Raw genomic sequence first — 70,899 nt, 5'->3', positions numbered from 1 at the left:
TCTGTCTCTACCAGGCCAGATGCCACTGGGGAGCCTGAGCCAGTTCTGATGCAGAAAAGTGAGACCCCTGAGGACAGTTCCCCCCTCCCCAAGTGAGCTTTTAATCGCTGTTACCCAGGGTCACCCAGCAAAAGGCAACTGCTTCCCCTCAGATACTGCACACTTCCCTCTCCGTGGACCCTCCCCCTCTGGCATAACCCCTCTCAAGGTTTTACACATGCTGTCTATAAATCTTGTTTTATTAGTTACAATAACTAACATGTTTTTACTTTAATTGAATTTTTTATAGAGATAATTATAGATTCAAATCTGGCTGCAAGAAACAGTACAGAGAGATCCTTTCCACACATTTGTTTTTCCCCAATGGTACCATTTTGGGAACTATAGTCTCTTATCCCAAGCAGGAGAGAGTGACGTGGATGCAGTCACCCATCTCACTTCCACTTCCCGGCTTCACCCGGGTTCCTGGTGTGTGTGCGTTGGGCTCCGTCCCATCCTATCCCTTGTGCGGCTTCTCAGCCCCACTCCTACCTGCCCACTGCGGTCACGGACCCACACAACCCCTCCTGTGGCTCTCACAGAGCCCGCATGGCACCCACCGCCTCCTGCACTCCCCACCTCTGGCTTAGCCTGGGAAACAGCCACGTGTCGCACATTTTTCAGGGCTATAAAAATGGAATATATAAATGGCTTGTGCACATGGGTTGTATGACAGCTGAAGGTCCGGTTTTATAGGAAGCCGCCATGCTGTGTCCCGAGTGGCTGCACGCCCTCGTGTTCCACTAGCAAAGTGTGAGGGGAGGACCCTCCCTGGAGTTTGGTGTTGTCACTATTTTTTATTTTAGCCATTCTGGTAGGTGACCTCTTACTATGGTTTTAATGTGCATTTCCCTGAGGGTTAGTGATGGGCTGATTTACGATCTGTAGATGGTCTTCAGTGGAATGTCTGTTCACGTCTTTCACCCAAACAATTTGGATTGTTTTCTTTAACGTTGAGTTTTGAGAGCTTTTTATATATTCTGGATACAATCCATTGTGGGTTATGTGTCAACATTGCTTCCCAGGCTTTACCTTACTGTTGTCAGCTCGCTCCTGGCTGATTGTAACTCACCTTACAAGCTGAGTTAAGCATGACCTCTCCAGAGAAGGCTTCCCTGACCCTCCAGGCTGGGGAGGTGCCATTTCTCAGGGCTCTCCTGACGCCGTGCCCACCGTGGTCTCTGAGCCCTGCCGACGTGGCCGGCTCCCCCAGGGCCGGTACCACAGCTGTCATCCCCGTCGTGGCAGTTGCTACACTCTTGTAATTAATTGCCTGTTTATTCGCTTATTTCATCACTTAGATTATAAACTTTCCGAAGGCAGAAATTATGATTGACTCATTCCTATATCCCCAGAACTCTTTAACTATTAGTAATCTTTGTTGAATGGCTAACTGAATTAATATAACCTCTCATTCAGTTTTTTTCTTCCCTTTCAAACTTCTAATGTCTTTTCCTGATTTCTTCTTTTCTTTTTGAATCTATTTCCTTTTATTTTCTCGTTACTGAATAAGGAATTCAAGAGAAGAATGAGATAGATATTTTTTTGAAAACCGTTCTTCCTGTAGGAACTTGATTCAGGGAATGTATTCCCTAAAGATATACTTCCATTTACACACAACGATCAGTGTTCGCACCATTCAGATAGGAAAGCTGGATTCCACAGAAGACGTTCTCGGGGACAGTGACCCAGGTGGGAAGGGGGTCTGTGAAGACACACAGCCACGCGTCCATGTCAGATGTGGATGTGACGTAAGTCCGTTTACTCAGAAGTACTTGCTGAGCACCTTGGTAAAGTGGAGGTTAGAAAGAAAACAAACATATACATTGTCTACTAATGACACTTATAATGACTAAGTCAACTTCAAGCAAGTTTTACAGTCATATTCTTCAAATATACATAAAGTCGGGTTAATTTCTCACCACTTTACATAAATTATGCCCAGAGGTCTAATAGGCTAGTTCTTACTAAGACATAGCTAAGAAAAGCAATGAAAGAAAACAAGGTTCTCTCACATAATAAGTAAGTTGAAACGATAAACTTAAGCTGTCCTTTGTTTTCCTCAGGAAGGTCAAGGAGTGATGATTTGAATCTCCTCTCTCGTGTCACTTCAATATTCCCTTTATCTGTGGAGGTGTTCTGGGAAATGACTGTAGCCAGTCATGTAGGGCACTCGAGGATGGTTTGTGCTACTTTAGTGATTGGTAAACTTCAGGGGAGGACCCTGGCCAAGAACTTTGAAGGCCGTCACCTCCCGGCCTCCGGACGTGCTGGGGCAGTGGGTCCAGGAGGCCCGAAGCCAGCTCTGGTCAGATGGGACACAGTCCCAGAATCCAGGGCTCCAGCCGGTGGTGTGGGCCCTCGGGGACCTCCCAGCCCCATCCTCCCGCCCGTCAGCTGAGTGTCATTAAACACTGACGGGGAGCCGAGCTCTCCAGGGTGGCGGCCTTGGAGGGGGTGTTCATGCTGCCCACGTGAGGCCCTGTCGGCCGGTGCCCCGCCCCTACACGAACTGTCGACTGTTCTGAATTAAACTCACGCATAATGTTCCGTAGACACTTAGGGACCCCAGACAAAGTCGAGTTTGGGGGACTCGTCTCTTGATTTTGAAGTTGGAAGCATTTTGCAAACGTAATTTAAAACTGCAAGAAGCAGGCGATCCCTTCCTAACAAGCCTGAAGCTGTGCTGCTCCGGGGGACGCAAGATTCCACTAATGACAGAGGAATTCTGGCATCGCTTGTGGTATTTTTCAGATTTTTGGACTTAGAGCAAATTCCTAACAATTTGCTAACCTATGGATTGTTTGCATCCTGCTGTTCAGGAGAGAAATCCCTCCAGAGCACTGTCCCTGGCCGTCCGGGCCCCGTGGACACGGCGTGGTGTTTGTCATCACCGCCTTCCTTCCAAGGGCCTGGGTCCAGTCCCCCAGAGTTCGCCTGGCCGGGCGCTGGCCGCCCCACCTGTCGCCCGGAGGCGTCCTTGGAGAGAAGCTGTCAGTCCACCTGCCCCTCCCCCCAATCCTCCCGGTAATTCACCTCCTAACCCAGCAAGAAAGGGCCTGAACCAACCGCCAGACATGTCTGCAGGTCATGGCACCTGTCCTAACACAGGCTTTGAAACGATTCCCTGACACAGGGTTCCCAGGCTGGAACACAGCCAAGTGACTAAATTCATATAATTTAAAGAGCAGCGTGAATAACTAACTGCAGCAGAGGTCTGAAGACAACAGCCCTCACCGAGCTGCAAAGTCCAATGAGTCTCCACTTCCTGGGTGAGTGAAATGAGCAGCCTCGGGCAGGGCTAGCCTCCTGCCGCTGGGCTCTGAGAAGCATCAGGAAGGTCTGGTGACAGGGGCCCAGGGCTTCCCGGCCACACGGGCACCTTCCTCCAGGGAATCACCACCCTATCAGGATCTGCTCAATGGCTTTTCCCGCCCAGCGATCGTAAAATAGCTGAGAATTATTTTCTAAAGCGTTTAGGTGGAATTGAGCATAAGTCGTTCTCGTGCTTTTAAAGGATAATAAGCGATTAGATTTTATGTTGGACGTCGGGCTATTGTCACCCCGAGGTGCCCCCTGCTTGGGCACCCGAAGCTTGTGCATTCTGACTCGTGTTCCCATCTGCTATAGAAGGCCTTTCATTTTCCCAAAGTAGGCTTCCCTCCCCTTGTCAGGCAGGTTGAGACTTTCCCCTTCTCCGTTCCCCAAAGGCCTTGCAGGTACCACGTGGCAACACTAGAATGGCACCTTCCCCTGTGCCCTCCCACCCACTGAGGAGGGATTTGGTATCTTCAACAATCAGCAGTGTTCAAACACTGAAAAGAGGGAAAACGCTGACATCCAATCCTTAAATACTGATACTCACTTGTTAATTCTACCTAGATTTCATAGTCTTTAAACTTCAAACCTAGAGAATCAGAATAGACTCCCAAAGAAGACATACAGATGGCCAACAGGCACATAAAAAGATGCTCAACAGTAATCATCATGGAAATGCAATCAAAACCACAATGACATATCACCTCACACTTGTCAGAATGGTTGTCATCAAAAAGACAATAAATAACAAGTGTAGGTGAGGATGTGGACTTGTGCACTGTTGGTGGGAATGTAAACTGGTGCAGCCACTGTGGAAAACAGTGTGGAGGTTCCTCAAAAAGTTAAAACTAGAACTACCATACTGTCCAGCAATTCCACGCCGGGTATTCATCCAAAGGAAATGAAAACACTATCTCAAAGAGATGTCTGTATCTTTGTGTTCCTTGCAGCATTATTCACAATAGCCAAGGTATGGGGACAACCTAAATAAATACTTCCTAAAGTCAAAATGAAAAAATTTGGAAGCATAACTTTTACACAGAAGTCATTTTATGAGCTGCAAAGCGAGTTCACCACGGGACCACTGACCTCTAAGACTGTAGATTGAATTTGAAGTCATCTCTTACTTATGTAGTACTTTCATAACATCTCAAACACATTAGGAGAATGAAATTTAAATGGAATCAAAGCTTCAGTGATCACTCAGCTGTTTTAATACATCTAAACAACGTGCTCCTTCATTCCTGTTAACAGAAGGGTGAAGGCTGGCTGCTTGGTTTGGGCCTCGGAGGAGGGGTGTTGCCCCAGCTGAGAAGCAGGGGCTGTGAGCAGAGCGAAAGGGGGCGGGGTCTGGTTTTGGACTCGTTAGCTTCGAGGTCTCTGCAGGCACGTGCTCTGGGTGGTCGGGGCCCCAGCTGGTTGGGGTGGAGCTGGCCGCAGCCCAAGGAGACAGACAGGCGCCTGGGGGCTTTGTCAAGACAGAGCGGACAGAACAGAGACTCGCGTTGGAATTTGCATACACTGAGGAATTTGACATGGACGTGGAAAACAATTCACTTTCCACAGACTGCGCTGTCCATGAAGAAAGGAAACTGAAAGAGCGTCAGGAGTTTATTCGTCGAAAGTGGACGCTGGTGTCCTGGATTCACTCCCTGGGTGACAGTTCTAACCTCCCCGCAGGTCCAGCTCGTTGTGCGAACTCACCGGTGTGTGGCCAAGACGAGATCTCCGTCAACCTGTGCCTTTAATCAGGGATATACTGCGGGGTTTCTGGGGGAAACTGAAAGAGCAAAGGTGGAGACTGTAATATTTTAAACACATCAAAAAACTAGGCCTAGGGATCTCACTGATGGTCTCAATATTCTGCTTCCTCTGAGCAAGGAAGCAATTCGCTAATCCCTCAGTGGCTCATTAATGTAACAAGAAATCTAAACTTGACATTGCAGAGAAAAAAAGGCATTTTTAAAGGAACCACAGATATCATGCTTTTTATAACACTGGATTTACCTGCTAATATATTGTTTAAAATCTTTATGTCTGTCCATGGGAGAGATTGGTCTGAAAATTGCAACACGTTTGTGGGGTTTTGGTATGAGATTTATGCTGGTCTCATAAGATGAGTTGACCGCTAGTCTCTGTTCTCTATTCTTTGAGAAAGTTTATGTAAAAACTGATGTTATTGCTCCCTGAAACATTGGGAAGAAATTACCGGTAAGTGGAATAACCATGCAGCCTCAACTTGGGCCCTACCTGGTTCTTTGCACTGAAGGAATTTGCCTAATTTCTGTGAGCCTCTGTCTCCGTATCTGCAAAGTTGATTTGATACCTAGTCGATTTCTGTTTAGACTCGTTGTGGAGATAATAAGTCCCTCTTGCTTTCCCTTACCTGTGTAAGCTTGCAAAGTGCCACGGAAATATGTCATAAACCTCTGTGAGGTCCTTGACAATGTTGTTGCTTTTTTTAAAAAACATCTTTATTGGAGTATAATTGCTTTAAAATGGTGTGTTGGTTTCTGCTGTATAATGAAATGAATCAGCTATACATATACATATGTCCCCATATCTCCTCCCTCTTGCGTCTCCCTCCCACCCTCCCTATCCCACCCCTCTAGGTGGTCACAAGGAACCAAGCTGATCTCCCTGTGCTATGCGGTTGCTTTCCACTATCTATTTTACATTTGGTAGTGTATCTATGTCCATGCCACTCTCTCACTTTGTCACAGCTTACCCTTCCCCCTCCCCGTGTCCTCAAGTCCATTCTCTACGTCTGTGTCTTTATTCCCTGACTGTGTTTTACACAAGAAGGCAAGTGAGTAGACAGCAGAGATCAGAAAGTCAGCTCAAAATCTACGGAGGGAAATGCGTCCTCGGAAGGAGATAAACAGGAGTCGAAAGGGACCCTTGGCAGCAGTCGGCTGAGGACGCCGATGGCCTCCTTGCAGGGAACCGAGCTGGGTCCCCAGTGTCCTGCCAGGTTCCTGAAGCCGGCGCCATCCCCTCCCTCCGAGAAAGGGACCCGTGGGGACGCGTCCAGCCTCTGCGGCCCTCACGGGTGCTGAGCTGTCTGTCCCTCGGGGTCTGCGTGGAGGTGACCACACGACCACCGGCTGCTTCCTCTTTTGTGACTCTCCTCTTTTTTTTGACTCGACTTCCTACCCTCTCAGCATGTGTTGGGGTCACATCCCAAGTAAACTCCACGCCCCACACCCGACTCTGGGTCCGCCTCTGCAGGACCCGGGGTAGGATGTGCGTCCGCCCAGGGCAGTGCCACCTCGGGCTGGGGACAGGGCGCCCCACGTGGCCTTGCCGGCCGGCTCAGGACTTCCTACTCTCTGCTCCGAGGCCACCCGAATAAAGGCGGCCGACTTGGGTGAAGCCTTGGTTGTTAAGGGATGTTTAGATTGAGCTCAGACTTGATTTTAGTTGGAGTGCTCCATCTTTAAACAAATAACAGCTGAAAAATTTCCAAATGGATTGTTTTCAATAACTTGTAAACTATATCTCACAAATGCAGTTTGCAAAGGAATTTGCTAAACAGAGGTCTCTTTTGTTACCTCGGGAAAAGCATAGAGTTCACTCTGTAGAGTGTAAGATCTGTGAAATCGAAGCCCCCCCACCCCAAGTTTCCCTGCAAAGAGCTGCCCTTTTCACCAGCTGGCCGTGATTCAGCCTGAGAGGGATTATTCCAGAAAGCACGTGCTGGAGGGGCGAGGCTGCGGGGAGCATGTCGAGGATATCCGCTCACTCAGTTGTTCATCTGTTCACAGGGCATTAACCGAACTCCGAGTGTATGAAAGGTTTGGTTTCACTCAAATTGTGGGAAGATGGTGTGACGTCGTTTTGGGGACTCAGCTGGTTTGATTTATGTTGTCTGTTTTGTTTCGTTCTGTCTTATTTTCTGACCCACTAGTAAGCTGACTTGGAGGACCAGTCGTCCTACAATTTGTCGCTGGACCGGAGAGGAGAAGGGGGGCCCTTGGCCCACCAGTGAGTGAGAGGGACCCTGCTGCAGGGCTGCCCCTTCCAGTCGGGGTGCGTGTGCCTGCGTGTATGCACGGTGTCCTTCTGTGGCAGGATGGCATGGCACAGCAAGCCATGTACGAGTTCTCGTGAGTTTGGGGCTGGGGTTGACAGGATGTGGTTGGTGCCCTGCAGGCCAGGCCACCAGACTAGACTGGGGGGCCACCTGGCTGTCCCTGGTGCAGGGGTGCAGGGGCTGGGACAACGGCCAGCCCGGCTCACAGCCCGGGAGGTGGCAGCTTGTCCCCAGACAGGCCTGGCAGTTCTGCAGGGGCCCTGCCACGCTGGACGCTGGGGCCAGCAGCGTCCTGAGAGTTGTCAGCCGTGGGTGATGGGGAGGGAGAGCCCTGGTAGGTCTTGTCCTAACAGTTACATGTTTGTCTGGGACTCATGACTCAGAGAGTAGAACAATTACGAGGTCTCATCCGCCCAAAAGAGTGTCAAAAGTGCTCTCCTTTAAGGGGCAGGAACTGCAAATAGTAAGGGCCGCACCAGAGAGCTCTCTCTCTCTCTCTCTCTCTCTCTGTTTTTTCTGGGGGGTGGTGCTGCGAACTTGGCCAGAATTGTTGGGCACCTGTTACCATGAGGGTGCACGTTACAAAAGGTTTTCCTCTCTGACCTCTGGAAAGATAGTATCTGTTGATAATACAGAGTTTCTGGAAGCATCTAGATCATTCATTTGAAGAACAAGATATGATTTACAGCATCAGTTGGACATGAGCAAGATATGTAAGAATGTTAGAATTTTTATTCCTGTACATTTTTCCTTTTAAAGGTGAATAAGGAAGTCTCACTGTTCTAAGGGAAAGAACAATGTTTGCTTTCAGCAATTTGATAAAATCACTTGATTCCTTTTTCAGTGCTGAGCTAGACAACATGCCAAGAAACGTAATTAACTGAATCAAGGGACACAAAGGGAAAGAATAAACATTTGTTCTGAGCAGGTGTTACGCAAATCTGGACGCGCGCTGTCCACCAGGCGGGCGTGATGCGTCTTGTTGAGGTGGGTGCAAGGAACAGACTGTGGGTCACCTCGAGAATGCTGCCGTGCTCACACTCCAAAAACTGCAAGTATTTTCAAGGTATCACTCTTGGGCTGTGTGTGTAGCAGCAGCGTAGCTAGACTTGGAATGGAAATAAACCCTTATCACACAAGTACGTGTTAGTAAGGCCCAAACGTGTTGTCGTGTGTTTATTTGGTTTTAAGTCAGTGTGTGTGTGTGTGTGTGTGTGTGTGTGTGTGTTCGTAGGATTTGAGGTTGCCTAACAACCTTTGGAGATATAGATTTTTTCCAGCACGTTCTGTAGCCGTGCTCGTTCTAAGCAATGGCTTGCTTTCTTACACAGGTGCCTTTCTGTTGGTTGTGCTGGAAGTTGGGCCCGGAGGACCTCAGCGCAACTGCTCTGCCCTGCAGGGGTTACGTCTAGGCTTTTCCTTGCAGGACATTTTGTGTGCAGACCTTGTGTTGGAGAGCAGTGCACACAGGACCAGGCTCCTGGTTCCTGAGGGCCGGGGGGGCTGCCCCCCAATGCCCCGCGTGAAGGAGGCCTCACGACTTGGCGTCGGAGCTGCCCTTGGCCCCGGATGAGTCGACGGGACCCAGCAGAGTGTTTTGAGCGGACCCCATGTTTTTGTCCCGGTCGACTATGAAGTATTCATTTCAGGACAGAGTGCCTTGCTCCTAACCATCCCTTTCCAAAATATCTCTTAGCGTTTGGCAGGCGGTTATTACTGACTCGGGGCCTTCATAAGAACGTTGTCACTGACCAGGGTGAGTCCCAGATGGAACCAAAGCGTATTTCAGCATCGTCCTCCTTCCGAGAGAAGCTGGACAGCCTAGCACACGCATGTGGACAGCAGCTTGAGAGTTGATCCCGGGAGGGAGCGGGGGTCCCGGCGGCCGCATCCCGTGCCTGGCCCCTGACACAGCCTCTCCCTGGGCAGGTACCACCCGGGTCCCTCACCCAGCGTTTGACACTTCAGGTGCTGGATGTGACGAGCAGCTTCCCCCTTTACTCGCTGAGGAATTGCAACAAGCTTTTAGCCTCACCTATGCCTCTGCGTCCTTATTTGAAAAATGGGTAAGAAGACAGCATCCAGCTGATAGGATGGGAAGTACAGTGGAACACACTCAGGAAGGCCTGGTTATGTATATTATTTATATCGTTATTCTAGGGAGAAATGTAGGGTGATGACTGATACTGGGCTGCAAACACATTCAGTAAATAGATAATCCCCGACTCACGATGATGTGACTTAGGACTTTTTGACTTTGTGATGGTGTGAAAGTGATGGACATTCAGTAGAAACCGTACTTCAAGTTTTGATCTTTTCCAGGGTTAGTGACATTCTGTGGATGCTCTCACGTGAAGCTGGGCGGCGGCAGCCACGGCTCCCAGGCAGCCCGCGGCCGCTTCGGATGCTCTGAGCACAGTTCACGCAGCCAAGCTGAGCTACGATGTCCAGGAGGTCGGGTAGTCAATGCATTTCTGACTTAGAGTGTTTTCAACCTTTGATGGGTCGATCGAGATGTAACCTCTTCGTTAGTTGAGGAAGATCTGTACGATTAATTATGACCTTTTCCAAAGCTCACTCTGCACTGTCAATCTTTAGATCTTGTAATAGATAACATTTAAGTTCAAATGTGCATTTATATTTTAAAAAATACTTCATATTGATGGGACAACATATAATAATTTTCAGATGATTAGACGATCTGCTTGATTTAATAGATTTAAAACTATACATAAATCTTACATTCTATCAGTCTGAAATGTTAATGCCTAGTTAGAGGAAATTCAGAGAGATTTGCACATGAACTAATCTAAAATTTAATTGTCGTGAAAGATAAGATATACTAGTTGGAACTAATACTAACTACACATGTACGGTTAGTACTCCACTGATATTAACTATACTAATACTAAATTCCATTGGAGGATTAAAAGATAAAAGTAAGAACGAGGGCTTCCCTGGTGGCGCAGTGGTTGAGAGTCCGCCTGCCGATGCAGGGGACACGGGTTCGTGCCCTGGTCCGGGAAGATCCCACATGCCGTGGAGCAGCTGGGCCCGTGAGCCATGGCCGCTGAGCCTGCGCGTCCGGAGCCTGTGCTCCGCAACGGGAGAGGTCACAACAGTGAGAGGCCCGTGTACCGCAAAAAAAAACCCAAAACAAACAAACAAACAAACAAAAAAAGTTAGTATGAATACTTTGACACCAGAAATTATTTTCTTTTCCTTTCTCCTTCTGGAGTCCTGAAAACTCTGGATTGACTTCTTTATATAGAAATAATCTTAACTCCTGGAGGCGATGGAAATTGCAGCACAAACCTGAGACGCGGAAGGTGAGGGGACCCGGTTTGAAGCAGCAGAGAGGGTACAGCTTCCGTGTCCCCGAGGCCGCAGCACACGGAGGGCAGAGGCGGGGAGAGGAGCACAGGAGATGATACGGTCTGTGGGGCACACCGGCCGCTACCAACAGGAGCTCAGTGAGTGTGCCCGGATGGGAAGCGGGTGTGTGAGGAGGGGGCGGAACAGCCCGCGATCTCTGCCAGATGGACAGAGCCCAGGGCTTCAGGTCAGCAGGCGCACGGATGATGTGGACCCAGGTGTGGGAGAGGAAACCTGCAGGTGAGAGCCCCGAACTGACAGACTCTCCCGGCTGTCGTCATAGAAAGCACTGCTTTCCAAACCATTGTCATTGCTACTGCTTACTTGTAGGTGTATGTTTATACCTGGATGGTCACCGTGAAGTGAAACAAACAGCAATTCACATAAGAGGATGTGAATTAAGAGGAATTAAGTTGTAGGCTTTTTTCTCGTGGGTTCTGGGTTGTGTAAGGGTCTTACTTTATAATTCCCACACATTGACTCTTATAATGACAAAAATCTACTATGGGGATTAAATCAGTGTGGGACATATACGGTAGATTTCAGAAGAACCCAGTTCCTCGATCTTTAAATATATATTCAAATTTAATCCGAGAAGGGGGGACTCTCTATTCTGACAGCCTCCCAGTTATGGGGTGGGAACGTCTACTGTGTAGAAAAGACATTAGATTAGTGGGTGACATTTTTTCTCTCTCTATTTCCTTTCCTCTAACTCCTCTGTCATGGAGATGCTGACAGGATATAGTGATGTCTTGTGATGGGAAACAACCAGGGCTAACGTTATCTCTCCTCCTGAAACACAACAGAAAAATCTCACCGTGGAGTCTTTCAGAGCAGAGCTTTGGGGCCGTGTCCGCGCAGCAGAGAATGTGACCCCTGGGGGGGATTTCCAGCCCGGGGACATAACAGTGCTGAACCCCTGCCCTGCGGGCGACCAGGGCCACAGGGCACCCGGGTGATAAGACAGTCGCTCTGCACAGAGCTCTCTCTTCTGTACCCACCTCTGGAATGTCCCCTGTCACCCTTTGCGCTCTTTGCTTGGAGAATTTTGAACCCAGAGCAATTTCCTTTTAGCGGAAGTTCCCTGAACCCCTCTCTCTCTTTCGCTCCTGAGTTGCTTCCTGAGGCAGAGGTGGGGACACTCTGGCCACGTGTGTTCCTGTCTCGTTGCCCCCCTCAGGGCCAGCAGCTTCTACCCACAGCTTTTAAAATAAATTCTCATTAATGTTTTGATAGAAACTCCAAAAGGAGGAGGTTGGTGTCACCAGCAGAGAACATCCATATTTGGCGAAGGAAATCGTTGGATTTTTCTTTTTAAAAATTGTTTTGATGGTCTAGCGGAAAACATGTTACTATCTTAAGGGAATTCATTATCTTTTTCATATCATGGGCTAGTTTTGTTAAAGCACGACGTGTATCAGGGTTTTTTCTTCCTGATATGACACCGTTGTTAAAAGCACAGCCTGCAGGTCTGCATGGATCTGAGTTCGGTTCCTGGAGCAACTGCTTATGTCTTGTGTGAACGTGGGCAAGTCACTTCCATTCTGAAATGGGATGATAAGAGATTTTATCCTGCTGGATTTTAGTAAATTAAACAAGATCATATCTATAAATTGTTAAGCACAGATACTGGCACATCATAAGCTGCAATAAATGTGAGATAACCACACCAAAACAGGTTTTACCTTCCTGCCTTTTCAATAATAACCTGTATCTCCACGACGATGCTTCATAATGACAAGCATTGTCATTATGTTGCTTCTTTGCCTCCAGAGCAAGTTACCATGACACCACTCACCTCTCCCTTTTATCTCTTGCGGTGACAAGCTACAGCCAGAAAACCTGAGATATTTTCCATTGATTTCTGATAGTCCAGGATAAAGGGCCAAGGGGTCAGCACACGGTGTGCGGGTCTCTGGGACCACGGACCATGGACCACAGATGGCAGCCTGACTTCTCCCACCAACACGCCCAGCCCAGACACCCCACGCTGCCCCAGGGCACAGAGGGCTCAGGGCACTCAGGCCAGGCCCGCCTGCCTCAGCTACAATCAAGCCTGCTTCCAGCGTGGCCCTGGGGGCAGAGGGACTTGGCGGGGCCGGGCCAGCTTCCTTGGGGGACTGTTGTGGTGAGGAAGCCGCGGTCCCCCCCGCCCCGGGCACAGGACATGTTCCACCCGCCGACAGCACCCTGGATGCGGCCGCACCGAGAATCTGCGCGGGGACATCTTGTTTAAGGTCTCAGTGATGCCCCGGGAGGTTTGAAGAGAGTGGCCGTGATGTGCTTTCTCCACCCAGGCTCTGTATCCACCAAGGGAAATGGCATCTGACATTTACCAGCATAAAGATTTGTTCAAGAAATAGCTGGAAAAAAATGAGACGTGAGGGCAGCGCTGAAGTTCATGCAAAGATGATGTTGGTGGCAGGCTGGGGGCCCGGGGTCTCCCTGCAGTGGGTGGCTCAGTCCAGCCCCTGCTCTCCACCCTCATCCCGCTCCCAGCACCGTAAAGGCACTGCCCTCCCGGGATCTCCACACCCCCCTGCACCCATCTGCATGAGGGGAGAGGAGGGCACGTCCCCCTCAGAGCTGCCCAGGCTCTGGGCGGGCGGCCCCACCCCTGTCTTTCTGTTTTTCTGTCCCTCCCTCTGCACACGTCAGGCACCTCTGGAGACTCGCATGGGGCTGCTTGAGGCCATAGGAGTGTGTGTGTGTGCACGTGTCTGTGTATGCATGTGTGTCGTGTATGCGTACAGACGTGCTTACATGTGCATGTGTCATGCATGCATGAATATGTGTTTACATATGCACTGCATGCATGTGTCATGTATGTATGCGCATATGTGCGCTTGCACATTGCCACACGTGCATATGTATGCATGCACTTACATGTGCATGTGTGCATGTATGCGTGTGTGCATGTTTACATGTGCATGTGTGTGCATGCACGTTTGCACATGCACGTGTGCATACGTTTTTACGTGTGTTTACGTGTGCGTGCATGCATGTTTACACGTGCGTGTATGCGTGTGTTGTGTGCATTCATGTATATGTGTTTACATGTGCACGTGTGTATGCGTGCATGTATGCCTGGGGAGGGCCCACATGCCGTGTCCATGACAGAGGGGCTCTGGGCGGATGTGCTGGGCTGAGGCCGTGGCAGCCCCTTTGCTGCATCTCCCGGTCCTGCTTTAGCTGCTTCCATCCTGACTCCTTTCCTGGAGGAAAGGTGGAGCCTGAAGTCTCAGATTCCTTGTGGGCAACAGAGCAGGGCTCTTTAAACAGGTGACACGGCATCACCATTCAAACCAACAACAGGGGATGATGGTCCTGCCGTGACATCAGCGCATGGGAGGAGGGTCCGGGAGGGAGGACCCGGCCACTGGGGGGTGGCATCCCACCCTCAGGGGCCAGCTTCTTGCCGCAATCCCGGGGCCAGAGCCAGGCCCAGCCATGACCACACCCCCTTCCCACCTGGCGGATCAGGTGACAGGTGACTGTTCTTCTCCTCTCTGGCCTTCACAGGGGCCTGCATTCCTGAGCACTGTGTCACCTCCCGGGCCAGGTAGGGTGGCCGCCCTGCTCTGTCTGGGCTGAGTCAGCGCTGGGCCCGCCCTGTGGCCTCCTGTCCCTGCCAGGCAGACTCAGGTGTGAAGACCTGGGGGTTCAGGTGAGCTCTCTGAGAAGGACCAAAGTCTGCCCCCTTGGACTCTGATGACAGTCTTTAAAGTTTCAGAGGACATTAACATAAAATGCCAGTGATCTTTCATGCAAACCTGTTTGAGGGTCGATGGTCTGTACATGCCTTCTGGGAAGCTGGGGTCCTGGGGGCCCTCCACGTCCTGGCAGCCCCTCTCTCAATGACTGTGTGAAAGCAGCAGGTGCACTGTGTCCCCCCAGAAGGAGCTGACGGTGGGACCACCCCATCGCTCTGAGCTCTGATCGTCAGCGAGCTGCTCCTTGTCTTTCCTGGGGGGCGTTTTCCGGGGTCTTCCCGCTGGATGGTCCACCGCTGTCAAAACCAGGCTCAGCATCCACGACCTACCGCGTCCTTTCCTTTCCCAGACACCCGGTCCATGAGAAGATGCTGCCTGCTGCCCGGAGGGACCAGAAGCCTTCTTTATTGCTGTGTCTGGGCAGTGCCCTGATCACACAGAAGCAAAGACAATGGTAGGAAAGGGAGGGCTGCAAGGACCAGCCTTTCAAATGGCTACACAAGAAATGTCCCACTGCCCCAGTGTGGCATCCAGGCCCTGCACTGCCTGGTCACCTGTCCCCCACCTTCCAGCCCCCGTGTCCCCCACCTTCCAACCCACCTGTTCCCCCCTTTCCAGCCCAGCTGTCCCCTACCTTCTGGCCCACCTGTCCCCCACCTTCCAGCCCACCTGTTACCCCCCTTCCAGCCCACCTGTTACCCCCTTCCAGCCCACCTGTCCCCCGCCTTCCAGCCCACCTGTTACCCCCTTCCAGCCCACCTGTTACCCCCCCTTCCAGCCCACCTGTTACCCCCCTTCCAGCCCACCTGTCCCCCACCTTCCAGCCCACCTCTCACTTCCCTGCACCCTCTTCCGTCCACTCTGCTCCGTTCTGCTGTCTGAAACCCTTCCCACCACATCTTGGTCACGTCCCTCTTAACCGTCTGAGACGTTTTCTTAATAGTCTTTATTATTTAGAGCAGATTTAGATTCACATCAAAATTGAAAGGGAGGTGCAGAGATTTCCCAGGTACCTCCCACCTCCTCCATCCCCCCCGACCACATTATCCCCCAGTGTCAACATCCCCCCCAGGTGGTACATCTGTTAAAATCCATTGACAGGTCATCATCACCCAGATCTGTAGTTTACACTACACGAGGGCTCACTCTTGGTGGTGCACAGTCCAGAGTTGAAACACCATGACTCGGGATGTGCTTCAGGGCACCTCGGCTGTCATCGGGGCTGAGTGTCAGCAAGTGTTTGTTAGTTTGACTTTACTCCGCCTGCCTGCACCTTCCCCACACCTCCTGCGGTTTCTCCTTCCACACACAGTTTTGTCACTTGGGCCATCCAGATCTTAATCCCTTCTGTTGCCCCATCACACTCTGTAGATGAACTCTCCAGTGTGGTAGCCACTTGCCATAGGTGCTATCTCATTCCAAATAAATTAAAATTGAATTAAATCAACAATTTATCTCCTCAGTGGGACCAGCTACATTTCATGTGGTCAACGAGTGTGCGTGTAATGGCTACCACATTGGTCAGGTCATTCACATCATTGCAGAAACTTCTATGGGGCAGCTTGCCATATATATATATATTTTTAATTTATTTTATTATTTGTTTATTTATTTATTTTTGGCTGTGTTGGGTCTTTGTTGCTGTACGCAGGTTTTCTCTAGTTGTGGCGAGCGGGGCTACTCTTCGTTTTGGTGTGTGGGCTTCTCACTACGGTGGCTTCTCTTGTTGTGGAGCACGGGCTCTAGGCGCGCAGGCTCAGTAGTCGTGGCTCATGGGCTTAGTTGCTCCGCAGCATGTAGGATCTTCCCGGACCAGGGCTCGAACCCATGTCCCCTGCATTGGCAGGTGGATTCTTAACCTCTGCACCACCAGGGAAGCCCAGGTTGCCATATATTTAAAGGTCACTATATATCATGATCTTTTAAAGGTGGAAGACAGATCAAAGTTTCCACATTCACCACCCTAGACAATGCATTTTAATATATTCACTTTCCTTTTTAATGTTACATAGTCAATAGATTGCCTGACAGCAGAATTTTTCTGGTGAGAGAGTGACCCTTCAATTTTGGTAGCATTTTCTTTCTTTTTTTTCTTCTTCTTGTTTATCAAACTAAATGAAGAGTGTTAAAACCTAAACGGTGTTTGTGCATTAAGTCCATACTTTAGAACAGATGAAAGTTCTCTCCTAAAAAATGGGAAGACCAAATAAGAGCAGAGGCCATGGATGGATGCCTGGGTTTTGGGGTTGGAGAGGAAAGTTCAGACATGTTTATTATCAGTTTGTAATTATTTGACTGCTGCTTTCACAGAGAAGTAGAAAGTGGCCCCCTTTTAAAGGAAGATGTAATTCACTGCAAGTTCTAAACTATACCAAACAGAAACAGCTGTGTCCATATGTTGCTTAAAAATTATTTTCTAAGTAATGACACTAAAATTAAACTTTATGTTGGAAAGAAACCCACAGATGACTGAGGACCCTGGGCTTCCTCCACACAGAGACGGCTTTGATTCTGAAAGAGCCACGAGGTGGGGAAGGTGCTCGCGTTGGCCACGATGCCATCAGCCTTCCAGAGGTGGGAGATCATGGTGGTCAGTCAGTGCAGAGCAAAGGTCTTCTTACTGGCAGTATCGCCAGCCTGACAGACCCCCTTACTGCAGGGGAAAGTCAGTAAATTTCTGAAAACTAGCTAGCACTCTTCTCATATTTGACATCTGAAGAGTTAGGAGACTGGGGTCATTTTTTGTAGTTTTTCTTAATTAAGATTAAAGTTACTTTCCTTGGGCTTTTGTACTGGATTTGCTGCTTGTACGGGGAGGCTGGCTTTAGGAAGCACTGATCAACTGTGCTCAAAGGAGTGGATTCTTCGCCCCGTCTGCAAAGTGCTCCCCCCAGGTCATATGGGAATAAACAGGTTTCGGTTGAGCAGAAAAATGGCCAGGACGTGATGTCATCTCTCCCTTTCACATCAGTGGCCCGGCAGCCACTTATATTTTCTGTGGTTCCACAGGAGCCTTACGAGGACCAGCAGACCCGAGGTTATGTCACATGTGGTTACTTAATGGATGATAATTTGTAGGGTTCGCAGGGCAAGAGCTTCACATGAATATTGAAGCCCAGCTTTTTTCTTTTACTTTTTTTTGAGGTTACCAGTCCAGGGACTTGGTATTTCCAGACATACTTAATCCCGTCTTTTCTATTCCTGCCCGATTCACACACAGACGGTACGTTTAGCCTCTGCTGGCAGTAAATCGGCTCCTTTTGGCGTTTCCAGATCGTCTCCGAGGAGGATGGAGACAGAGGCATAGAGACCTGGTTTCCCAGGAAAACAGCGAAAACACGTAAGAATCAGCAAAGAAAATCCGCCCAGAACAGCTGCTCCTCCAGGGGGTCCTCGCTTCCACCAGTGATGTGTCATAAGCAGCAACTTTGCTGAGACAAAATCATTATTCACAGAGTTTTAATCACTGGGATTTCGCAGTTGATGAACTCGTCATGATCTCAAAGCTGAGACACGAGTTGGTCATTTAAAGTCAGGGTTCTTTTCCTCGTGGAAATGAGGTTGCTGGTGGGCCCAGCGTAGCCCTCGGCGGAGCAGGCCTGGGCTCCCAGCTGCGCCCAGGGCCCCGCTGCTAGGGAGCATCCCTCCTCTGAGCGCCAGGCCGGCAGTGGACTGGGGTGGGAAAGGGGGACCAGATGGGAGTCCTGAGGCCAGTCCCCTTCCAAGCGCTCCCAGAGCCGGATCCTGGGGAGGGGACCGTGGCGGGCTCCCTGATGGCACTGACTTTTGAGTGGGTCTTGCCTGAATTGTTCCCTCCCTGAAATGAGCTCCTAGGCCGGGTGGCCCAGGCCCCTGGGGGAAGAGCCAGCGTCCCCAAATCCCCCTCTGTCCCCTCCTGTCCCTCCCATGCCTCCGGCACTCCCTCAGAGCATCCTCTGAAGCAGGCGGGGGAGGGGTGGACCCTGGCATCACACATCCCTCCCCCCGACCCCAGCCACAAAGACTAAGAAAGCGTTAGAGAGAAAAGATGAAAACGAGATTATTTGCTAGAAAGTTAAGGCAAAATCCTTATCCAGGGTAAATGAGAAGCATATTTTAAGACTACAGCTACCAAAATTCTACAAAGAGTGTTCCTTGTCATTGATTAGAAACCAATGTGATGACCACGGCACTGACTGATCGCGTGCAGAAGGGATGCTCTATACTTTCTTACATGTCACTTTCTCTACAAGGGATGCCTTGGCTCTTCCAGGTAAGAGTGGAAATGATTCCAGGTATGAAGGTTTCCAGGCAGCTCTCTGAGACCACGAGCAGGACAGGGAGGTCCCTGAGATGGGAGTCCACCATTGGTCAGACGTCCAATGTGGGTGCGGACTGGCTGGGCCACCACCCTCGGGCTTGTGTGAGAAGAGGGTCCTGAGTCTGCCTGTCACGATGAGGCAGGAGTCCACACCCGCGACCTGACAGGGGGCAGGTGAGAAGGTGGGGTTTACAAGGGCCAACCAACACCCTGGCCTGCTTGGCCGCTCTCTACGGGCTGCAGCCCATGTGAGTGGACGGACAGGAGAAGAAGGCTGTGTGTGCTTAGAAATGCGCTTACGTTTTCCCGTTTCCTTTATAACTGGCTTTCCGGACGAAATCCACCCGCACTGTGGAGGAGAAGCAGGGAGGGGGCTCGGGGCCCCTCCCCAAAGGAGGAGACCCAGGTGTGGTTATTTCCTCCGGGATGACACAGGCTGAAGGAGTGGCAGAAGTCCTGCCGACACCAAGAGGCCAGGGTGGGGCTCGCCTTCCCGCCCGCTGCCCCAGCGGAGACACCATCAGAGCGGTGCCCGCCCGTGCGCTGTGCCTTCACAGGGCGGAGACCCCTTCCCCGCCTAGAGGCACGTGGAACCTCGCAGACCCTCCGACAGGCGTGCAGACCCGGCAGTTCTCTGCAGGTCCAGCGCAGGAACCACCCCGGCACCTGCACACGGCGGGCCGCACGTTCAGCCATGAGCTACCACTCACCCCGGGACACGTCCCCTCCTTAGGGACAGTGACAGCCAGGCAGCAGCAGCCGGGCTGTCTTGCCACAGTGCTTGTTGGCCTGGGACGCGTCCTTTGTCCCAGAATCCCTGAGGCCCTTCCCATGCGAGGGTCCCTTCTGTACCCTCAGCCGCCCCAGAGGGGTCGGGGCACCAGTCGCCCCAGACAGACCAACCAGACCAAACGAAGGCCACAGGGGCTCTGAGCTTAAACTGTCCTTGGAGCCACAACCTAGGACCTACTCAGGACCTGCTGGAATGCAGGGCTTGAACAGGACCCAGAGACTCCCAGTACCACAGACAAAATCCCAGGGAACAATCCAAATTCACCTGTCACACAAGAACCAAGAAACGTCACAAACCGAGGGAGAAAGGACGACCGACAGGGGCCGACACCGAGCAGAGCCCGACATGGGGAGCAGCTGAGGAGAGATTTAACGTTGTCGCCCTGAAGGCGCTTCATGGGCAAGTTCAAATCCCTCTGAAGCTGAGGAAAGGCAGACATGGAAATTCTAGAAACAAAGAGAAGTTCTAAGTGGAAATTAGAAAGCCGAAAAGTACCACCAGCAAGGTCAAACCTCACTGAGTGGGCTGAGTAGCAGCATGGAGGTGACAGAGGGTAGAACCACTGGACTTAGTGACAGATCAATAGTATTTGCCCATCTGCTCAGAGGAGAGAAAACAAATAGAAAAAATGGAGAGAGTCTCGGGAACCAGAGAGAAAAGAGCAAAAGGTCCAACATCCATATTATCCGGGCCCCAGAAGGAGAGGAGGAGAGTGGGGCTGGGAGAGTTTCAAAGCAATAACGGTGCAAACTTCCCAAATGTGAAAAGTGAAAGACATAAACCTACATTTTCAAAAAGCTGAGAAAACCTGAAATCGGAGGGATGCGTGGAAACCAATGCCAGGACAGATCACGTTATCAGTTTATATCACGTTAAACTGCTGAAAACAAAAAGCAATGAAAAGAGTCCTGAAAGCCACCAGAGGGAAAAACCAATTGGCACGAGAGCAGATTTCTGATCCGAAGTCCTGGAGGCCAAGGGAAGCTGCACAACCTCCTGTAATTGCTGAGAGAAAGGACTGGAGACTACAGTTTCTGTTATCTGCCAAAATGTCTTTCAGGAATGAAGGAGGATGGGAAGAAAACTCAGAGCACGTGTTGCTAGCAAACCAGTCCCTCGAGAGTGGACACCGAACGTTTCCCAAGCAGAAGGGAAACGGTATTAAGAAATACTCAGAGCTTTAGAAGGAGGAGGTGAACCTCAGAATGGGTAAAAATGGAGGTAAATGGAGTAGACACTTCTTCTTGTGATTTATCTAAATCATACGTAATGATCGAGGCAAATTTTATCAAACCGTCTGACAGGTTGAAGTAACACCTACGAGAATTGCATTGAAAGAGTGAGTGAGTCAAGGGGCCTGAGTGGAAGTGTGGCTTCCCCACTTCCCTGGAATTGGTAAATTGTTGCCTCTGGCTGTGGCTGAGATAGCTTACCCGTGCAGATCGTGAGACTTGACGGGCACCCCTGAGAAAGACGTACAAGACAAAATCCTAAAAGTCACTCTGAAGAAATCAAGAGGAATTGATAAATTAGGCTTAGTCAAAATTAAGAACTTTTTTCTCTATCAAAGACCCTGTGAAAAGCAATAAGAGACAGGATAACAATTTGGGGAAAACATTTGCCACAAATGTTAGTATCTCGAATAGATGAAGAACTCTCAAAGCTCAACAGTAAAAACATAACTAATCTGATCAGACAATTGGCAGAAGATATGAAAACACTGATTCAGCGAAGACAAATTTGCACATGACAAGATGTCCCACATCACTAGCTATTGTGGAAAGAAAACCAAAGTGAGGTTCCCTACGAACGCGTTAGAACGGCTAGAACACACGCCTGTAAGGATGTGGAGAGGCTGGGCCCTCACGCATCGCTGGTGGGAAAGTCCAGCGGCGCAGCCCCTCTGGAAACAGTGTAGCAGCTTCTTATAAAACTAAGCTTTCAACTACCAGGCCGCCCAGCAATGGCGCTCTTGGAGACATGAAAACTTTTATCCACACAAAATCTGTACCTGAATGTTTATAGCAACTTTACCTGCAATAGCTGAAAACAGGAACCACCCAGATGTCCTTCAATGGGTGAATGATTAAACACACCATGGTCCGTCTCTACTGTGGAATTCTACTCAGCCATGGAGGAGAATGAACCACTGGTACATAGAATAGCTTGGACGGACACCAGGGAATTGTGCTGAGTGAAAAAAGGCCAGTCCCAGCAGATTACACACTGTGTGATTCTATTCTGAAGACTTTCCTGAAATGGCAAACGTATGGAGATAGAGAACATGTTAGTGATGGCAATGGGCCAGGGTAGGGGCAGGTGGGGTGCGTATACAGATAACACAGTGACGGTGTCCCTTCAGTGATGGAACGTCTGTGTCTACACTGTACTGATGTCAGCATCCTGGTCCTGACACAGTATCTCAGTTTTGCAAGAGGTCACCTTTGGAAGAAACCGAGCCAAGTGTCCATGGGAACTTTCTGTATTATTTTTTACAACTGCACGTGAATCTACAATTATGCAAAATATTTAAGAAAAAAGCTAGACCCAAATTTAATCCCAACTTAATAAAATTAATGAACCAAAAGGTTCTAATGCCAGGAAACATCTGGCTACTATTTGCATCTTCTGATAAAATTTGAATGCTTAAATTAATTTTCAAGCTGGTCGTATATAGCAACACATTAAGACTTGATTGCTGTTTAGAAAACTACATTTTGTTTATAGTTTTTATATTAATAACTCATCCACTTGGGCAATATGCCACGTGAAAATTACACCTACAAGACAACACTTAGAACAAGAATGGAAACAGTTAAACGTATCAAACTGTGCTTAGGGTGGTCAGTAGAATAAATATTGGGGTCTGAATTTCTTTTTTTTACAAGAGAAACACTTTAAATAAAATAGGAAATTTAATTCGATTTGGAAAATATGTAAATTTTCAGTCAGATCCATGCTGCTTAAAGCAAAAGTAAGGATTCACTGGAAGCATTTTTTCCTGCTTTGGCCCCATGACATTCAGTTAAAGACACGATACACAGTATGTGGCAGTCTCGGAATCCAATGTGCTATTTCTTTAAGCAACATAACGCACGGGAGAAGGATTTGGCTAGTTGACAGTAAACCAAGGTAACAGTCAGTATAGTTTTGTTTATCGATGGAAACAGAAAACTTAAAGTGATCATTTGGTTGATGGAGTTTAATTAGTGTCTGAGGCTCAAGTTTAGCTCTGGTCACTCCTTCAACCTCATTGGTCAAGAGTGGCTGTACTTGGGATCACACCATCCTCAGGCCCAGGGGTGGGCAGACAGGGGCTCACCCTCAAATGTCCAGCATTTCCAAGCTCATGTCAGCAATTTGTGTCACACACACACACACACACACACATACACACACACACAAAGTCATCTCGGCCGACTTTCCCCAGCTCCACCAACCATTTGAAGACCATGGCTACCGTAATTGAAAAGAACAGACTGGATATATCAACTCAGTGGGTTTTTATTCTAAACTGAGCAGTTAGCATATTATTCCAGCCTCTTGTAGGGAAGAAGAAAGCTATTTCTATATATAACTGTTACTGTTGACTCTTATCCATGATGTCTTTGCCCAGGAGGACTCAAATGGTCAAGGAGAACAATCCATAGCAAGTTACAAGCAAATCCAGCTGGCGAGTCTCACTGATTAACCAGGACCTCACCAAGGAAGTTTCCTCAACTCAGCAGCCAAGATTTAAAAAGAAAAAATATGTATATATAGCACAAATTCTTCCAGTATAGAATAAATATTATTTTAAAAATCATTTAGAATTTACCCCTTTAGCTCCACTCCCAAATGCATTAACTTTGAACCAAAATCATTAAACCTTCCAAAGTGATACATAAGCTAAAGATAATAAGAATTGGAGTGATCTGTAGTCATATGCATCGGGGGATTTTTCCTGAGTTTTTAGTGTACACTGACTTGGAAAGAAAGGAGAAGGGCCACCCAAGGAAGCATTTTCACGTTTAGACCCAACTTGTCTATCGGCTTTTCTATCCAACATTCGTTCTTAATATTTCATCTTTAATATAAAGAATAGTTTTGACGACTTCAGGCCCCGCTATGAGTTTTTGTCTCCGCACCCTCTCCTGACCCACTATTTCATGTTATCATAAGAGGTGAAACAAGTGAAGTAATTGATGAGGTGTCTGGACATCCTCCTCTGTCCATGACTGCATCTCAGTGCTCAACACCTGCTCAGGAGAAGCCAAGGGACAGAGACGGAGGGGCTTTGTCGGGGTCACTGGCTACTCTCAGTGTTTGGAAAGCAGCATGGGTCCCAAGACCATCTTCTGATATTCGCCGCTGAGCCCACAATTATTTTACACGGAAAATGTTCACGTGGTGCCCTGGCTTTGGGGTCTGGGAGCACACACGAGGGGCCTGTCCCCACCACCAGGCGTCTGCAGCACAGGTGACATGACGGCCCATCAAGGACGCATCCCACACCCTGGGTCTTGAAGACGATGGAAAAATGGTCAAAACTCCCATAAGTTGCAAGGAACGCTACTTTTCCTTTTAATCTTCCCACCCATTCTTCAAAGGGAGATGGTGGTGATGACCTGACCAGAAAGGATGCCGAAACCTCAGGGGTCCCCAGGGCCAGGCATGCAGCAGGCACCAGTGACGGAGGTTGGAGTGACACCCCGGGAAGGTCAGGGCCTCAGGGGCCGGGAGCACACGCCGCTCTGAAAACTCTTTCAGTGACGTTTCGTAACAGTGTAGAGTCCAAGCAAATCGTGACTCCGAACAAGATTTCATGTGTGGCCCTCACACGACCAAATCTTGATCCCTGTTTTAAGCAAAAACAGAGCAGAGAACAATTTCACCCCTTCACTCACTCTCCCCACGAGGCAGCCGTGTATCAGCACCAGCACTTTTACATTTAATCCGAACAAAGTCTGAGAATGAAATATCGCAGTCCCCCTTCTACTGACACGGAAACCAAGGCTCACAGGTAGGCACGTGGCCTCGGTCCTACAGCGAGGAAGGAAGAGCTCAGCCAGCTCAGCCTCCACGTTTGGGGCTCTTGGAGCTCTGCCCTCAGCTCCACAAAGAGTGGCATCAGAGCAGGTGGCTTGGGCCTCAGCCAGCACAGGACTCAGCGGCCCGCAGGCACTGACCTGCTGCTTTTAAAGGGGGCGGTCTCAGCGAGGGACTGGGTCCTTGGGGTCCTGAACCAGAACCAGATGGCACTGAGCTCCCACCCCCAGCCCAGCTGCCTGGAAGTCAGGCACGTATTTATCCCTCAGCATCTCATGCATAGGTGAGGGCCTTGGTCCAGGGCAGCCCCTGGACCCGCTGCCACCTGGCCACGACCTCTGCATCCTTTGAAGAGCTGTGGGTACGGCCTGGACTGCTCCTGGGGCGCCAACCAGGATCAACTTTGCATGATGTTTGGTCCATGCTTTTCTACCTCAACACTGAGTGCTAGAGTCCAGGGGACCCAGGATGGGGTCTGAATTCTGCTCTTTACTTGCTGTGCGACTTCGGACAACTTAGTCAAATACTTCAAATCTTGATGTTCTCAGGTAAAGTGGGCCTAGTTATATTTCCGACTACCTTGGATTGTTGTAAGGGTGAAATGAGATAATGCTTATCGTTCCTGGACCCAGGGCAGGGACAACCCAGTGTGGGGACCACCCAGAACAGGAACTAGCTCAGGTAGAGTTTTCTGTAAACTTGATTAATACTAACAAGCATCAATATCATGGATTTTATTTCACAGCACATTCGGATCAAAGCCGGTCTAATTTAAGACCTATCTGCATCTATTCCATTTCATAAGTAAAAGAAAATAAACCTGAATTGTATTAAGCATCTCACAGAAAAATGGTATCAGACATAAAAATTATTAATGCAGCGAGTTCTTGTTTTCGCTCCACGAATCTTAGTTTGCACGCTCAGGCCTCAGCACTCTCTATTCCGACAGCGTTTGCTCCTTGACAGATACGCCTATCACCCCAGCCCCTACCTCTGCTGCCATGTGGGCTTCTCCCTGTGTGTCCGTCTGTGTCCAAATGTCCCTCTTCTTATAAAGACACCAGGCATATTGGATTAGATCCTACATGACCCAGAAAGACCTCATCTTAACTTGATTACATCTGCAAAGACCCTGTTTCCACCAAGGTCCCAACCACAGTATCAGCATTAGGACGGGCACACATCTTCCTGGGGTCACAGCTCGACCCACAAGAAGCAGACGCCCGACTCCTCTTGGCCTCTAGAAACTGTCATTTCCCCTGAAGTGTACCATGTTAGGTGTTGATACAGCCATGCCTTCTTTCTTCTTTTATTATTAATGTCGCATGGCCTATCTTTTCCCATCTTTTAACTTTCACACACCCAGGTTGTTGTATTTGGAGTGAATTTTTAATTATTAATCTGGGGGCTTACAATGATGAAGGTTTATTCGTCATTCATCAGACGTCTGGCTGGGGGCTGCCTGGGGCGTTGCTCCGTGGGCTCCACGCAGCATAGGGCACGTGGTCATCAGCATGAGACAGGCCCAGAGACGCACTGGCCACTTCTCTGCACGGTGCCCGGCTGATGCACGCGCGTCCGAACAGCAACAAGATTGGATGGTCTCATCCCTGCCCTGTTGGCTGCAGAGCAGCTGTGCTGTGCTCTCCACGTCGTCTCCATCCTGGGGTCTGGGCTGAAGGAGCAGCCTTTCCCGACACCTACACTCCACCGCTCCAGGCCTGGACGTTGCAGCGAGCTGACATCTCATCTCTTGCCCCGCTCCTGGACGTCTCTATCCAGTTTCTCGGGATAATTCCAGGGCTGTTGGCCCTCTGTGCTCTCCAGGCCTGGTCAGTGTGTCGAGCAGCCCTTCTCTGTGATGGGGAGCTTGGCGGGTTCTCCGAGAATCCTATGTAGGTCTCTCTCCCCTGCTGTTCACTGGATGTGAATGGACACGGCTCTGTTTCGGTGAGTGGCTGGATCTCTCTGCAGCAGCACGGGCAGGCGGTGGACCATCTCCTGGCATCCTGCTGAGGCTCCACCAGCCCGGCAGGCCGCCTTCCACCCAGGAGACAGGACCCAGGACCAGCTGCCTCCTCACAAAGCCTATACCTGCTCTGGGGAAACCACTGGCAGCCTCGCCCCAGAACATTCTGGAGGCGTGAGGAGAATGTCTTGTAGACGGCATATTTTTGGTTCTCTCTGTATCCTTTCTTGCCAATTCTGTCTTTTGTTGGGACCCTCAGGACCCCTAAGGGCTGTCATTGATGTGTAGGGCTCGATGTGCCATTTCATCTGTTTCTCATTCCTTGGTTTGCCTTCTCTTGACTTTCTGTGGGTCACAGAACACTTACAGGACTCCATTTTGATTTATTTATAGTGCTCTTGAGAGTGTGTTAATTGCTTTAGGTATCACTCTACACATAACAGATCACGCCCACTGGCATTGATCTTTCACCACCAAGGTGAAGTGTAGACACTAGGCTTCCACGTGGGTCCCATCCACTGGCCTCCGCACTTTCACCAAACAGTTGTCTTCAGTATCACCTCCACACAGCCCCTCGGCGCCATATCAGACGGAGTTAACAAACACGATTTAGGACCCCTGTGTTTACTCAGTCCAATGGCTTTCTTCCCTTTCTGGTGTTTCAAGCAGTCCAATACTGCCGTACTGTCTAGAGAACTTTCTTTACCTGTTCTTCAGGGCTGTTTGCTAGCAGTCGTTTCCTTATGTTAGAGAAAACCTAAGTTGTTTCCCCTTCAGTCCTGAAGGCTGCTTTCACTGGACATTGAATTCACGGTTCACATTTATTTTTTTCTGGTACTAAAAAAGGTTGTGTCCGTTCCTCTGACCCCCATGGTTCTGGACAAGAAGTCCGCTGTCATGGAAACGCTGATACTTTGTAGACACTATTCCGTCCTCTGCCAGCATCCACATTGTTTCATTCCTCTAATCTTCAGCAGTTTAACGTGATCTGTCCTGGCATTGGTTTCCACGCATCCCTCCGATTTCAGGTTTTCTCAGCTTTTTGAAAATGTAGGTTTATGTCTTTCACTTTTCACATTTGGGAAGTTTGCACCGTTATTGCTTTGAAACTCTCCCAGCCCCACTCTCCTCCTCTCCTTCTGGGGCCCGGATAATATGGATGTTGGACCTTTTGCTCTTTTCTCTCTGGTTCCCGAGACTCTCTCCATTTTTTCTATTTGTTTTCTCTCCTCTGAGCAGATGGGCAAATACTATTGATCTGTCACTAAGTCCAGTGGTTCTACCCTCTGTCACCTCCATGCTGCTACTCAGCCCACTCAGTGAGGTTTGACCTTGCTGGTGGTACTTTTCGGCTTTCTAATTTCCACTTAGAACTTCTCTTTGTTTCTAGAATTTCCATGTCTGCCTTTCCTCAGCTTCAGAGGGATTTGAACTTGCCCATGAAGCGCCTTCAGGGCGACAACGTTAAATCTCTCCTCAGCTGCTCCCCACGTCGGGCTCTGCTCGGTGTCGGCCCCTGTCGGTCGTCCTTTCTCCCTCGGTTTGTGACGTTTCTTGGTTCTTGTGTGACAGGTGAATTTGGATTGTTCCCTGGAATTTTGTCTGTGGTACTGGGAGTCTCTGGGTCCTGTTCAAGCCCTGCATTCCAGCAGGTCCTGAGTAGGTCCTAGGTTGTGGCTCCAAGGACAGTTTAAGCTCAGAGCCCCTGTGGCCTTCGTTTGGTCTGGTTGGTCTGTCTGGTGCGACTGGTGCCCCGATGCCTCTGGGGTGGCTGAGGGTGCAGAAGGGGCCCCCACACGGGAGGGGCCCAGGGACAGGGCCCTGGTGGGGAAGGAAGCCCGATCCCTGCTCAGTCCTGTGGCCCCTCCCAGCCCCACAGGCAGGATGGGATGTGGAAGACCAAACACCCTTTTGGCCAACTGGAAACGCAGACACGGATGGGGAGAAAGCGGTGTGTCCTCTGTTGGTGTTTGCCTGCCCTGGAGGACATGTTTCCCAAACTCTTCTCCGTCGTTTGGCCACCCCCTTCCAGGTTCTTGGCCGGGAGAATCCGGCCTTTCCTGGAATTCCTTCTGTGCTGCTGGTGGTCCTGGACTGCAGGCCTCAGCAGCACCCTTTCTCAGAGGCTTGGGAGGCAGTGAGGGGACCCAGGGGACTCCTTCCGTGTTGCCCTCGGGTCCTGAGCTCCTGGGCCGAATTCTGTCTTCCTTTCACCTCTCAGAGTCCTCATAGGCTTGTTTTTTGTGTAATGGCTTGTTTTTACTGGTGGGAGGGAGGGCCTGGTAGGAACAGGGCTTCTCCCTGTCTCTCTCTCTCGGCCTCAGAGCCACTGACATCCTTGGGGCTGTTTTGTCCTGTTTTGCTCTGATAACCAACTATCCTGACATCCTTTGAGATGCCCTTTGCTCAGGTAACTGGGCAACGGCGCTCGCATCTGGGAGGTGCGTGGCTGTGTTGGGGTCAGGTGGGGAGCCGTTCATCCTGAGGTCTTTCTGGGGGGAGCAGATGCTTCCTGTCTGCCAAGTGCTGGCTGCAGGGAGATCTCATTAATGGAGGGAAACGAAGCCCTGACCACACACAGCTCACGAAGTGCTCATGCAAACCAAGAGTGTGACCAGATGCAGCCGGCAAATAGTGAGTCGGGAAGAAAATCAGTAGGAAGGGGGCTTTGGGCTCGGGCATCTCCTGAGTGCTGGAGAGGACGACGTGTGGCTGAGTTGCGTAAAAGGAAAATGCATGTTCTGCCCTCTGGTACTAGGTCTGTGTCACTGAGCACAGCGGCTCCAAGCCCTTCGAGACTTAGGAAGAGAGAGACACTTACACAGGACCATCTGGTAAGGACACACTATGCACTTGGGACAAAGTGAAATAACCAAGCACGGGGAGCTCGAGTCCCTAACCCAGGCGCTGTCTCCCTCCGGCTGTCACTTGTCACTGGTCCTCCCCGGGCTGAGGCTGTCCCTCTACAGGGAGCCCCTCCGTGGGGCAGAAGAGGAGGAAAGCTAAGTGAAGCGCAGACACTGACACGGCGACGGATGGATGCCCGTTGGGCTTGTCGAGGGCTCTCTCACCTCTCTCAGCTTTCAGCAGCGTTGCCTGTTGAAGTCCTCAGGGATGTCCCCAGTGGTCTGGGCTTAGACACCGCACAGGACATGAGGACACAGGAGAGAGTGCTGGTGCCCTCATGAGCTGGACACGGGACCTAAGCCCAGCTCAGGCTGTCATCGTGGAACCTTGGGTACCACACCATCTCTGCCTCAAGGTTCATCTTCCATATCATTTTCACACATGTGAAAGGATGCTAACCGTATGTTCACTTTTGGTGGCCTTTAAAAGTTTATTGAACTGTAAAACACCACACAAGCAGGGAACCAGGAACAATTTTATAACATTATCAACACAGTGTTAATTTGTTTATCATCTGCTATATTTTAGCAGCCGGTGTAAACGTGACACCTCTGCTGTCCAGGAGGACAGCCCCTCCCTGAGGACCCTGCATAAGTCAGGTTACATGCTGTTCTCCGGGGTTCCTTACATCACTTCTTCCCAGTACGAATCATCACAACCTGAGTTTACCTTACTTGTGCATTTTTGTCCTGACATTTCCGCGTGTGGCTTCTGCACGCAGGAGATGAGTCATTTATCTTTTACTGCCCTGTCCCTGTGCTTCCACCAGCACAGGACACACGGGAACTTCAGGGTTAATTGTGGAATAGGCGGGTAGATCCATGGGTCCTCCAGGGTGTCTGAGGGGGTAACCATCCCGAGCCTGGTCAGTCGATTCCGACACCGAGACCCAGCTTTAGTCGCCCTCAGAAGGGAGGGGGGCGGAAGACCCTGAGGACTGTCGAGTCCCGTGGGTTCAGCTGCTGATACACAAGCGTATCTGTGTTAAATGTTGACTATTTGCCCTCGCTCGCCCGTCTTTGCACTTTCGGATTAGTGTCCCTCATGCCACTCTCCAAGCCCCAAGCTTTGAACTTTGCCATCAAATTACTGCACTTCCTGTGAATCCTCTGGTCAGGCAGCTCCGGTCCTGGAAGACTTTACAGCCTGGACCACTGTTCCTCCTTCTCCGTCCACAGCGCTGGCTGTTCCTGCCGGCTTCAGGGTCCACACGGGTGCTGACTCGCTGCTGGGCCTCCCGGGTCCCCTGTGATCCTGCGTCCAGGCCACCTGCCAGGACACCCCCCTCACCCAGGTCTTGTCACCCCCCTCCCCGTGCTCCCATCTGCCTGTCTGTCTCCCCAGCACATGCCGCCCAAGATTCCCCAGCCTGGGAGTTCTGTGACCCCCTGGACCCGAACGCCAGGGACCCTGTGGTGTGTTACTGTAGCCCACCTTCCCCACGTCCTCTCCTCCTTCCTGCCCGCTTGAGCTGCGAGACCACCACCATCACTCCTCACCCCCTGCCCTCCTTCCGCCGGCGTGCCCCCTTCGGCCAGAGCCCAAGCCCATGCCCAGCCGGCACCGGGCACCGAGTGTGGCAGCCACCACTTTAGGGGGTTCATACGGACGAGAAATCAGATCGCGTTTCTCCAGATGAAGGTTTTACACCTTTTCCTCTTTCTTCAAATCGTCAACCCCTCATTCTCAGCTGATGGCTTTGTTTTCTTGTTCACTGAACAGAGAAGACATCCACTTGCTTCCACCCCTGTGTCCACCAAGCTGCCTGTTCCCTCCGGCCTCTGGTTACCGGGGGTGACCCTCCTGCGCGACAGTAACCCTTCGGTCCCCACCCACCCCGCCTCCGGACTCTCTGCTCACACAGTTTGACCTCTGCGGCCGTGGTCTTCTCACGTTACCTGAGTTTGCTCTGGTTGAGGTCCTCACCCCCCGGTGTCCCCGTCCCCAGGGCTCTGGGGGACCGTGGCTCCAGGCCCCGCCCCTGGGGCCCGACCGGCCGCCCCCCCGTCTGCTTTCTGCCTCTTCGTCTTCCATCAGCTGATCCTAGCGTGGGTTTGGTCGCAAACAATTCAGAAAGTGGCATTCCCTTGGGTGCCGAATGGATCCAACAAGAGGTTTTATAAAATACTCATTAAAAAGTAGTGACCGCCCCCATTTCGCACACAGTGCACTGACCACACCCAGGATCTGCAACTCGTCAGCAGTGCCAAGCTGTCATTTTGAAAGTCCCTGGAAAATGGTATTTTATTTGGTTTATCATAATCCCAGAAATACTTATGCTCTAAAATAACAGGCCTACACTATCTAAAAAATCGCCTTATTGCACCTATAGCCAGTGCTTGGAAATCACTCAGAATTCCTGCAGTGATTCTAATGATTAACCTCGCAGTATCTGTGATGCACATTTGCTGTGATCGTTTGATTTCAAAGCTGGGAAAGGAGCGGCCTCAGGAGGATTCAACGCCGCCTCTGTTCTTCAGGTGGCCTTTCCTGAAAGTGAGAGTGACTGATTTTATGTCATGCTGGGTACAAGTTACCAGAGAGTAAAGCAAATGCTACTATGAGCATAAATGTCACTAAGCATAGTGGCCACAGTGTGTTTATTGCATGCAGGCCACCTTACATGCATCTCTAATTCTCGTAATGACTGCGCAAAGATAGTCATTTTTATGCTTAGTAAACAAGTTCGGAAACAAGGTTTTGGGGAGAGTCAGTTACCTGCACAGCAGCTAACGAGTGCTCAGACCGCAGCTCCAACCCGTGCATTTCTGACTCACTCCCGCTGTCCACACCCCAGCCGGCTCTTCCTTCCCAGCAAATCAACCAACCAATCAGCCAAAATCTACGGAATTGCTGATGTGATCCAAACACCATGTCAGATTCTTGGGATAAAAAACGACGACTACAGTTTCACTTGATCTCTCAATGAATTCTCACTCCAGTGGAGGGCACACATGAAAAATAATAATTTCATTGAAATATCCACGTTAAAAAAAGGATACAGTACGGTGGTGGCTCAAAGAGGCTCACAGGTGGACAAGAAGAGGCGCGAGGAGGGTCCAGGGAGACCAGCTGCGGAGGGGAGGGGCCAGCCTCGCAGGACGAAGGGGCCCGAGAGGCGGCGAGTGGGCGGGGGCGGGCGGCGCACGGCGCTGGGAGCAAGCCTGGCCCACGTGGAACGGGCTGGGGTGCCCCGCCCCGTCCCCGCCTGTGACCAGAGGCATCTTCCTCCTCGTGCTTCAGTTTCCTCATCTGTCCAGCGGGGGCTGTGAACAACGGCGCCCACCTCACAGGCCGACACAAAGATAAGCGAGGATCTGTAACTCCCTTGGAAGGGGCACATGGCACTTCGAGCAGACAGCTTGGATTGAAAGGGTCTTGGCGGTCTGCAGAGGAGCTGCAGAGGCTCTGTGGGCTGGGCACAAGCACTCAGACTTGGACCTGGAAGAAAGGGGAGCCACGGAAGGGTTTATGCAGCGGGCTCAGGGGTCAGCCCTGCGTGTAGAAGACGGCAGGCCCGGGCGCTGGGGGTGGGTGTGGGCTGCGGGCCTTCCCAGCGCCCACCCGGGAGGCTGCGCCCATCGTTACTTAATTGAGAGTCTCCTCTTTTTGTAAATGCCCAAGTTTCCCCAAAATGGCCAGTGTAAAGGACGGCAGCCGTTTGGATGTGTGGACTTAAACATAGTCTCGTTATTGCAGCCACTTCGCGGACCCGTGTGGTTTCATGCCTCTCTCTCAACATCTGGAAAGGAAAGCCTGCCCGAAGACATTGTTTGCCCTATTAGAAACCTCCGCGGGCTTCAGAGTGTAGCAGAGAATTCAGTCACGTCCACGCTGAGACAGTATAAGAACCTCTCTTTCATAGTGATGCATTTCAATGGAAAAATATATTCGTCAAGGAAAAGTTTGCTTCTTAAGTAAGTTACACTCGGCTTAGTTTTTAAAGTCAATTCTCAAACGACTGTCCTGGTTCTTCTGGGTCTGTAAGCCCGAGTTGCTCTATGTCTTTCTTTTAACAGGGACCACTTTCAGAAAAAGTTTGGTATTACCTACAAAAAATGTCTCCCCTTTGCATATACACCCCCCAGAAATGCATCCACACGGCAGCGAGAGATTTGTTCAAGAATATTCATAGTGACGGCGTTTGTAGTAGGTCCTGATTGGAAATAACTCAAAAGTCCGTTAGAGCAAAATGGATATGTATTTTGTGGGATCTGCATGCCGTGAGGTCTTAAAAAGCACTGAAATAGAATGAACAATAGCTACATTCAGGAGTGGGGTGAATCACAAACTGAATGTTGAAATAAGGAAGGCAGACACACACCAGAGAATATATACAGTATGATTCTATTTATATAAAGTAACAAACCAGGCAAACAAACTGGTGTTATAAATGTGCATTGCGGTTACTTTTCGTGAGAAGGGAGGTCGTCGTGATTGGACAAATCACAGCGGGAGTTTCGGGCTTCTTGCTCTGCTCGGGGTCTGGATCTAGGCAGTGGTCACGTGGGTTTTCAGTCCGTCCTCCCCTCGGACTCTGTCTCTCTCTGTGTCTCCCTCCATCTTCATCCCCATCCCCACCCCGGTCCCCATCTCCATCTCCATATCTTATCTGCATCTTTATCTGTCTCTGTATCCATATCTATAGCTGTGTTTTCACTCTTCTGTGCTTTATTTCAACATGTTTTTAAAGATAACATTCTAGTGATTTTATGCACATTTTTTAAGATTGTGAAAATGAAACCTGTATACACAGTGTTAGAAGATTAGAAACAAGTCATAACTACTGAGCTCAAAGAATATTTTAACTTGACAGTTCAACTTAAATTGTCAGCTCTCGATTGGTTGTAATGTACTGTAATTATACAAGAACTTTAGAATTGTCATAGTTCAGCATTAGACTCCATCTCCTTTATTTCTTAGGCAACATTCTTTAAATAGAAAACAAATTCTGTAAACTGCTGGTGACTCATTACATTTTAAGTAAATGAACTAAAAAATATGAAAACGTCCATCGCTCAGAGCTGAGACATATGAACTCTTTCTGTGTATGCAGGTCCTAAGTGTTAAGTTAATATAGAGATCTCCGGTGTATACAGTGGTACATGGACGTCTATGATGTCTACACTGTGGTGACAAGGGTTTGTGTTGCTCAGGTCACAATTACATCAAAGTTGCCCGCCCATCACAAGTTTGGGGCTAGTCTTATACCGTTTGTAGTCTAAGCCAAATTAATCACATCTAGAAAGGATGAGAGGACTTGAATTTTGTGATCAGTTTTACACACACACACACACACACACACACACACACAGAGGAAAATCATCTCCAAATAAATGTACACGTGATTTAAACACGAGCGTTTGTCCAGGCATGAAAAGATTTAGGCTGTGGCATAGATAAAAAACCCATAAAGTTTCTATCCAATCCATGTTTTAAAACGCAGGCTTCACTATAAACAGCGTTTGTCTCCTAAACGGATTTGGTTTGCTCGAGAGTTCTCAGAGTGCCACATCTGGACCACTTTTGGTGTTACTGATCTTTTTTATAGCCATTTTGAGAGGTGGAGAATAGTATCTCACTGAGTGGTTAGTTTTGTGCTTTTAGTTTTTAAACATGTATTATGGAAATTTTTAAGCATACACTAAAGTAGAGAAAACAGTATAATGAACTCGATTTTCCCAGCATGCAGCTTCAACGATGTTCAGTATGTTGCCCATTGTATTTCCTGTGTGCCCCTCCTCTTCGCCTGCCCGGGTTGCTGTCCCAGACCTCAGGACCGCCACCCTTCAGCTCCGGCATACGAGGCACCCTGTGCTCACGGCTGCTTCTGCCTCATGTCCTGAGTAATCCACTACGTGTTCTGTGAAAATGCTCCAACACGAACAACTTCAGACCTGTATGCATTTGTAGGAAAATACAAATCAAGGAACTTTAGAAACCTCCCAAAATATTGATTCTTAAATTTTTTTTCACATTAATAGAAAGTGTTTCTGGATTTTTGCTTGGTAACTTGGTTGCTAAGTTCAGCATGCCATTTGTCATGGTCTTCACACAGAGCTGATAGATTTTAAAAATTGACTTTTTTTTCTAGGATAAAAGTGAATGATGAACATTTTACAGCATGGAAATAACAAATTACCCATGGCTCCCTTTGGAAATATCCAGTGTTCGCTCTTATGTTTCCCTTCAGTTTTTTCTGTGAATGCATTTTACATAGTTAAGATCAGACTTCGTGTTCTAATATTTTTCAAAACTTGGATAATACCCAAGTTCTCTCTTTTAAAGGAAAAATGTGAGCAACCCACGATGTGCAGAGCCCCCAACCCGGGGACCTAAACCTAATTACTTAAAAAACTAATTTGAGAGTAATTTACTTTAGAAACTAAAATTTTACCCTATGAATGTATCTTTCAAGTCAAAATTTCACTACGACAAAGAAGTTTTTATAACAGCGAGCATATGTTTTTAGACTATAATCAGAAGTGAACTTCACTGAAGGGTCCCGGGATCAGCCAGCCAAGCGCACTTTGGAAGACACTGGACGAGCCGCCGGGTAACTCATCACAGATGATTAAACTTTATCTCCACCTTGAACCTGACCTTCTCCTCAAGTAAACTCTTACCCAGGCAGAAAACACGGCAAAGTGCCCTGTCCCGGGGCCGGGGGTGGGTCAGTGGAGGACCACGCCAGGAGGTGATGCCCCGCTGGGTCGTGGAGGGGCGGGGCTGCCGGTCGGGAAAGGCCGGTGGTGGACCAGGCTGGCCGAGGTCAGCGCCTGGGGCGGCGCCATCAGACAGCCCGGGCGCGGGGCGAGGTGGGGCTGGGCACCCGCTGGCAGGCGAGGCGTCCCGCACTTTCCTCTGAGCGGACGCAGCGGCTGACTAGCTTCGCGAGAGCGTGGTGGCCCCCGGCAGGGGTGGTGAGGGCGCTCCCCCCAGAGACCCGCCCCGCCCGGCCCGGCCGGGTGGGCGGTTGGAGTCACCGCCGCCCCGGGGCGTCCACGGTGCTCCGCGGAAGCGCAGTAGCAGAGCCGGGGCGGGGCGGGGCGGGGCGGGGCGGGCCCCGCGCGCCTCCTTCCCAGCCGCTGCCCCGAGCGAGGGGCGGAGCCGCGTGAGCTCGCGAGAACTCAGGCTCGCGGTAGCCTCCGCGGGGAGGAAGCTCTGGGCCCCAAGGCAAGATCCCTTCCGTAGCGTGGGGCTGCGGCAGCGGCGGGCAGGGCGGTCTTCCCTCGTGGGTGGGTCACTGGTCACTCCGGCTCAAGCACACGGCCGTTGTAGTGGGGGAAGCAACGGGTGGGCCTGAAGAGCGAGCAGCTGGCTTCGCACAACGCCTCCCGCGTCGCGGGCGCCCCTGGGCCCTTGCTGTCGGGGGCCGCCGTCTGGCACGTGCTGGAGCCGGGCTGCACAGCTCCTGGGGACAGAACCCCTAGTTTGAACGAGCGGCGCATTCCTCACCATTTTCAAGGTTGTTTGCCTCTGAAGACTTTGAAAGGACCCTCTGTTGGGTCACGGGGGTGACTCGGTGTAAACGCCGTGCCGGGCTCAGCAGTGTGGCCTCATCTTCCCGGGCCGTCCTCCTGATGGCGTCAAAGCAGAGCCGGGAACAGCGTGGCCGTTGGGAACGGGCCTGCCTCGGGCCCCGGGCCGCCCGGCGGGAGTACACCGGCCGTCCCGGGGCGGGGGTCTCGTTGGTTCCGCGTGCCTGTCAGAAGAGCTCCCGTCCGTCCGCAGGCCTCGGGTGGGGGGCTCCTACCCCACCGCCCACACCAGCTCTGTGGGCCCGTCCTGGGATGATGGCCGTCCCCACAGAGAGGTTGTAAAGGGGCACAGCCACCGTGGAACACAGCGTGGGGCGCCTCAGTCGTTACAAACAGGCCTCCCACGCCGTCCAGCAGCTCCACGCCTAGGCGCATGCGCAAAGGAGACGAACCCTCTCCCTCAGAAAGTGTGCCTGCCGCACCCCGTGTTCCCAACAGCCTGTGTGGAAATACCTGAGTCTGCTGGCAGATGATGGGCACAGAAGGGGCGGTACATAGATATCATGGAGGATTCTCAGCCATGTAAAGGATGATGCGCACAGAAGGGGTGGTATGTATAGTTCATGGAATATTCTCAGCCATGTAAAGGAAGGAAACCTTGTCATCTGCGATAGCATAGAAGAACCTTGAGGACATTATGCTCAGTGAAATAAGTCAGAGAAAGACAAATACCTACGATCTCACTTATATGTGGAATCTAAACAAAACAAAACGAATAAAACACCAAACTCAGAGAAAAAGAGATCAGACTTGTGGTCACCAGAGGTAAGAGGTGGAAGGAGGGGGTTGGATGAAGGTGGTCAAAAGGCACAAACTTCCAGTTACAAGATAAAATAGTTCTAGGGAAGCGATGTCCCACACGATAAACAGAATTAACACTGCTCTGTGTTATATACGAAAGTTGAGAAGAGGGTAGATCCCAAGAGTCCTCGTCACAAGGAGGAAGTATTTTTCCTCTTCTTTCTTTCCTTTTTATTGTATCTATATGAGGCGAGGGATGTTAGCTAACCCTACTGTGATCATTTCACAACGTGTGTGAATCAAACCATCAGGCTGAACGCCTTAAGCATATGCTGAACGTATACAGTAATGGACATCAGTTATTTCTCAATGAAACAGAAAAAAGGGCTGCTGTGTTGTAAAGCTCTGCAGCCACACGTGGTGCTAACGTGGCAGGGATGCTGGAGCCGAGGGAGGGGCCGAGGCACTCCCCCCCTCCACCCCCACCCCCACCCCCCATTTCCACCTCCCACTGAGAGGCGTGAGGGAAAGGAGCACATGGGCCCCAGTGTAGCCAAGTGCAGATTCACATGGGACCGGGACCAGGGAGCCTCTGCGGACGTGGATCTGCAGTCAGTCAGACGTCCCTCTGCAAAGATGTGTCCCGAGAACAGTCATGTCACGTGTGCAAACGCGCTGACCCCTCATCAGCCCATCACCTTGTTCTTGCTTCTTGTCAGTGGAGAGGTTCGTTGAGATGTGTAATTCAACATCAGACGCAAAGATAAGGTATAAGGACAAGCTCACTAGCTCTGGGGCTCTGCAAACTAAGGAAGATCATTTCTAAATAGTAATCTTGCCACTATTTATATTGAAAAAAAGCGCATTCTAAAGAATAAAGGCAGCTATGCGCTGGATAATCTTTCCGTTAGGTAAACAGTGTATTAGGTTTAGGGTGAAAATATCAGGATGGACATGCAGTCTGCTTCTGTAGAAAACGAAGGTAGAACACAGCTTCTTTTTAACGAGTTGCAGACACAAATTCGGTTGTTACGATATTGCACTTTGATGGTTCTCTTGCTTTGTAGGGTTATGAGTTGATCCATGTCACGTGACTCCATGTAGAAAGTGACCTGTGCAAACAGGCTCCCAAGGGGCCGGGTGTAGCTCCGTGCAGTGTCCTGGCATCCGTATTCTGTGCAGAGCTCACTCTGAAGGCGATCAATGGAATGCAGGGCAGCCTCCGAGCCTAGATGCCTGGTGAGAACCGTGCTGGTTGAAAGTTTAGGAAGTTACTGAAGGGTTTTATCAGAATGTGGACTGGAGGAGGGGATAAGTTGAAGAGGAGAGATTTACCTCTGAGGTTGTGTTCTGCCCTCTTTGGTGTCACCGTGTTCCCAGGCGCTGCCTCAAAGCAGCTTTAACATGGTCCCACATCAGCCTGTTACTCTCAGGGCACCTTTCAAAGTGAGAGTCACAAAGGAGATATCCCACCTGCGTTCGGTTCACAGAGATTGCAGCCAGTTGGCCAGTTTGATTCCGCAACTAACAATTTCCTAGGAAAAAAAAGAGCCATGTTAGTATGTAAGAACAGTTGTCCTGTTAAAACACTGATGGCCACAGGAATCTTCGGAAAGCAAATGTTAATTCTCTCAGAGTAGTAATTGCAGGGGTTTGTCTGTGCATCATTCACTTATTAGGTTTAGAAAAGTATCTCCCAGGAGGGATGGATACCCAACAGGGGCTGGAAACTCCCTACGACACTTAAGTCTGGGGCTATGACAGAAAAGCCCGTGAAGGTCTTTTTGCTTTTACAGCTAGGATTTTAGCAGGTTTATCTCTGGCTCAGTCTTTTTTAGAGTGTAAAAATAATATTTCACAAGTGAATCTAAGTATCTACCAATCTATTTCTAGTTCTAAAATGCTATCAAATTTCCTATAGATACATAGATACAGTTAAATTATTTGTCTTTTACCATCTAACAAATGAAAGCCTGATGTGAAAAGAGGAGGTGAAGTAAGGCTTCTCCGTCTACATATGAAGACTAGCCTTGGCACGAAATTCCTTTCCCTTTAAAAGTTTCCTGGGGCAGGTCTCTCCTCCCTCCAGCTTTGTGTGGCCAGGCGGGCAGGAGCTAGGAGACCACAGGCAGGTGGCAGTTCACTTCTGTCTTTGGTGGAGTCCCAAGCCCCACAGGGTGCAGGGGTCCAGGAAAAAATGTAAAACCAGCCACCCAAGTCGAATGGAAAATTTCAGGAGGGTAGAAAACCATCAGGATGCGGACAGTCGACAGCTGAGGTGATGGCTCAGCATGATCTTTCGGTTTACCTGTTTACCCAGAGCATTTTACCCATTCCTTAAGAAAAAGAAGAAAAACTCACAAGAAAAAAAAAAAAACAGTTGTTGATCTATTTGACAGACTGGATAGAGTATCAATTTGTTTAACTTACATCCATAGATTTAGCACGACCTGTGTGAGCCATGTGACACAATCTCGAAAGTTTCTTTTTTCCACTCCTTGTTCTTTGTGTCCTTTCTCAGAAATCATTAAAATGCCCATAATTACAAGGAAGTGGAAGCCACTATAGAACTAGAAATTGACAGGAGGGTAAATATTCAGATTCATTTGAGAAATATTAGTTCCCAGCGAGGAAGAGACACCCGTCATTCAGTTGCTGTGCTCTGTCATTCTGCTGAGGGATGCAGGAGGTGATGGCAGGATGTCAGCAGAGCTTCTGTGTTGGATTCTTGGGCTGCAGAGAGTGCCCAGGTACCGGCATTTACTCTTATTGACCTCATGGCTGGAAACGACCCAACGTAAATGTACATGGGTTACTCACATCCCTCCCCTCCCCCTAGCCTCACGTGGGCCCCGAGTTACTGTCCCTCCTCCCCACCTTCCCAGCACCCCTCTTCCTGCAGGCAGTGGTCAGATAGGTCAGGGGTTGTTCTCCCTGAGGTCTTTCCCCGGGGAGAGCAGGGGCCGGCAGCCTACAGGACATCTCATCTGGCAGTGACCATGACGCAGAGAGGCCGTGGGGTGTCCAGATCTCTGGTGTAAGAACTCCTGTCCAATACAGTAAAGAAACCACAAGAAGATTCAGTCTACAGCATCGACGGGCCTGGGACCAGAGGAGTCTTTGAGAAGCATCTGAAGACACCTACTTTCTGGAGCACAGTTTGGGGGCCAGGAGGTGGTGTCAGTCTTGCCCGATGAACTCCAGGGGGGTGTCTGAAAAGAAGGGCAGGCAGCATCCGGGCCCGTTTCAAGGAGAGTCTTTCTCACTTGTTTCTCACACAGCTGGCTCTTCAATGACTAAGGTTTTCTTTGAAGAAAGGTTTCCTTGACCAAAAAAAAAAAAAAAAAAAAGATTCTAGAAATATTTGTGGATGCTTGGGACTGAATCTCAATGTCAGCTATTTTTTCCCCCTGGCTTTGCTGCTCCTCAGACTTTCTTATGGTATTTTTGGAATGAAACCACAGATTCAGACTCCAGTGTGAAATCTCAAAGCCAAAATCGTCTGATATTTTTTCCCACAAGTGCGTTAGAACCACAGCAAATGAAAGGACTCCTCTTAGCAGGAGATGACCGAGGTAGCGGGACAGAATGTGAGGAGGATGACGGTAGCTCGATGCCCCAGGGAGTTTGTTAGCTGAGCACCAGGCTGTCCTGGGCAGAGCCTGGTGTCCTGAATCCCCTGAGGGGCACCTGCAGGCACAGGAGCTGCAGTTCTGTGAAAATGCATTGCTGTCTCCCTATAGGGAGGAAGCACGGAAAGCTGTGATTTTTAATCACAGGCCCAAGAGACAAACAATCAAGTGTGAAATTAGAACATCAGCCTAAAACCTTGTGTTGATACCGCATTATCCTAAATATGCAGACCACATACATGCATTATTAGGCATAGGTCTAAATTAGTATTCGAATTTAGCAAAGGGAAACCAACAACGGCTGGTCAGTGTGCCTGCCCAGGGCCCCTGCCTGCCCTGGTCCTCACCGTTCTCCCGGCCTGAGTTACCCCGGAAGCCCACCCACTGGGCCTGGTGGGAGGGGTAGTTAAGAGAACTCCCGGTAGAATGCTACAAAATCTGTTTTTTTCTTTATTTTTCCTTAAAAAGTTTTTTTTTCTTCTTTAGCTCCTTTCTCTATAACTTGCTCTGGGCAAAATCCTCTCGTCAGGCTGTGGGATCCATTCAAAATGAGCAGCAGAAATGACAACTTATCTTTATTTCAACATGGAAATGTGGTTTCTCCAGATGTTTCTAATGTTCCAAATAGGGATTTTCAAAGACTGAACGTTGCATCAAGGCTGCCAGCCTGAGAGACTCTACACAGCGAAGGCGCTTCTGCAACACACACACACACATACGCACACGCACGCACACACACACACGTGCTCACACGTGCACGCACATGCACACGTGTGCACACCCACACATGTACACGCCCCAGAAATGTAGATAGGAACTTAGATCTGTGAGCAAGTAGAGATGATTTGAGGAAGACACACTTTTTCTTCCTGGATGTAGTTCGACACAGACACTGAGCAGCTGCATTTTTTGAAGAACCATTAAGTGCACGAAAGAGCCTTAAACAATCCAGAGCATGTAGTGCTGGGTGAATCATCCCGAAAGCTGGTTTCCGAGACCACAGAAGGCAGGGGGACGAGCTGGGAGAGGCGTAGAGAGCCTTCAGCACACCACAGGAAAGTCCCATCTGTGGTGCCGCCCCCGCAGGTACGGGGGAAGGAAAAGATGGCAAGAGGGAAAGGCTGGAGACGGGGAGATGGAGCAGGCACACGGGGCTGGAAACACGGCTTTAGTTAGAGTTGCTTGTCGTTGTTTAATCATGATGAACTTTTCTGCCGGGGGCAGACCTGCAAACGGTGACCAGAGCGTGAGGGTTTGAAACATGCACTGAGGTCGTGACAACTGGCTTCCCTGCCCCACGGGAGACAGCTGCCGATTGTACATCGATGTTCATGTGTGATCTGCGCTGCTTTGGCTTTAAGGTGTCTTAGAATACATTTCAGGGCTTACAGTGAGAAGCTAAGTTATTCTCACAATCACCAGAGCACGGCTACCTTGGGACAAAATAGTCCTCCATTCAGTAAAAACTTTCTGCTCATCTATTCGGCCCCAGGAACATGCAGGGTGTTGGGAGGTAAAAATGTGGTCCCAGTGTCGACCCTTAAAGAATTCACAGTCCAGTGAGGAGACGGGCACAGTGGCAAACAACTGTCACGTGAATTGTGTGCGGTGTGCCGTGGGGATAAGAACCCCGTGCAGGTCTGGGAAAGTCAGAGGAAGCTCTTTGGAAGAGGAGGCAGTTGAACTGGGTTCCAAGAACATGTGGGAATGAGCCAGATGGACACAAGGTAGGAGGGGGACCAGCGGCAGGAGGTACAGGACGTTCCAGAGTTTAGTCTGTTTAGGAAACTATAGGAAACTCTTCAGTATTTCTGGAGCACACAAATATAACATCAATCATTTATTTATTGAGCAATCAATAAAAGCTTATGGGTTTGGGTAGTATCGTATGTTCAGAAGTTGCCTTTGGTGTCACGTGCTGAGGAAAGTGTTTCATTTTTGTGACTGTATTTTGCTATATCAGAGGCAGAGAGCCTTCTCTGCCACCCTTTCCCCTGGTTAAAGAGGAGGGTGGGCTCTTCCCATGAGAGCACGGCAAAGACATGATTGCTCATTCAATGAACTCATGTTTCCCCTGGAGTTGGGCCAGTGGGCCAGAATTGCTCTCATATTAATTTTTCCTCATTCATGAGGATGGAGCCTAAAGCCACAGCCATATCAGATAGTCCCAGTTAGAGGGGTCCAGGTTTGGATCAGAATTACTTGAATGTCCCTACATGGTCCCCAAGTAGACAGTTTCTGGATTTTCTAAGATTCAATGATCTTGGGGTACAGGGTCTCCCATCCTCTTTCGGTGAGTTGGGACATGAATAACCCATCAGGAAACAAATTATCCAACATGGTTGATGAATTGACCATGGTGTTTTTGTATTAGAAATGTCAGTTTCCTGGGATCTCCTTATATATATTTAGTAAAAGCTATTTGTGACAGCATGAATTAAATATGAATTAAACAGCAGCTCATCACTTCTTCATGGTCTTCTGAGTGTTTACTTATTACTTGACAAAATACAATGTTGTGATTACTAGATATAAAAAGCTCGTTTGGCCAAGAAGAAACAGTATTGACATGTTGATATGGTTTACTGAGCCTTTCTTTTAGCTGATGTTTTCTACAGATTCATCTGGGGTTTGGATCCCACTGTGTTTGCTGGGATTCATGGTTGATAATGTTGAGCATTGGCTAATCTCAATGTAAAAGCCATGAATAGTTTTATTTTTTAATTTTTTTTTTTTTTTTTTTTTTTTTTTGCTGTACGCGGGCCTCTCACTGCTGTGGCCTCTCCCGTTGCGGAGCACAGGCTCCAGACACACAGGCTCCGCGGCCATGGCTCGGGGGCCCAGCCGCTCCGCGGCATGTGGGATCTTCCGGGATCGGGGCACGAACCCGTGTCCCCTGCATCGGCAGGCGGACTCTCAACCACTGCGCCACCAGGGAAGCCCTATTTTTTAATTTTTTTAAAGATTTATTTTATTCAGGTATAGTTGATTTACAATATTGTGTTAATTTCTACTGTACAGCAAAGTGATTCCGTTATACATATATATATACACATTCTTTTCTATATTCTTTTCTTTATTTTTAACCTGTTACGGGAAAGAGTAAAACAGGGACCTGAATAGGTACAAGTCACATTGTTTCTTCTTTTGTGAACAATAAGGATTCGAGGATGTCACTTCACTGGATTAACCAGGTTAGCTTTTAGGAAAAAGCCAAAATGGACACCAAGGAGCATAGTATGTCAAACTCCAGGTAGGTTTGCTGCCAATGGTCGGCTCAGCTGCACTGGTGAAGGGTGTGCTTGGCTTGGGAGGAGCTCGGAGTAAAGCCCGTGGCCCGTGGGGCCTGTCGACCATCTCCAGCGGGCCAGCCCCCAGCCCTGCCTTCTCCTGGTTGGGGTCTTCTGGCGCTGGAAATGAATAAGGACTTTTTGAAGATGGAGTCATGTTCGGTGCCACGGCGGCCACGCACGTGCTTCACTTCCAACCAAAGTGTCAGTATGTGCCGCTAACTCACTGCCCTTGTGAGGCGTCCAGCAAGGGTGGGGGAGGGCTGTCAGGTGGAAGTCACACATTCGTGAAAAAATAAGTGAGAAACCCATTGCTAATCTTCCTTTTCAACTCTGCTTCAAAATACTCTCCTGCACATCATTTTAATCCTCCTGATTGAAGGAAAATGACTTTGGTTTCAAAAATCACTTTATCTTTGACATAGACCCAGATAACAGGTAAAGCACACGGAGAGAAAACACAAGAGGGAGAGTCAAACTCGGTCACAGTGTTCTGTCCTTTGATTTTCCAAAGTGTTTCTTTCTTTCCTGTTTGCAGAAGTCATCTATTCTCATATATAAGTGTGCACATTATATAAAGGCATTATACAGGAGGGGAAAAGTCTCAAAGTTCTTGCCAAGCTCATTGGATGAAGAGCTTTTTGTATGTTTTTGTGGTTTTGAAGCCTGAGAAACATCATCTTGACTTCTCAGCTTCTGGCATTATTGTGGGTGGGACTTTGAGGCTGGTGGGCCACTAGCTGTAGACCGATCCGTGATGATAAAAGGGTAGGTGCTCTGATCACACCCCTCTAAGGGGTCTTTATTAACAGTGACAAGAGCAAGTGAGAAAGGCTGATGAAGAGGGAGGAGTGTCTCTCTCTAACAGACCCAGAGAGAATCACGTTCTCATTGACTTTCTTCTTCAAGTTCAACTCGAAGAAAAAAATGTGCTGAATCTGCTGTGCGCTCCTTACCCACCCGGACTCAGGAACAGTCCACGCTGCAGCGAGGCCACATGTGGAGCCTGGACAGCTGGGCCCAGAGCCCCGGAAGCCCCACCACGCTCTGTGCTGGGACCTCAGACCAGAACGGCCTCGATTACACCGGGGCTGTGGCCGTCAGTTCTTTTTAAAAAGTCATAACACTGATGTTTGTGTTGCCCAACGTCAATTTCCGAAGGACAAATGAAAATGCAGCCCCTTCCTTGTTTAAGATCTGAAATTGAAGAAAGAGAATGGCTGTCTTTAAAATGGATCAGGACACCTCCCTGGAAAGTCGCCTGGGCTGTTCCATGTTGGCAGGAGAGAGGACCAGGCTGGCGTCCCCTGACGAGGCTCCCGCCCTGGGTCCTGCCAGCACCCTAGCAGCAGCTCCAGCCCGGAGGCCTCCAGATTTTCCTAAATTGTAAAAATCCAAAAGTTACACTTTAGAATCGCCTTTTCTTCTAATTCTTTTTTATTGCTTTTTTATTGCCTCAGGAAAACAGTAACACAAAAGATCCTTTACATCTTTGATTTAAAACACAGAATCTATGAGGGGCTTGTCTGGCTGGGTTCGTGGAGGGAAATCTGTAGCTGATCAGTGTTTATCTCACCAGTAAAAGCCCAATTATTCCAAACAAGTTCATTCATTGTAGCTTATAAACGCAAGAAAATGATTTAAAAATACTAATACATGGGGCTTCCCTGGTGGCGCAGTGGTTGAGAGTCCGCCTGCCGATGCAGGGGACACAGGTTCATGCCCTGGTCCGGGAGGATCCCACATGCCGCAGAGCGGCTGGGCCCGTGAGCCATGGCCGCTGAGCCTGCGCGTCCGGAGCCTGTGCTCTGCAACGGGAGAGGCCACAACAGTGAGAGGCCCGCGTACCGCAAAACAATCAAACAAACAAACAAAAAAACTAATACATGGGAAAAAGATGGCTAGATTCTCACCTAGTATAATTTTATAAGGAAATCTTTGCAGCTATGGCAGCTATCATTTTCTTTCTCTTTCACTTGGTAAAATCGTCGTTATTGTGCAGGGAAGCTCTGTTCCCACCCCTCCTCCCCTCTGAATTTTATACCGTATCTTTTCAGCTTAATTTCAAACTCTTTGAAAGCCGCTATGCTGTAAAGGAATTTATAAAGAATTTGGAATCATTCAGAACAAGTGTGTGCTGTTTCCTTTTCGATTTTTTCACTGGGAGGTCTTCTTCAACAGCCCTTTCTGTCCAGTGCCTAGTCCCTGGATTGCTTGGCAAATAGGAGGCTGCAGTGAACGACGGTGAGAAAGAGGAAGGTTCTGAACTCATCCACGGACTGCAGCAGCTGGGCCTCCGCCCCCCTCCCTTCCTGGGACCCTGCTCTCCTCAGAGGTGGTCCCAGACCACCTGTACCAGCCTCACCTGGGAGAAATGCAAGTTCTTGGGTCCCCTGCCAACCCTCTAATGCCGAGCTCTGGGGGTGGGACCAGCAGTTTGTGTTTCCACCAACCTCTGGCTGATTCAGATGCTCTCTCAAGTCTGAGAGCCACTAAGCAGCCTGTGCTCCCCCAACCCTGCCACGGCCCCTGGAGCTTCCTTCCACTCTGTCCACCTCACCCCTGATGCTGGCGAGACACGGGCTGGGCCCCTCCGTCTGTCGGTCTTCAGGACACGCAGAGGCTGGAAGGGCCTCTAGTCCCCCCGGGGCTATGGCAGATCCAGATATCACCCCCATTCCTGCTGCAGGAGACGGGAATGGGGGCCGTGGTCAGCATGCTTCAGTGGGGGACCAGGTGTGCGTTTTAGGCCTGGACTCAGCAGAATGCCTTTACCCACAGTGTGTATAACTTACGATTGCGACCAGGGCAGAGAAGCAAAGCCCGACGCGCACGCGGGACAAGCACAACTGGAGAAAGGCAGAACCGCGCAGCTCCACGGGCGTGCTAACACCCAGGCACCCTCTCTGCCTCTGCCCCTGGGTCAGCCCGCGGTGTCCGACCCACCATCGGGGGGCAGACCTCCTAGCAACCAAGCAAAGCTCAGGTTAAGCAAGATGGGGCTGTCTGGCCCCGACTGATGGCCACCTTGAAGAGGACGCCCACACTGGGCCAGTGTAGCACCTAGTGATGCTTTATGGCATTTTGCATGGTATCACCCCCCAAACCTGACATTGGTTCTTACCTATTTTTTTAGGTAATTCCTGCTGAATTTGCCCTGTTATAATTCAAACCTTTACTTCATTTAGATTCTATAGGCTTAGGACGTCGTGATCTCCATTCTATGTTGTTTTGACAAATATGGTTTTAAAACAAGTTTATTCTATAAAATAAGAGAACCCAAGGTGATCAGTACATTGTCAATAATATGAAATTTCTTCACCAAACAGTACTTAACATAAGAAATAGGGAATCCTTCATTACACATACAGCTACCCTTGAACAATGTGGGTGGAGGTGAGGGGTGCTGAACGCCCCACAGGTGAAAAATCTGTGTGTAACTTCACAGGTGGCCCCAGTACCTGTGGATTCAACCAGCCACAGATCGTACGGTGCTGTAGTGTTTAGTGAAAAATATTCACTTATAAATGGACCCATACAGTTCAAACCCGTGTGATTCAAGGATCAGCTGATTCTTATTACAGGTTATTCATTCCACAATATACACTTAGGAAGTAAAACGACCCTCAATTTAATTATCTATCACCCTTTTATCGTATTTTGGATAAGTTTGGTTATTATAAAAGAAAAACATTTAAGAGAGGAAAGAGTTACTTGTCATCAGTTCAGAGAAAATAATTTTCTCCTAAGAATGTCTATTTGCAATTTTACATAAATATTAATAAGTAATACAGAATTAACTTAAAATGACATAGTAAAGGTAACTAGAGAAAACTAGAGAAAAAAATCCATCAATTAATTTCCACTTGGCAGAAAGTCAAATACTTTTCAAAGATACAAGGTAATCAGGCAGGAAAAGCCTCCACAGCTGCTCCCTGAGGTGGCCACGGGCAACCCGGGAGGAGGCCCAGGGGAGCTGCTGGGTGCTGAGGGAGCCCAGGCTGGAACACACCTCTCATTGGGGACCACCCCCAGGTCAGCCTTGCCAGTGTGGTTGCTTTTCTCCCTTTGGGGTGAAATCACATCTAGAAGCCTCTCTGCAGAGAGCAGGGTGCAGCCTTGGGGTGTGAGTGGAAGTAGCCTGTGTGTGTTTCTGGGCCCAAAGGTGGATGAGGACTGGGCAAGATGAAGCCATAGTCAGAGAGTTAGAGCATCACTCGCTGTGCAGATCAGGGGGCAGGTGGGTGGTATGGGCAGGGCGGCCGGGAGGAGAGGCGCCGCTTCGGTGGACGTCGGCGGCATCCTGCCTCTGCCGCCCTCAGCTTGTGTGGAGAGGGGGCGGGCCGGGAGCTGAGCGTGGTCACAGCCTGGCTCCTCGGGGTGAGGTTCCAGGATCAGCCTCATGTCCATCACCTGGAAGCTGGCTCAAAATGCAGACTCTCAGGCCCGCTCCAGACCACCCACTGAGACCCAGGGGTGACCCCCAGCAGACAGAGGTCTGACAGGTGGGACTCTGATGGACCTCGGGGCCTGCAGCTCCGCGAGATTGTGTGGCCCAAGTGGTGGCCTCTTTCACCGTCTTTTCTGCTAGATATAAATAAAAGCGCCACATATCACCAGAGAGCACTAACCCTCTACGCATCTGATGGGTCACTCAGAAGAACTATAATGACCATTCGCTGTCTTTGTTAAGAGTGTCTCGCTATTTCACCTCATTTGAGTCTTTCCTTCCCACTTTTTAGAACCAGCCCTTGCTCCCTCCTGACTACGTAGGGGCACAAGTCCTTCCCTGGGAGGGCGGGTGTGGGGAGGTAAGTTACAGCCCAGAATAAACCCCTGGAGAAAGTCATCCATCCTTCCCTGCCACCCTAACTGTCCCTCGGCCGTTGTCTAAGGAAACTAGTTAGTGATAACTCACAAATCATCTCTACAGATCATCTTCCTAAGCAACTGGCCGAGAGGATTATAAGCACAGGAACCTAATTAAGTGAGGGAGCGCCCAGAACATATAAACGCACCGTCTCCTGCTGGCAGAAGACCTTCCACTCACGGCTATAAATACCTCGCCAGCTCCTCTGGGGTCCCAGGACAGGGATGTGGTGCCATTTCCTCCGCTGAAGCGCTCATTGTCTGGGGCCTGGACGAGGGCCAGGGCGGAAGGGTTGCCATGCTCGCTGCTTTTGACGTGCACCCGCCCACAGGGTAGCGATTACTTCCTGGACGCCCGAGGGGCCGGCCCCTTGCTTTGCACATAGCTCCAGCCCTGTGCTCGTGGACACACGTTTACCCCTGAAAATTAAACCAGAGGGTTTCCCCTCCACCTGTGTCTGTCTCAGGTGAGCAGAATGCTTCTGTTCTCCATCTGCCTCTGGTGAGAAGATAAGAATGGGAGAAAAGCCGTCTCATTGGAGACCTCTTGCTTCCCGTGATAGAACACGCATTCTTAAGTGAGTTTTGCTCACAGTGTTTCCCGTATCTAAACCAGGGACAACTCCTCGGAAGTGGATCTTAGCCAGAAAAGCCTTAGACTTTTCACAATTATAACTGCCTCATTACCCCAGAGTGTCCACATTTTAGTGGTGAAAGAAATGGTGCTTGACTTGGAAGCCTTTCTCGTCTGGGGAGATAAAAGCCGGGGTGAGGAACGTGGGTGTATGAGGGAACGGCCGTGGCCTTCAGAAGATGAAGTGTTAATGGCCCAGGATGGAGGCCAGCTGCCTCTCAGCTCGGGTGAGAGAGGAAACGGGCTTGCAGGGCCCCAGGAGGGCGCAGGGGAGCCGTCGGGGAGTGGGGCCTGCCGGCGGCCCTGGAGGAAAGGGGCCAGCGGGGCTTCTCGAACAGAGCCGGGAGATCGTTAGACGTGGTTGGGTAATTCCTGAATTACACCGGCTCCTAAAGGCAGCCCCGCACTGTTTAATCTGGGGGCCACATCATTTTGGTCTTCTCAGCGGCCTCTGCTGTGTGCCTGTGTCGTGGTGGCCGTGGCCTGTGTGGCACAGTGGGCCCTTCTCCCAACGAGCAGCGGAAGAAGCAGGGTCTTGGGAGCCGGAAGAATCTGGGTTTGGATTTCAGTTTTGCAGCTCAAGGCCTCTGCTGCCCTGGCTCCATTTTCCAAACCCTCTGAGTTCAGTCTCTTTACCCGTAAAAGACCAGCAGCACCGAGAAAGCGTGGCCGTTGGATGTGACCCAGGGGAGGTGGCATCCAGCTCGGGAGCAGGTGTAGCTCAGCACTGAGTGATAGCACCACGGGCTTGACCTTGTGCTGTATGAGGCCTGTCCGTGCCCAGCACTGTCAGTCCTGAGTTGGGACGCTAAGGATCCCGTCCTCTTATACACTTCAGGAAACAGGGCACTGAGGGGTTAAGTAAGTTGCATAAGGACATAAAGCCGATAATACAAACATATATGTTGCTTTTAAAAGCTGGAGCTCTTCCTACTGTACCACCCTGTCTCATATTATAGGAAACAAATTCCAGACACTGAGTAGGCTTATTAGAACACGTCCCTATTACTAAAACCACAGTTTTCAAAGCTCCGGCTCTCAGAATGTCTATCAAACCTGGTCCATGTGCACTGCATTTGCCCTTTATTCACTGTTTGGAGCATCCTCCCTATTGGCAGGAGGATGTCATCACTAAGTTAGAAGACACACCAGCATATTTGCTTAGAGGATCTCTCAAAAATTATCAAGACTCTTTGCAATAAAGGGGAATATGTTACATTTATTTTAGATCTGCAGGCTATTTTTCACCAATTTCTATTATTTTATTCATTTATTCATTCAGCAAACATGTGTTGATGTCTGTGTTCCAGAAGATGTGCTGGTTATTGGGAATTTGTGCTTTAAGATGTTCTATCTAGGGCTTCCCTGTTGGCGCAGTGGTTGAGAGTCCGCCTGCCGATGCAGGGGACACGGGTTCGATCCCTGGTCCGGGAAGATCCCACATGCCGTGGAGTGATTAAGCCCATGCACCACAACTACTGAGCCCACGTGCCACAGCTACTGAAGCCCACATGCCTAGAGCCTGTGCTCCACAACAAGAGAAGCCACCGCAGTGAGAAGCCTGCACACCACAATGAAGAGCAGCCCCTGCTCGCCGCAACTAGAGAAAGCCTGCACACAGCAACAAAGACCCAATGAAGCCAAAAATAAATAAAAAATTAAATCTTAAAAAAAAAAAACTGCCACGCAGTGAGATAAGCACCGCATTGTAAATGATATAAATCTCTCAGAAAGAGTGAATTTGGAAAAGTATTCAAAGTATGTGACATCTGAGCCACGTCTTATATATTAGAGGACGTGTAGTCAAAGACCTTGTGAAAATGCTAAAAGATCTAAAAAATGACTGAGCTGTATTTATAAAAATCTTAGTATCTGATTGATGTCCCATAATTCAAACTCATGTGACCTTAATGAAAGTAGAATATTTAAATCATGAATGAAGTGAGAATGGTGAGGACAAAGCAGAAATATATTGCAAAAATATTACCACTAATGCTTCACTAGGAAATTAAACAAATGAACAGACTTTTCCCTTTAGAAAATTATCTGTTTGCGTTTTGGACACAAAGAAACGACTTGCCTGTAGCTCTACTGATGAGGAAAGGAAAGTGGGCAGATGTGGTTCCTGGGAGGACGAACCAGATGTCTGCAGGGATGTGACTCACCCACACGTGTCCCTTGTGGGATATTTCTACATTTTACCTGGCCTGCAAACTTCCAGGTGTCATTTATATGCCATATACACTAATTAAAGCCGTCTTTTTTTTTTTTACTTTAGATTGTCCCAGACAAGCTACCAGCCATTTCTTTTACATTTATAAATTGGTCTCCAAATAATTTTGTCTTTGAGATATATACCCTGAGATATGAACAAAATTAAACATAGAGTGTTAAATTGAGGGTTTTTTTTTTTAGTCAAATACACACTCCTTATATACGTTGACTAAAATTTAAATGTAACACATAGTGGAATGTGTGTGAACATTACGGGAATATATTGGTATTGCTAACATCCTTGAGATACTCGTTCTGGCTTCTATTTGTATCACAAGAACATTAGAAGGAAAAATAATTCTCCAAGTTCTGAGCAAACCAGAGAGAAGTGATTACTAGTAGCAGAACTAACCTCACCACAGGTTTGGAGTTTGGGTTTAAACACACAGCTTGGTGGTTGTCACAGTGCCTGCGACACTTGGTTAGCATCTTGACTTGTGAGTTCGTCCACCACGTTTGGTAAGCATGTGCTTGCATGTGGTCTGGCTGGTCCTGCCCTGTTTGATTCAGTGCACACTGGGTGTGGGTGGTGCCTCTTCAAAATACCATAAAGGGAAACTTAGCTCTGCACTGCTCAGACTGCAGCTTATCTCATCCCACTAGACGCGGGGTTTTCTTTGCATGGTTTAATCTTCCAACTTGTGTAATTTATAATAAATCCACTTTTTCCTGATCTTTTCAAGCAGAAGTTCTATTTTTCTTCTTATATATCATTAAATATTTCTTTTAAAATCCTTAAACTGTTCTAGTGGCCTATGTGACAAGCACTGATTACAACGAGTAATTGTAATCTGATGTCATAAAGCCAAAACAATCAAGTCATCAAGAAGAAAAAGTTTTGAAAAATATTCTTGACTATTAATAAGGTGAATATTTTTAGCACTCAGAAAGCGTGATTTTTGTTAAAGATATAACGCTAACAAACTCCCATTAGGATGCTGTCTTTCTGAATGTAACAGTATTATCTTAAGAGTAAAGAAAAAATACTGACTGATTGCTTTGCTATAATCAAACACATAAAACAACACTGCACATACATCATGAACACTATTCACGTTTTCTCTTATTAACAAAAGAAACAGTTCTTCATGCAGCTGTTTGGTGGTACTAATCATGAAGTAAGTAAAGTCTCTGAAAGTATACAAACAATAGATTTTAAATCAAAAATGTTTATTGTAAAAAAGAACCTTGAAAATTGTTTTTTAAAAAAGAAACGTGAATTTCACAAGTCTTCAGGTTGTTTATAGGCATTAGCTATAGACAACTTCTCACTTTCATACAAAACTCATTCAATCATATAAAAATAAACACAAATTTACATGGACTCATCAACTATACAATTAATTAAAAAGGCAGTTGCAAAGAGTGCTGTGTGGATTGCATTTCTTGTATGCGTTTAAAATAGTTTAAGTACATCACAGAGTTTCTAAAAATCCTTTGTTGCACTTATTCCCATTGTTAGAAAATCATTAAAATTTAAAAAATTAAAATTTTTAGAAAATTATCAAAAATTCTTTAAAAAAGTATGACATGGAGCATGCACCAGGAATGTTCAAAGCTAGTCTTTCCCGTCTCCCCCAAGGCACATACTATTTATTGGCAAAAAAAAAGAACAAAAAACCCCACTTTTAATACATTCTCCTGTGTTTTTTCTTCTTGTTCTGTCTTCCTCTCTCCTCCCTCTCTCCCCCTCCCTCCCTCCCTTAAAAACACAGTTTAAAGTATGACCAGTAATCAAAACAGGCTTTAGCTCAAGGATGGTGACCTGACATCAGACATGTAATAAAGTAAACTTGGAATACTTTATAAGGCACCTGAGATAGGGTCTGGCAGATTCTCTTCCTATAGGAAATTCTATTACAAATTCCATTACAAGGCAACACTGTTCTTTTCAGTGAAATGATTTGGCAGCGATGTAAATCTTTGCATTCTTTCTTAGTAAGAAAAGATGCACAATGTGCTTTTTGCTTCATCTCTGAAGAGAAAGATTCTTGTCTTTTATCCTCTCCATCTAGCTGTCAGTAAATATATAGTAATTTTAAACTTCACATGGAAAGGATTAACTTGACACACATGGATGCCCGTGCTCTTGAAGCTGTGTGTGTGTGTGTGTGTGTGTGTGTGTGTGTGTGTATACATATTCTTTGGTCGGTAAGCACAAGAGAAAATGCCTTTGGACTTTTACTTGTCATTCGGAGGCGGAGTGAAGATATGCCTTCTGCTTGAGTAAACATGGGTTGTGTCACTCAGTGTGCCACACAGCAGCCAGATTCCTCGTGTTTGTGCAGAAGAGACATTCGGGAGAAGGTTTTGGAGCAGTTCTTGCACTGGTATTTCTTGACGTCCGAGTGTGTCTGCAGATGAGCCCTCAGATTTGACCTGTCTGCAAAGGCCCTGCTGCAGTGAGAGCAGGAGAAAGGCTTCTCCCCTGGGGGGTGGGATGGGGGGGCGGGGGAAGAAAGAAAGACAGTCAGTGTTTTCAGAGGAAACGCAAAGCCAGATAACGTTTATGAGCAACCACCACATTTAGCCCAAAGCATGAGAAACAGCCAGACTTGATTCAAATCCCCCAGAATAGATACTTGTTTTAATGTCTGGCCCTTTAAGACAAATGTGACTGTTGCATTAAAAAAAAAATCGAATTAAAAAAAATTTAAGAATATGATTCCTGCCACCAGTCACGCAGACATAATTCCTGTGGTCCCAGGGCTTCGCTTGTCCAGGCTCTCGGCTTCAGCAGGTGCAGCTAACGGCCAGCTCCTCCCCAAATTTCCCAACCTTTCCCCTTTTCCCTCCTTTCGTGTTATGACAAAGCCTGGATAAATGCCTCGACTCCCTGAAGGGTAATTTTGTGCTAGGAATAGAAAATTCGGCAGCAAAAACAAAACAAAAGCAAACAACAGAAAGCAAATTCAGCTCTAACTATCCAGCTTGCTGTGGGGTGAGAGCACAGCAAGAAGGAAACTATCCAAAACCCAAAACCCAAAACCTTCATCTCTCTGTCCCCCTGATCAATTGATTGGGGGAGCAACATTTGTACTTGTTGGTTACTGGGAGCCATTTCACAGAACACACATTCAAGCACATCTTTCCTGATTTGCTAACTGATCTTTGAGACCAAACCTCCTGGATCTACTTTCCAAAGTCTAAATGCTTGTTTGCGGTCCCGGGAGCAGAGGGTGTTAGCAAGCAATGGAGCCCTTGGTGCTCTGACGATCTTTCGAGTCGTCAGTCAGTAGCTAAAAATGATCATCCATCATTAAAAGCCCTGTGTCGCCACTTAATGCAAATCCGACAACCAGCCCAGAGCTTCCTTCGGTCCATCAGTAACATCCCTAACTAGGTTTTCTCTTACCAGTGTGAGTTCTAATGTGCCCTTGAAGTAACCAGGGTCTGGAGAACGCCTTGCCGCAGATCTTGCAGACACAAGGTAACGTGTGGGTCCGGATGTGCATCTTGAGGGCGCCCAGGCTCACATACTCCTTGTCACAGTATTTGCAGCTGAAAGACTTCCTTGACTGGGCGTCACAGTGCAGCTGCTTGTGTTTGCCCAGCCCAGAGAAGGTCGAATAGGTTTTACTGCATAAATTGCACTGAAACTTTTCAGCTTCGATGGCATGGGGGTCTGAAAGCTTGGACTGTAGTCTTTCCTCTTCATCGCTAATGGGGCTTTCGGAGCCGCTGTGGTCCTTGGAAGAGGTGTCAGATGGCGGAGGGGGACTCACTCGCCCCAAGGATGCGGGGTATCCCGACAGAGGAGAGAGGCCGGTGGGCAGCGGGGCGTGGAAGGGAGCTGCTGTGGTCCACACGGTGATGGGGCTGTAGGCTCCCGAGCTGAGGATCTCCGGCTGGGGGATGACAGGCACAGGGTAGCCCTCATAGAGATACGGGGAGATAATCACTGGGGAGGAGAGAGGAGGGGAGAGGAGAGTGAGCTGAAACGTAGCTTCAAAAACGCACGAAGAAGCTGCTTGGCAACACGCGCAGGGCGTGCGTATGAGAAGACAGACTCTGTAAGAGGCGCAGGCGCTGGGAGGACATTTCTTTTCCACCGTTGCTGCTCGCGGCCACTGTCCTTAAGGCACATCTGTGTCCCCGGCGCACTGCGGTCAGCGAGCGCAGCCCAGCGAGGGGAAAACCTACCCACTCTTTTTAGAGATACAGAAAAGCTCTCTTCCATTTTTTGCGTGGGCTGGTCTCAGGGCTTACGCCTGTGAGTACAAAGATCGGCGTAAATCACGCCGCTTTCTGCAGGAAAGGAGCCTTATTACATGGGGGAAAAAGCAGTAATTCAACGTTTACGCAGCGCTTCACCCACCCTCCACGTACTCATTATGCAAGTATGTACACGCTCTGGAACAGGACGACGGACGAGCCGAAGGAAGTTCTCCTGGCCAGTTCAGAGTCTGAAAGTTTTGAATTAAACCTGAGCCTGGATGATCAGAGGAATGACCGCTCGTTCGCGACCCTGTTTCGAGGCAAACAGCTCGGTCTCCAGCTCCTTTGTAACAGAAGCTGAGCGGACGCGCGCCCCTGCATTTACCTATTTATAGATAGATGGAGATGCAGACATCGGGCCCCCCCTTTACCTGTGTGCGTGTCTAGCTCGCTGTAGTTGGGTTTCTTGGAGGCGTTGAAATGCTTCTTGACCAGGAATGAGCGCGGCATCCTGGCGGCGGCGCGGGGCGCGGGGCGCGGGGCTCGGGGCGCGCGGTCCTACAGCATCGCGGCCCCGGCAGGTGCGCGTGCGGCGCCGCCAGGTCGCGGGCTCCTCGCGGACTGAGCCCGCGGTGGCGGCGGGGAGGCCTTTTTTTCCTCTCTTTGGCGAGAAGGGTCCAATCACAGCCGAGAGGTTCAGATTTCAGCTCCTCCCTCTGGGACAGCTGTGAACAGAGGAAGAATCTGTTGTCAGACTAAGTTATTCTGGTTCCAAATGGGCTGTGCCCCGGATTTCAGTGGAGAGGAAAAAAGTGCTCGAGTCTTCTCAGGAGAGGTCATTTTCCTCCTTGAGCGCTAAGCCGGGCGTCCGTGCTCCGGGCGCGCCGGGTCCGCCTGGCCGGGCCTGGCTTCCAGATGTGGGCTCCGCGCTGGCCGGGGAGGCCGGCCCCCGGGCCCTGGAGAGGTCCGGCTGGCCCGGGGACGGAACGGTTCGCTCCTGGCTTTTGAAAAGGGAAGGTAGCGGCGAGGACAAAGCCCCAGTGAGTGAGCGGCGGCCCCGCAGGGGGCTTCCCGGGGCCTCGCGCTGAGGATGCGCTTCGCGTCCCGGAGGCTCTGCCGAGCCGGACGCGGCGCTTCCTCGGGAAATGGAGCGGCCGTGTCACCATGTTAGCCTCGGTGCCTGAAAGAAGCGCTTTGTAGCCCCTGAAGGACCCGCGTTCGGGGAGAAGCGGCGGCACCGCAGGGATGAGAGGGAAGGATGGGTGGATCTTAACGTCTCCACAAAGGCATCTGACAAGAGCTTGTATCTTTTCAGGCATCACTATGTTTTTTATGGGGAAAAAAAGCGTGAATGGACCCTTAGAGACAATTGTTTCAAACATTTACCTGTTTTTATATGGTGCTGTTTTTTCCAGTATAAAGTCATCAAACTTCATGTCTACTGCTCCCCTGCATGGTGTTTTTAAAGAAAGGGTGCTTTCATGAGTACTGCTTGGTTAAGCTTTGAAGCTAGTCTAGTAACCAGCAAAAATACCTTGATTTTGTGTATGGTATTCAATCGGAAAATACGCTAAGGTGGCTCATTGTAAAAATGACATTTCAACCGTATTTTCAAACATCTCTGTCCCTTCCAGATTTTCTCCTCACCTTTTGCTTAGAGATTAAGGAAAGAACAAATCTGCAGCCAGACCACCCGACTCCTGATTCGAACAGGTGCCAGGAGAAAAAAAAAAAAGTGAAAAAATAACAGTGTGCAGTCAAGACTTGTAAGAGGGAAGCGCGTGGCAGGCCGCATAACTTGTTCATCTCGGGGTGAGGCAGCCGTGTGCGGGGCGGGGCGGGCGCTCCCGATGCAGGAGCCCATTTTCAATGATTTCCCCCCCCCCCTTTTTTTTCTCCCAACAGTCACTAGTTTAAATGCCAGAGAAAGGAATTTAGACGAATCTTTACGTTAGAAGGAACGGTGTTCGTAGGCGCCAGGAAAATATGAATATGCCTCAGATTTCTCCACCAACGATAAACTGGAGGGTCCCTCAGAGCACGGTTTCTGAGCCTCTGCTTTGGGGAGGGGCTGCTTCAGACCCGGGCCTGGTTTACTGGGGCAGGGGCCCTGCTCGCCCCCTTGTGTTAGAGGCGCGACCCCCTCGGGAAAACGCAGCTGCCACGTGCTCTCCCGTCTTCACTGAGCTGCAGGTAGAGCCTGCTCACAGCACAAGGGCTGCGAAGGGCATCCGGTGTTTGTTTGTTGGTAATTCCAGCACGAGATAACCTGCTAACGTTGTGTATTCAAACAATCCATTTTAAAAGCTGAGCAGCAATTCACTCCGCTAGGAAACCCCTGGAAGCTGGGTTACAGACGCCTCATGCCGCGGACACCAGGCAGAGTCGGGAAGCGTTCCGCGCCCGCCGGCGAGGAGTAGGGGTGTCGGGACCGTCTGAGGAGCATCCTTACGCAGGTCTGCGGGCCCCCGTGAGGTGGGGCTGCGCTCAGGTGAGTCAGGGCACAGGTGCTCCGCTCACACACCCACCGAGGGGCCAGCGGCGCCAGGCAAAGCAGTGAGGATGGGAGGATGGAGGCGGGCTGCCGGGATCCCCCACCAAAGAACAGGACCCCCTAACAAGGAACCCGCTGCGGGGCTCTGCTCACACCTGTGAAGGGTCCCCTCCTGTCGGCCAGCACCTGGCCTCGGTCACTGGCTAAAGACGCTCTGGCCCAGGCATGGACCCTGGGCTTAAATATGTCACTGGGGCAGCACACACCCAAGTGGGTTTGGTTCTGCAAGAAAGCAGTCCTGGGTGGATGGCTCAGGCTCTTGGGAAGAGCGAGGAGAGACACTGGGACTGAGATGTTACTGGGCCTGCGGTGTGTGTGGGGGGAGCTGGGGGCACAGGTGAGGCCCCCAGAAAGGGGCACATGTCAGCCTTTCGTGGAGCAGACACGTGAGGGGAGAAGGGACGGCCTGGGGGCAGCTTCTAGGCTCCCAGGCCCGACTCCCCCCAAGATCGCGGTTCTTCTGGAGGAAGTGGGCCCTTAAAAATACCCCTCCCTGCGACTGAGCCCACCGTGGGGGGGGCCTCGCCTTCCCTGTGGTCTGTGGGGCGCGTGGGATCTTGGAAGCCCACGTGATCTAGTTCCTTAATTGTCGGGAAGGCTATTAGGATGGGCCCTGCTGTGACCTACCTGACAGTCTCTTCTTTGCTCTGTTTTCTGAAGATGCTGACAGAGGTGACTTGTAGACAGCTTTGTAAAGGACAGGTCAGTGGCCTCACGGCAGGGCCAGTCCTTCCCCGCAGGCTCCCCGTGCTGGACCCCGTCTTTTCCATGAAAGACATATTCTTGCCTCGCCAGATTGGGGAATAAATTAGATTCATGAGGTTTGGGAATGCACCTCCAGTTTGTTTACTTTGCACAGGGATTTGTGTACATGTAGGTACTTAGGTATGTGGGAAGCAGTGCAGATCTGACTGAGTTTAGGAAACAAGTCCGGCACCAGAGGAAACCATGCTGGGCCGAGGCAGAGAACGGGCTCCTGAGACGGTGGTGTGTCTTCTGGCTTCAGTTTGTGGCCGGCACCCTGGAGCGGGCGGGGGAGGGATAATCTCCCTTGAAAGATATGCAGTCATGGAATGTCGTTGGTTTGACTGTGCTGTCTGGAGAATATGATCGTGCTAGCTAATTTCTTAACTACTTAGATAGTAACAAAGTGGCTGTGATATAGAACTTTGAAGTTTGAATGACAAAGGCGTGAGGCCACTCATGGTTTGGCACGTACCTGTGTTTGTACACAGATGTGTATGTATTTGTAGTCCTAATTCATAATTTAACTCAGCTTCAGATAAAGTCAACCAGCCCCTGAAAGAGAAATAAATATTTCCTTGGGTACCTGGGCATCTCTGTCTGTAAATTATGTTCGATACTCTTCCCTTATATCTTTTCCAATGATATGGGGACAAATATTTCCCAATGCAGAAGGGGAAATAATCAGAGTGAGTGTAGGATTCTGCTAATAGGTTCTGAGCTCCATGACTTCCTCTGGGGATGTGGATAAAACTCACGTACACACGTATGTCTGCTCAGCGAGGTCAGCATGAGCCTGTGTGTGTGTGTGTGTGTGTGTGTGTGTGTGACAGAGAGAGAACCGGTGTGAAGCACACCGGGAAGGCGAGCTGTCAGCGTGTGCTGTGAGGTGTGACGGTGCTCGTTCTTCCTGGGTGTCTCACAGCCGCGGGTTCTGTGTGTGTCCGCCTGGCTCCAATGCGGTGAGGTCAGGAGGGGTGCACATCTAACACCGGACACAAAACCTTGCTGAACGCAGGAGCAGCTTTTAATGAGATGTACTGAATATTTTGTGTCGAATAACTTGTATGCAGCACCTCGTCTCTAGGCACGGTTTTCGAACCCCCTTTGCCTCTGGTGGCTGCACTGCAGTTAACGTGCCATTCAAGGTCAAAGACATCCATGATCGCAGCGTCCTATCCGTACATGCGGACAGGGCAGTTAGAGGAACAGGAAGGACGGCAGAGAACACGCTGGGGCTCCAGGATCTGTGGGCGCAGAGAGACACCTACTGGTGGAGTTGGGAAGACGCCCGGTTTCCTTTCCGATCTTCCTTTTCCATAATTCTCTGACAAGGCTGCCACCTCGGGGAAGGTGGAAGGCTTGGTCTGCACACCCAGGGCCTGAACCGAACCTCATTTTGCAGTTGCCCCAATTTCAGGCGAACATTATTTAAACCCTGAGTTTTTAATCTGTTCTTAATTAACAGTGACTTATTTGTGTTTGTAGAAACGCAGGTGACATTTACAAACACACTATGCTGCTTAAAGGATGGTGAGTGAGGGGGGAAGGCTTTCATCGGTCTGGGCCGTCGTGAGGAAAGCATCGTATTGGAAACTCAAGGGCACTTCGGATGGTTGTCCGCTGGGCCCCTGATGACCCACAGGCAGAGGCTCAAAGGCGAGAACAAGCATCCCAGGGCATCCAATAGCCACGAGGGGGCGGATTCCCACTGTGCATCCTCCTTCTTGTCTGGGCACTCCGCTACCCACCTGGTCTGCTAAGTGGGCGAGACCCTGAGGCCAGGCAGTCTGTGGAGTGGAGGGTGATATACAGGCCGTGGTTCTAGAAGGTTCCATGTGAGCTGCCCACCGTGCTGGGCACTCCATACGCACGGCTCAGTTAATCCCCCAAAGTAGCCAGCCCTGCAGGGGCAGATGAGGAGATGGAGATGCAGGGGTCAGGTCACACTGCTAACGGAACTGGGGCAGGAGAGTGGGCACTTGTCTCTAATCTGCTTAACTTCAAGTCCTACCTACTCCACTGCTCCGTTGCAACTTAACTTCTATCACAGGACTGAGTCAGGCTCATTACCAGCTGCAGAGCACGAGGAGTGCCTTCCCACATTCTTCCTCACTAGGGAATGTTTATAATCTTCCCATTTATCATCTTCCTGTGTCCGTTCCACCCACCGCAGTCTGAGCTGTGTGTCTCCCTTTTTTCCTAAGTCACACCAGGGTCACAGTTGCTTCATTTCAAACTTGATATCATTTACCCCAGGCCTTGGGTGTGGCTTCTGGGAAGACATTGGACCAGAGCCCTGAGCACTTAGCTAAGGAGCTGCCGTGGTCTTTGCCCAAAAAGGAGACAACACTGATCATTATTCTTATCCTATAAGCATCATGTGGCTTTCAAAACTGGAAGTGACTGGAAGGGACTCCAGTCTTTAATGGGATTTTGTTGGGGAAATAAACCCACCTGTAAAGAAGCAGTGTTTCCAGCTATAATGGGGGTGCCCTACAGCCGGGAAGTCCTCTTTCTCTCCGTAAGTGTGCGCGCACGTGAGTGACACGCCTGCCTTGCTCACAGCGTGGGGCGCTGCCATGTCGTGGACATGGCTTCCTTGTACACGTGTGGGCAGGTTGGTCTGCAGTCACTTACAAGAAGGACTGAGGCGCTTCTTCGGGGAGAACAGGGACCCGGGCCCCCAGTGGGAGCCTGTAAGAAACCCTGGGTCCCCAGGAAGGCTTCTGACTGCAGCCAGTGCCAGTCAGGCTGCAGGAGAAGTGGGGGAGCCTGGCGTGTGGACCTGGAAAGGGACGGACTGGGAGGCCCTGGGCTCCCGAGGGAGGCGGAGCTGCTCTGGACCCCCCAGCACAGAGCAATTGAGGAGGTGTGAACCCCCCTCCCGGGTCTGCCCGAGGACCCCACGGTGTCCACGCCTGAAGGGGTCCGGGCACCGGCTCCAGTGGGGGCCCAGTGGGAGTGCGGGTGCAGCCGGGGAACCAGGGTCTACCAGCTGCTCTGGTACCCAGCGAGGAGCAAGAGTGCCCTGGGGGCCGAAGTTGTCCCCAGCAGAGGTGGCGGCGGTGGAGGGCCTGGGGGCCGGACAGACAGGCTCGGGGAGCCGGAGGAGGAGCTCCCCGAGTCCCCAGGGCACCCACCCTGGCCCCGCAGAGCACAGAGTAGGTCCTCAGAATGCCTTCCAGGTGCTCAGGTCCTGGATCAGTGCCGGTGTCACTGACATACTGAGCAGGGAGGGGGCAGTATGTGAGTGTCGCTGCCCGCCCGCCCCTGTGCCCAGATGCCCTGGCTTAGCCCTGGACCCGAGTCGCCCAGACATCCACCTGGATATTCACGCCAAATCCTTTCAAAGAGCAGACTTTTCAAGACGATTAGAGAAGCAAAAGTCTAAATCACTCTCTGCTTATGATTTTCTCCCTTAATTGAGACCTGGGCCCACCTCCCGGTGAGCCATTTCCCAGAAACACGCGTCTGTCAGATCACTCGGTTGACACGAGGGTCCCGCCAGCTTCCCTGACACCTGTCCTCTGCGCCAGGACGGTGGCCGTCACCAGCCAGGCAGACCTGGGCACACTGTTTTCAAGCCCCTGGGAAAGACATGTAGAGCCTTGTGGGCACTTGGATCCACTGCTGACCAACTATTTTGCCTGGATGGAAACTTCACTTCATATGCTGTGATTTTTCAAAGTAGACATTTTCTTAAGTTATACCTGTTTCAAAAGAAACACACACATACCACGGGCAGAGCAATCTTTTCTAAACATGCTCTGTGACCTGTGTTTAAAAGTAAAAGTCTTATCTTAAAGCCAGCATCATCATGGGAAGTAAGCCCTGTGGTGCTCACTCATCCTCTTCAGACCTCGGATGTAAACCTCTCACTGGCACTATGGAATGACCGGTCCCCGTCGCCCACTGTCAGGGGAGGTGCTGGTCCAGTTCACGGGCAGCAGGAGAGCGTTAGCATCTATTATTAACTAGTATTAACACTGAAGCCTCCTTACTGCAACTCTCCCGGCGGCTAGAGACCATCCGCTGATTGCAGAAGCCTAAGGCCTCTTAGGAGCTGGGTGGGTGGGGTTCTGCCCTCCACCTCCAGGGCAGCCACACGGACCCAGACTCTACTGGGGGGGATACATCACGAGGCAGAGGCACTGTGCAACCATTCAAAGGTGATCATGGGTGGACGTCAAGGGCGTGAGAGTAATCCCGAGACGCCACCTTGTCTCGAACCTTTGGAATTGCGATGTTGATGCTGAGTGATGACCCAGAACCAGGAGCTGTGCTTCGGAAAGGGTGACGGGAACTGCGGCTAGAGAGGAAGCGGAGGCGGAGTCTCAGCCGTCAGGGCAGAGCCTCGGGGATGGGGGGCTGCGCGCGCCCTTTGACTCTGGCCAGGAAGGTGAGGAGAGGTGTGAACCTTCTCGGCCTCCCAGGGGATGAGGCCTGACCCTACTGCTTCCCGGGATAAAGCCCTGGCAGGCAGCCTCCACGGCGCTGGGGGACAGGCCACCTTCTGCTGGGAAATGTAAGCCAGCAGCCTTTGCAAACTCTCCTCGAAAGCCTCTAAAGGCGTCAAAGTTCTCTACTTCAAAACGCTGGTGAAATTAGTGTCCTGTCCTCTGCTGCCCTCTCCATCCTGGGAAACGGTCCAGTTTCATGCCTCTGCATGGGCATCCCCTGCATATTTAATGTTGATTTCATCCTTACCCTTGCATACATCAGGACAGATGTCCCCGTGCTTCGCGGAGACCGTGCGAAACAGCAGGTTCCGCTTAAAATGGCAAATGCACCCTCCACCCCAGGAGAGACCCTAACTCATGGAAAGGGGGGGACAGACAGACAGGATGTCTTGGTTTCAGTAGTTTTAGACCAAAGTGCAAAGGGAGACGTGGATCCCACACACTGGAACATCCTCCACCTGAGGGAGAACTTACACAAGAAGGACCACAGCTCAACCTGGTTCTCCCGACGCCCGGTTTTCGGTTTTCTCTTTGTGGTCGACTGAAAGGTGGCTCCCCTTGGCTCTAAGCTGCATTCAGGGAGCTCTGGAAATGGCCTAGTGGGTCTCCCCAGTTGGTGATACTCCCTGGTGTCAGCGAACGTGGGGATGAGGGCGGTCCCAGAGGTGTGGACGCGGTCCCGCTTCCCGCCACAAAGCACCCGACAAACCTGTGCCTTTACAGGAACAGCCACTGGCCACGTGAGCCAGGGCACATCTTCCCATCGACGGGACCCCCCTCCGCCCAGTCCCTCCTGGGGGGACCGTCGGGCACCTGCAACCGTGCTGACTTCCCCGGGTACAGCACAAATCTCCCTCGTTTCCAAAGATGATGGTCAGGGTTTGTCAAGTTGCAGTAAGGAAGAAAAGGACACAGGTCCCTGGTAGCCACGATCTTTAAACACACAGGCTGAGGCGAGGCCCCCTGAAACGGGAGGGCTCAGAGCCAGTGGTCCACGTCGTTCCCACGACATGGATCCAAGTCACCCGTGTGTCAGGATAGAGACTCTGCACTGGAGGAAGGTCACCCTGAGCCCCAGGGAAGGCCCTGACTTGACACAACAATGTTGAAAATCAACATGGGTGACACCCCAGGATTAAGTGTCGGATGGAAGAGGGTGGGTGCTGTGCATGGAAGGTCCCCAGGACACAGAACCCAGGGAGGCCCTCCCTGGAGAAGCCTACAGAGAGGATGGCAGGGTGGGACCCCTCCCACAGGGAGTGGAAACCCAGCCACTGTAGGCGGTACAGGGAAGCTAAATGCACTGCTCAGCTGATTGCAGAGAACAAGTTTGGAAGCTGGTCCTATGTACTGTGTATTGTCTTTTGAGGGTGGGATTTTGCTGCTTTTTTTTTTCTTTGTACTTGGAATGAAATGTTGGCTATTTCCATCAGCAGTGAGTCAATGGATTCCAAAGTGACCTTAAAAAATAATAATCTGGAAATTATAGGAAATGTTATGCTCATCATCATCATTTTCCCATAAGAACATTTGAATTTGTATGTTTTCAGGCTATTTCACCAGATACACCTACAATCAGCTCAGGCAGATGAACCATTCAAACGAAGTATCAGCGTGATCGCTGGTATGTTTGGGTGAGGAAAGGCTCAGTTTTTGACTTGAAAAGGACGATTAAAGATGATTCATTATAAACCCTTTGTTTTTAGGGGGATTATATTTTCTTAAGCTGTGTCAGCCTGGGGAGAAAAAGGGGTTTGAATAGAAGCACTTGAAGAGTGGTTCTCCTGCTTTGTCTCCCCATCTGTGTAGACAGGCTTCCTCTTGGGGAGTCCAGCTCCTGCCCGGAGTCCTGGGGCGCCTTCTTGCGTCTCTGTCTTGGTAGCCGTGCCCATGCCTCCAGTGTCCACCGAGGCTGCTGACACACCTGCAGGTTGTGGAAGCCATGGCACAACTCCCTGGACGCCCCCGGCTCCCCTCCTGTCTGAGCCAGATGTGTCCCGTTAGACAGCGTCCAGCCTCCTCCAGTCCCAGCCCCGAACCTGGCCTCATCTCCGCTGCACAGATGACACAGCACTGGACACAGCAGCCCCGGGCCTGGGGTTCCCCGCAGCCTCCCGTTTTCCATGCTCTTGACCCAGGCCCTAGAGGTGAGGGCGCGGGGGCTGCTCAGAGGACAAGCACCTGACACACACGGTGCCCAGCGCCAAATGGCCTTTTCTCCAGCGCACTGCACCAGCGCCTGCAGGTTCGCACCCTTCAGTTCTCTGTTCCCTGGAGGCTTCTGGTCCTTGATGCAAACAGACACCTGGAGGCATCTCTCCCACCAGCAGGCAACTCCTGGTGATTGAGCACCAAGATGGACAGAGCCCAGGGCCCTGAGTCCCGCCTGCCGTCTTCCCTTCCTCCCTCCCTTCCTTCCTTCCCTCCTCCCTCTATCCCTCATCCCTCCCCATCTTTCTTTCCTTCCTTCTCTTTCTTTCTTTCTCTCTCTCTCTTTCTTTCCCTCCCTCCCTCCCTCTCTCCCTTCCTTCCTTCCTTCCCTCCTTCCCTCCATCCCTCCCTATCTCTCTCCCCTTCTCCCTTTCTTTCTTTCTCCCTTTCTTTCTCTCTCTCCCTTTCTTTCTTTCTTTCTTTCTCTCTTTCTCTCTTTCTTTCTTTCTTTTTTCTTCCTTCCTTTCCTTCCTTCCTTCTTTCATTCTTTTGCTTTCTTTCTTATGGATTTTATATCCTTATAAGAACCTGTGTATATATACATGCATATGTATTCTTTTTTTTTTAATAAGCACTTACTGAGTGCCTACTTTTAGCCAAGAATTGCACTAACTATATTTGTGAATCTTATTTAAATCTCCTAACAACTCTGTAGGACAGGTATATTTTACTACTTCACAGCTGATGACATTGAGAACTAGACTTCATACACATGGCCGCTGTTCTAAGTCTACTGGTTTGTATACTGCGTGTTAGCAGAATGACCATTTATTGACCTCCAGGTATTTGGAAATCAGACAATAACAGCCCTCATGCAGACTGGGGTAACTGTGTTTGGTTAAGAGTGTAATAAAGAATAATATGATCCAGCCTGAGTGCCCATTAAATTATGCAGTTTTTGAGTTCAAAAATGACTGCAGATTCTGAAGTTCAGTAGGTCTGGATTTGAATAATGACTAGTGTTACATACTAGGTGAGTGGCCTCGAGCTAGTTATTTAATTCCCATTTACTCTTTGGAGAAATGGGAATATTGATGATTATCTCTCAGAGTTGTTGTAAGGACTTGAGATGGTGCAGGTAAGGTGCTCGCATAGTATTCAGCCCATAGCAGTAATAACAAGGATGATCCTTTATTAAGTGCTTACCATGAGCTAGATATTGTGCGAAGCAATTCAGCAGGTTTTATTTTGTTGATCCTCTCCTAATCCCTTTAATTTCATCCTGATAAAGTCAGGATAAAACCCATTTTGCACATGGGTTGCCCAACAACCCATTGGTCCCATAGGCAAGACTCAAATCCAGTTAGTGTGACATGCCCTGTGCGTCTCCTACCATGAGACCTGCTATGGAGCAGTCGCATGAACGACCGCTGCTGTTGTTAGAGCTCACAGTGAAACACGCTTAGAAAGGACATCATTTTTTATTATAAAAACATTTTTAAAAGGAACTGTGCTGGCCGTTCAAAAATCCAGCCACAGCAGTTTTGTTTTAGAAACATGATCGTTGACCTTTTGGTGCCATGACTCTAGGGTGACCCTGGGTTACTTTTGGTTCTGTTTTGAAGCATCTCCTGACAGGCTGGGGCAGAAGTAGTTCTGGGGCTTCTTTTAAAGAAGGTCCTGCCTCCATTCCCACTGCCTTGGGTTCTCAGGTTGGTGTTGTTCTTACTGCACAAGAGGGCAGTGGATCTGAGCCAAGGAAAGCTATGGAGACCTCTGTCATTTCCCAGCCAAATCTGAACAGTACAGTAGATCCTTGTTACTACATGACTCATCCACGGATTTGGATATATTGCTGGTCAAGCTAAGTCTTCCAAACATAACAAGGATACCTGCCAAAGTCTCAAATAATATGGTTAGTCTATGATTCAATTATTAGTCCTATTGATTGGGACTGGAGGTGTTACAGCCCTGAATGCATTGCTGGAATAGAGTTTCGTACACTATAATAAATAAGGCGGAGGGGGTAAGGGAGGGATAAATTTAATTTCCCCTTTGCTCCTACTTTCAAGGATGGAACTTATACATTCTACATGAAGAGGTGTGTGGGGCTTCAGAAAACTTGATGGATATATTAGTTCCTTACTTATTCAACCAATATGGATTAGATGGCCAACGTGTGCAGGGCCAGGTATGAACAGTGGGGAACAGTAAGCAGAGCTGATGGATCCCTGATCTCATGGGGCTTACGGTTTAGAGGGGGAGGGGTATCTCTTACCGCTAAAGCATGAACTACAGATGAGGGCAGTTGTGGTGGGTGAAGGATGCTACAAGATTATTCAGCAGGAAATCAGACCTTCTTGGGAGTCGAGATACTTCTCTGCTGAGGTGATGTTTGAACTGAGTTCAGAGGGTTGAGGGGTGCCAGCTAAGTGAGACAGGGGAGGGGAGGAGGACATTCTGGAAGGACTAATAAGTGGCGGGGAGCAGACTGAACATCCAAAAACCAAAAGAGGCCCCTGTGTTGGGGGAAGGGACACAAGAAAAAGCTGCAGATGAGGCTGAGTCTAGGGCCGTTGTCCTGAAAGGATCATCTCTACTCTGAGATAAATGGAACGGCACTGGAGGAAAATTTGTGTGTAAGTATGTAGGTTGACATTTCAATAGACTATAAAATGGTCTTATGTTTAGAAATAAGCCACCTTTCCAGCAGGCTAGCTTGATTAAAAATAAAAAGTAAAAGCTGCCACCCCGACTTCTCTCTTCCACCCGCGTTTGTTTCTCTGTGTTGTTGGACATTCTGTCTGTGAGAGACGTCTTCCCAGCATCACTCATTGAAGCGGCTGTTCTTTCCCCATTGTACATTCTTGGTTTCTCTGTCATAAATTAATTGACCATATATGCGTTTGTTTATTTCTGGACTCTTTACTCTGTTCCATTGATATATGTGTCTGTCTTTTATGCCAATACCATGTTGTTTGGATTACTATATATTTAGAATATAGTTTGAAATCAAGGAGTGTGATACCACAAGCTTTGTTCTTCTTTCTCAGGATTGCTTTAGCTATTCAGCTATTCAGCTATTTGTGGTTCCATACAAATTTTACGATTGTTTTTTCTCTTCCTGTGAAGAATGCCATTGGAATTTTGATATTAATTGAACTGAATCTATAGATTGCTTTGGATAATATGGGCATTTTAACAGTATTAATTCTCCTAATCCATGGACATGGAATGTCTTTCAATTTCTTTCATCAGTGTCTTATAGTTCTCATTGTACAGGTCTTTTACCTTGTTAGTTAAACTTATTCCCAGATATTTTATTCTTTTTTTTTTTTTTTTGTGGTACGTGGGCCTCTCACTGTTGTGGCCTCTCCCGTTGCAGAGCACAGGCTCTGGACGCGCAGGCTCAGCGGCCATGGCTCACGGGCCCAGCCGCTCCGCGGCATGTGGGATCTTCCCGGACCGGGGTGCAAACCCGTGTCCCCTTCATCGGCAGGCAGACTCTCAACCACTGCGCCACCAGGGAAGCCCCAGTTTTTGCTTTTTTAAAAAAACAGTTTTATTGAGGTTTATATTTTACATCTTATAAAATCCAGCCATTCAAGGACTTTTAATAATCTTGCTGAGTGCTGCAGCCTCCACCAGAAATCAGGTTTACAGCATTTCTACACCCCCAGTAAGGTCTCTCCTGCTCCTGCTTTTGCACCCGCAGCTCCAGGCAACCTCCAATCTGCTTTCTGTCTCTAAGTTTTCCTTTCATGGGCATTTCGTATACAGGGAACCACACCATAGGCTGACTCTTGTATTTGCTTCCGTCACTTCACATAACTGTCTCTGAGGTTCATCAATCTCGTAGCATGTGTCAGTACTTCATTCCTTTTTTTTTTTTTCCGGTACACGGGTCTCTCACTGTTGTGGCTTCTCCCATTGCGGAGCACAGGCTCCGATGCGCAGGCTCAGCGGCCATGGCTCACGGGCCCAGCCACTCCACGGCATGTGGGATCTTCCTGGACCGGGGCACGAACCCGTGTCCCCTGCATTGGCAGGCGGACTCTCAACCTCTGCGCCACCAGGGAAGCCCTACTTCATTCCTTTTTATTGCCAGATAATATTTCATTGTAAAGATACAACAAATTATTTAGCCTTCATCAATATGCTAATGGAGAACAGCTTAGATTACTGTTTTGGGAATGATCTTCTTTTCTAATATGGGCATTTAAAGCTAGACTAGAGAGCTAAGCCCTGTTTCAGCTGTTTATCATAAATGCTGGTATGTTGTATTGTATTTTCATTCAGATCTACGTTGTAAGTTCGTTCACCTGTGTGCGGTGTGTGTTGTTTAGCAATCTGTTGTTTAATTTCCAAAT

At 49.5% G+C, this 70,899-nt stretch overlaps 1 protein-coding gene and 2 long non-coding RNA genes across 3 annotated transcripts; all 3 read right to left on the bottom strand.

The window, feature by feature from the left end:
• Positions 1-33,806: 33,806 nt before the first annotated feature.
• Positions 33,807-36,511, bottom strand: LOC309792033. The gene is made up of 2 exons (XR_014291595.1): positions 36,105-36,511; positions 33,807-35,375 (listed from the first exon to the last, which is right to left on the bottom strand). It is a non-coding gene; the product is annotated as an uncharacterized lncRNA (long non-coding RNA).
• A 146-nt stretch (positions 36,512-36,657) lies between these two features.
• Positions 36,658-41,083, bottom strand: LOC309791967. Its single transcript, XR_014291592.1, has 3 exons — positions 40,906-41,083; positions 39,096-39,295; positions 36,658-39,011 (listed from the first exon to the last, which is right to left on the bottom strand). It is a non-coding gene; the product is annotated as an uncharacterized lncRNA (long non-coding RNA).
• Positions 41,084-53,612: 12,529 nt separating this feature from the next.
• Positions 53,613-57,228, bottom strand: SNAI2 (snail family transcriptional repressor 2). The gene is made up of 3 exons (XM_082600910.1): positions 57,049-57,228; positions 55,815-56,360; positions 53,613-54,887 (listed from the first exon to the last, which is right to left on the bottom strand). Exons 1-3 carry the CDS (start codon positions 57,125-57,127, stop codon positions 54,706-54,708), a joined length of 807 nt encoding a protein of 268 aa, XP_082457036.1. The 5' UTR covers positions 57,128-57,228; the 3' UTR covers positions 53,613-54,705.
• Between the last annotated feature and the right edge of the window lie 13,671 nt (positions 57,229-70,899).

This window comes from Mesoplodon mirus (assembly GCF_964341445.2).
Source record: "Mesoplodon mirus genome assembly, chromosome: 16".
NCBI lineage: Eukaryota > Metazoa > Chordata > Mammalia > Artiodactyla > Ziphiidae > Mesoplodon > Mesoplodon mirus.
The sequence above is the reverse complement of the archived record's forward strand: the minus strand, read 5'-3'. Positions and strand labels throughout refer to the sequence as shown.

What these genes read in the sequence shown, in the direction of transcription:
- SNAI2 (XM_082600910.1), bottom strand. Translation starts at nt 57,127, where the DNA reads ATGCCGCGCTCATTCCTGGTCAAGAAGCATTTCAACGCCTCCAAGAAA. An exon ending in CGAGCTAGACACGCACACAG is followed by an intron (nt 56,361 to 57,048) that starts GTAAAGGGGGGG and finishes TCTCCTCCCCAG; the next exon opens with TGATTATCTCCCCGTATCTC. An exon ending in GCACATTAGAACTCACACTG is followed by an intron (nt 54,888 to 55,814) that starts GTAAGAGAAAAC and finishes CCCACCCCCCAG; the next exon opens with GGGAGAAGCCTTTCTCCTGC.